This window comes from Rhea americana, unplaced genomic scaffold (assembly GCF_003343005.1).
Source record: "Rhea americana isolate MKP2758 unplaced genomic scaffold, rheAme1 scaffold_78, whole genome shotgun sequence".
Classification (NCBI taxonomy): Eukaryota; Metazoa; Chordata; class Aves; order Rheiformes; family Rheidae; genus Rhea; species Rhea americana.
The window spans coordinates 1,598,866-1,670,954 of record NW_028186956.1 but is presented as its reverse complement, the minus strand read 5'-3'; the positions used below and the strand labels follow the sequence as shown (position 1 = coordinate 1,670,954).

Genomic DNA, 72,089 nt, shown 5'->3' with positions numbered 1-72,089 from the left:
TCAATCAAAAATAAATTAACTTTCTCTGCTCTAAGTGGTTCTTTGTGTGAAAGGCAAAGGCAGAAGCCTGATAACGAGTCAGTGGGAAAAAAAGATGTTCTCAGGAAGTTACTGGCTTTTTCTGTGCAACATGTCAGATGCTGACTATTTGGCAGATGCAGAAGGAATCTCATTCTGTGCCAATTAAACGTGGCTGTTTGGGCATATAAGACTCTGCACAATAGATAAATCAACAGCACAAGTTTTATGATAGGATTTTCACACTTAACACATTTTTATTTAATTGCATTTTATGGCGAGAGTTTTGTAGCATGAATGTCCCAAAAGGAAAGAAATAAGACAGCAGAGTTGAGGCTATAAAACTTATTCATTTGTTCAATTCTTTTTAACCTCCCTTTTGTTTTTCCTCTTCTTTTATCTTATGCTCTTAGACTAGTGGCGAATATTGATTGTCTGTAATAATGACGGTCGTGCTGACAGTCACATTTTATCTGGAACGGATAATGTTCTTTTTGCTCTACTGCTTTGAGTTGAAAGGACAGCTTCTTCCTTGCAGGACAGCTCCTTAGGTATTTTTAATCCRACATTAATAATAAAGGAGTCACCAGTGAATTTCATGTGCACTTGTTTGATTTTCCCTTCCTGAAGTAGGCTGATTGCTCTGGGGGAGCATAGCCCCATGGCTATGGAATGGCTTGGAAAAAAAAAGGAGAGGAAGTGCAGGAACTCTGAATTTGATATTCATTTCAGCGTGATTAACAATCTGTTCCTTGATGAAAGAGGGACTTTGCCATCCAAATAAAAGAGCCAGATGAACTTTATATAAGAGTAAATAAATAACCTCTGCAATACTCTTTGGAGTTTCTTGTGTTAAAGATACTAGTTTTACACAGCACTAGTGTGTCAGTAATGGGCTTAGAGTTTGTCCTGTTTTGAATGAGGAATATCTCAATCGAGTCTGAGAGTAATTCTTTTTTTTTTTTTTAACCAAACTTTCTCTGTTAAAAGGTTATAGATAACYGCGAAGTTTCAAAAATTTAGATTGCTGTGTTGCCCTGGAATGAGAGATTTGCCTAGTGCAAAATGCCCCATTTTCTTCAGTCGCACAGGTTGTGTCTTGATTTTAAAAATAACAGCAGATTTATATTTCATAGGAAGAATTTATTTAAACCACTTCAGATTTTGTCTGTTCAACGTTACAATTCATGGACATCTTCAACATGTTAAAATGCACTTAATTGCAGCTGTATGCAACTAGCATTGTGTAAGAGTACTAGATAAATCTGCCCTTTAAGAATAATCCCAACACATCCTTCTGACCCCCAGGAGAGCAGTGGCAGTCTCTGCGGGTGTGAAATATACACTCCTCCATTGGTAAAATGAGAAAAAATATTTTAAWAATAATAATTAAATAATAAATAATAATAATAATGTTTAAATATAAGAATTCATGCGAAACAAAATAACAAAATGAGAATAGACTGTTATTTTACTTGTTTCCCATGAATTCTTATATTTAAACATTATTATTATTATTGAAATACACTGATGATTCTGCTGGGAAAATCTAAATCTGAATGATGCATCCTAGCTTGTTTTTTAAATACTGCTAACATGGTCAAAGAGGCAGGATGAGACATTCTCCTTGGGCTACAGGCCAATAAATGGAGAAAAACATTTACCTGACTTATTCTGTCTTTCAGTTATGTGAGAAATACTGCCTTTGGCAATTCATTCTCAAGGATGAATGTGGAAGAATAAACAATATTATTCTTTTTTTATATAGTATTTTCCTTCTTTAGTGTCTCTTTGCTACCTGAGAGGATATTTTTTTKGGGGGGGATCATCTATTTTAGTCATAAACTTGTTAATAAAACCTTCCTCATTTTTCTGGGATATGGCAGGCATTGCAAAAAAGAGGTGTGGTAGTTCTCTATTAACATTGGCACACTTGTTAATATGCCCCTTGGTTTAATAATTATTTCAAAATCTCTTATTTAAGGATGGATGGATATTCCTTTTGAGGAATTTCTCGTCTCCTGTTATAGAGAAGTAGTAGGTTAATTACTTAATCCTCATAGACCAGAGACCTCTGACTTAAACCTCACTCCAACTGATCACAAGATACATACTTGAATTGATTGACATATTCATGTGAAGATTTTTGGCTTACTATAATTACTAATTAAAAAATCTAAGTTAAATTCAAAATATAAAAAAGAAATGATCAACAGTTTACCATCTGGTTTAATACAACATTACATTAAAAATCACTTTTCTGCTGTTTTTATTCACTGGTAGGCAAAGTTTCTATGCAGTTTCCTCAGTAATAATGATCTGTGAATAAAATTTTTGAAAATATGTCTTTGAATAAATGACAAGCTACTATAAATGGGTTAAGACAAGAAATACTGTGAAAAATAACTTGGCTTCTGCTGGCACAGGCTGAACACTTTGTAGGATCAATATTCTTACTCTGTTCATATGGAGCCCTAGAGCAGATTGTATCTTTAATTTATTTCTAATCTGTAACTACAACTTTCATGCTCCAGGATCTTCTCTCATATTCTTGGTCACTGTCAGCAGTGCAGTTCTTGTTATCAACTGTGAACAACCAGCAATGACCATTCCCGTAYGCCTTCTCCTGCTTAATGAATTCTAACTGCCTTTCTCTTCCCCATTTCTAGATTTTATCCTTTGCTTTCTGTGCAGAAAGCAAAGATCTATAACTCTTATTTTCAGGTCTATAGACTTTATATTATTTTCATTATCTTTCTGAGTCCAGCTTTTATGCTCCACACCAAGCATAACTTCCTCGTGCATTATTTCAACTAACTTATTACTGTCTTACTGCCACCGTCAACTGCCACTGAACATCCAGTTGTTTCATTTTTTTTCAGTACAACAAACTCAAATGAATCTTAAAATCTTTAGTCTATTTCTGCCTGAGTAGCTACTTCTTTCTACAGTTTTGCTAATTTTTCATTTTAYCCCAAATTCTCTCCTTCTCCACCCTTTGCTTTTCTGAAAAACATTTTAGCCTCTATTATAGCTAACTTTGATTCAGAATATAGTAATCACAAGGAAGAAACATCGTGTCTTCTTACACTTTCTCCTTAAGACTCCACATTGTTGCCAAACATTGTCCAATGACTATTTATGCCTAAGAAAAGAGTGACATCTGGGACCTTCTAAGTATTACAATAACAGAAAGCACAAGTTCATCTTTTTGTTTAGGGTTAATTGCTTATTTCTATTTCACATTTTTCATATTAGTTCTCTTTCAGTATAAGGTGTTCCTGAGGCACGGACCATGCCTTCTAATCTCTGGGTAAAGTCATGGTAATAGTTTTGAAAAGTATTATTTTCCTATATACTGTCCATACATATAGCATGTTGTCAATATTCATAATGTAATGTATGTTATATATATTACAGCTGAAATTGGAACGTTATGTAAAGTCTCTTTTTTGTTAGAGTTTTCTGAATACTTGAAGTAGGAGGTTTTGTGAAGGCAGCTGATCAGTCAGAGAACAGCTCCACAGTTCTCAAGAGCTGAATTCCTACCTTACCTGCAAGGTACATTGCAGCATGGATTCACTGTCTTTGATTCTGAGCTTGCCTTGCCATGGAGTCACTCTTAGACTTTAGCTGCTCTGGAGAGTTTATATATATATATGTATGTGTGTGTGTATATATATATATGTATGTATGTATATTTATATATATTTTAATTCTCAATTGAATTTTGAGTTCAAAATCTCAGGACCTTCCTCTTAGCTTTAGTTTGGTTTAGTTGCTTCAAGTGAGCATACGGGTTACTGTGCATTTTCTCAGTCTCTGATGTGTGGTTGTCATCTGACATATGATAAACCCAGTGCAGCACAAAATAAGGGTAGACATATTCCTTAAGGGGGCTGGAGGGGAACCAGAGCACTGCCATGGAGCAGAGTGTCACCCAGCAGATTTGTGACAAAGCTGGGAGCAGGACTTACTCTTGTAATCCCCATCCTGAGACCACAACGATTCTTCCAAAATCATGACTTGGGAATACTCTACATAAATTGTTTAAAATAATCTCTTTTAAATTATTGCAACTTTTCCAAAGCTTTTTAGGAGGAATAGTGGGGTGCAGAGTAAGCTCAGATGGAACGCTATTCCCAGAAGGAAATCTATTAAAAGTTGGAAATCATGAAGGGCAGAGCAAGGGCAGTGTCTTTATGCATGCATCGGACCGATTATGGAGCCTTTGCAGTATATTCTGGAACACGGCACAGATTCAAGTGAAGGCTAAAAAGCATTTGCTTAAATAAAATACAAACATGTAGCATTTTAACTTTGGCAATCAACAATACTGACTGTTGAGTGAAATTCATTATAATGAATTTCCTGTTCATTCAGAAATGTTTGCTGGCAAATACTCAGTACTTGAGCATGGGATAAAGTTCAGAATAACCATTGTCTGCTACACTCTCTTAAAAAGCACAGCAATTCAGATAGTCATAACATGTTTTCTGATTAACGATAACTTTTGTATTTGAAACCCATTTATTTGAAACTCATGTATTTATCAGGAAAATAAACATTTTCAAGTTTTCCTTTGTGTCCTGTTCCTGCTCTCTGTCCTTCTTTTCTTTTCCACTGTAAACGGCTCAAAGAACTGTGTAGAATGGTGATTAGCCAAGGAAGAGTACGTAAAATTGTCGTTTAGAAAGATCAATGGCAAACCAACCAGCCTGCTGTTGTACTGCTGGCCATTAAATAGAAAACTTCTGTGGAAACTTCTTAATGACATAAAAATATTTTAAAATTCCTCTTTAAGAAAGGAAAACACAGCCTGTTAGTCAGTTCAGCCAAGCGGGGCTGAGCTATGGCCTTGCCCCATCTCAGTTCCTCCCCAAGCCTGTGGATTTGATAATGCTGTCTAAAAGGATCCGTGTTACTGTCAGCAGTTCCTACCTTTTAGGGTACGACTAAAAACAACATTCCAGGGCTGTGCAGAGAAATCTAAGTACGCTCTCAATGCAGAAGACTAGGAGCAGGCTGGTAGTGCCACTGTAGCCACGTTACTCTGGCACTGGAGGGACCAACTGGTGCTACAGCATTTCAGTTGCCTTCAGAAATTTTGGACTAGCCACAGGACTAAAAAGACTGTGACTGTGTGTAAGCTTTGCATAAGGTCGCGAAGAGTGGAAAAGACACTTGTACTCCTTTGTTTCCACGTTATGCTTTYAATTTGAAATGGGCAGAAGGTAAACACTGGTGTTATTTTTTCATTTAAATTGAKGTATTGTTTTCCACTTTCTGTCCATTTGTTGAGATGTTAAATCAAACTTGGTTTACCCATAGTCCCTGAGGCATTTCTAGCTAAATATATTTTTCATCCTGATTCACTGAAGCGTCAATATGTGTTTGTAGTTCTGAACTAGAGTTCAGTCCATTTGGCAGACCTTGCAGAGCCATTTAAAAATAATTTTTCTAGATAGACAGAATGAGTCATTGTGTGTCATCATTTACTGTTTTTGAAATACTGGGGGCCAAGCTCAGTCATCAGCAATGTGGTAAAAAGGGTGAAAGAGTAGTAGCTGTTGAGTTTGGTGAATTTTTCACTATTTACAATACTATAAACAAGAATAGAATTTGCTCTGTCAGTTGCATATCCTCCAGCCTTTATTTCTAGAAAATTACTGTCGAGAGTGATAAAGATTTTCCTTCATTATTTCTTTTTAATAGACATGATTGGATTATCACTTTGATGTTTATGCATATTTTCCAGTTATCTCTCATAGYAGTTTACTGACAAGTGATGGAAGTTAGAGTTACCATCTCAAAATTATCTCTCTTTTAGCTCTTGTTAGTGTATAATTTTTCTCATTTCTGTCAGCTTCACAGTTCCTGCAAGTTTCCAGAAACAGCTCTCAGCAGTTCTATATGTTCATTACCAAAGTCCATCTTGGTAGGATTACACTCARAATCTTGGTATGGGCAAAAGGGAGCACATCTGAGATAGGGAGCTAAGACATTACTGTTAGTCTAACTAAAATCTTAATAGTATAATCAAAATAGGACAAAGAGTTATCTTTAGTCCYATTATGATGATACTAAAGCTCATAGTCTGAATTAATTCAGAAAGGTCTCATTAATAATACAGTGTAAATTATTATTCAGACACATCCTAACATGTGTCAGGGAGCCCTTTTCTCTGGCTGAAGTCATGTTCACCCTGTCAGTATCACTYTGGGTCCCAAGGCTGATGCTTCAGACTTCCTCAGGAAGACCAGGAGTGATGTTTTCCCAAGAGCTGGCAGTGTCCTGCAGAGAATATGATCCCAGAAGGGCTTTCTTTCTCCTTAGTTGCTGGTYTGCTTTGCATTATTCTTGTTTTCTTAACACTATTTCCTCACATCCTAGTATTTTTATCCGTTTCCAGTTATTCCACTTTCTTTCTATTATCTCTAAAATCAGTTTTGCCTGATTCAGAAAGTTGTCCTTCTGTAGTGACCCCATCTTGATGCCTGTGATCTTCCTTCTGCGTTGACCCCCATCTTGATGCCTGTGGTTTGTGTTTACAGTCTGGGACCTCCTGGTATCATGCGTGTCTGCACTCTTGCCCTCCACATCATGATCTACAGTCATAGTTCAATTCACACAGAATCACGACTTATTATTATTATAAATTAAAGCTGATCTAAAAAAAAAGAAAAGAAAAAATTAGGCAAGAGTTACCTGACTCCTAGACATTTGCTATCACACCCAAACTAACTAACTTCTCAGGCCAAGGCTAGCCCAGCAAGTCCTGAGACACTGCAGTATTAAGTCACTACAAAGCCTGTGGCCTTTTACTAGGAAGAGCAAATTCAATTCATATTTATCAGGTTATAAAGTTAAGCTTAAGGCTAATGATCCAYATGTGCTATATCCTGTGGTTTCAAGACATCCTCTCACTTTTAGCAACAGGTGTGCAGGTAGGAAAAAGGAGTTACCAATTTTTTTCTGTCCTTATGTTTTCCTGTCTCATGAATCAATTTAAAACAATGTTATAGCAAAATCTGAAGTATCATTCTCATTTCTTCCTCTTTCTCTTTCTTAATAAGCTAATTTTAAAATAAGTCTTCATTTTTATCTACAGGTAATTCTTAATGCTTTTCCCATTTCTCTGAAAACATTTGTCAAATATTGACTAATTCTTTTTTTCTTCTCATAACTTCTCGTAACCACTACAGCTTAAATCTTTATGTCTGTACAGTACTGGAAAATTTTAATAAAAAAGTCTGAAATAGAATGTTTCTCATTGCATCTAAGTCAAACATAGTCTATTTTTGCATTTAATGTTAATGACGCACTAAGTTATCCTGTGTTATCCTGTATCTCATTAAGAATGCTAAAAATGCTGGGTATGCCACAATGAGATTTTTGTGAGGATTAAAGGTAACCTTTCTGGCTGACTCATKCTTTGTATTTTCTGCTAATAGCTTGCAACTCCCTGAGCTAGTTGGGAACCCTGAAAATGCACAAAAGGACATGCTAATGTTTATTCAGTGTTTGCTCAAACAATGGCAGCTGGCCCAGGAGATTCCTAATTTTAATGGTATTATTAATAATAATTCATCCTGTCAGGAATGGTTTGTTGTACTACGAAGAAGTGAGATAGGAAAATTAGCCTTTTAAATCAAATACTATGCACTAATGAATTGTACTGCTGTTACATACCCATTATATCCTTTGCTGCCACTGAAAAGTCTAAGCAGAAAGATGTGGGAAGAAGTACCAGATTCCCTGTGTAAAACCTTCTAGAATTACACATACTGTTTAATTTTTCAAAAACAGCATTTTTTTTTAATGTCTGCAGAGCCTTTCTTCATAACCATCAGATAAATACAAAACACTCCCAATCTGAGTCGCATTTCCAGTTGGCTTTAGTCTACGTAAGGAAATGCGTAAGTATCATCACAGAATCATAGAATCAGTAAGGTTGGAAGGGACYTCTGGAGATCATCTAGTTCAACCCCCCGCTGAGCAGGGTCATCTAGAGCACGTTAGACAGGGTTGCATCCAKGCAGGCCTTGAAGATCTCCAGAGAAGGAGACTCCACAACCTCYCTGGGCAACCTGGTCCAGTGCTATAATGCYCCATGTGCTCAGTCTTTTGGTAACAAAGGATGATTTTATATCATTACTTATTCTTGGTATAGTTATSTTTAGGGACTGCTGAGCCTTTGCAAGGAGGGCAGAACAAGCCAGGTTATCATCATCCGGTGTTCAGCCTAGGAATGACTTGGTTACATTCCTGACTGACCAATTTGCAAACTTAYGGGGACCGTGACAATGACAGTGACTGTGGATGCTAAAATACTGCCATTAAGTCAAAATGTGCACCCTGGAGAGGAAAGGTTTTTGCCCTTTCTGGCAAAAGTGGAAAACGATTTTGCCTCATTAAAAATAGAAATGGTAATTTCCATAAGGCTTAGCAAGGCTTAAGTAAAAAAGTTGTTACAGATTTTCACAGCGGACTGTCAATTATAGGAAATCATTCTGACGGAGCAGATCATAAGTGTAAGTCTACGATAGTACAGGCTAAAACTGTACTTGTTGCATAGAAAAGAGAAAATAAAGGCAACTTCTGCAGAAGCAACAAACTTATCTTAGTATTACTGATAACTTTCATAGTGACGACTTGCCTGTGAAGCAAATGAGGTGRTGTCTTCTTTTTGGTATTTATCCACAACGAATAAGACACACWTCAATAGGATAAAATCTTTGCTTATTGACGATAACAGAGTAACTTCTTTCAGGTGAAAAAACAGCTACAAACTTAGCATAGACGTATCAGCATTCATATCTGCAAAGAGAATGTAATAATATCATTTGAAAGTGAAAAAATATACTGCAAGATTTGATCTTTAACAATATAGTCACTTGTATCTGAAATACTACTGGGATACTCCACTAAGACTAAAATTCAGAGCAAAATGAGAACAAATATTGTTTCAATTCATACTTTGCATAATAAATTAGTATGCTACAGGTACGTTCTCTTTTGGTATTGATGGTTATATAAGAAAGGCTTTACTTTTTTTTTTTCTGCCAAAACCAAGTTTCTTAATTTGAGGCAATATTTAGTTCTCTTGACTGTGAATTTTGAATATATTTGGCTACATCACAACTATACAGAACTGCTTGTAAGCTGTTATTAAGGGGATTTTAAAATGTTTTCCAGATACTAGCAATTATGTCTTGTAAACTACAGGAGTTTTCGACAGTTCCTTTTTTTCTATTTTCCTTTCTCTTTTTTCTTTCTATTTCATTCRCTAAAGATGCTCAAAGGTGGAATAAGTTCTAAATCATTTACTATGTTTCTGTCTTTACTGGGAGTTTAGTGAGTTGAATTTCCTCACTAAGGATTCAGTCAGACCTTGGAATAAGGCAGGACGGGGCTACTCAACTAGGGCCTTGGCAGGAGGAATGGAGAGGGCAGGAGGGTATAGGACCATTCCTTTTGGCAGCAAGTCTTGAAAAAATTGGCACAGTTGTCTCATGAAATATTACCCTCAGCATACATTTATTTTACATATATCATCTGGGTCAAAGTCTTGGGCTGTTTTCTGTCAAATGATATTACATGCTCAGGCCTCTACAAACAGAAGAGGCATCTAGAAAATCCTGTTTGCAAAGTGATTTGTAAGCATTGGATAAATATTRTCAACATTCTGGTAATTCAGTCACAAGTAAGTTGATTTTCTGCTTTCTATTAACAAAAAATAATTTTCTATACAAAACATGTGGCTAGTTCATTTTTCTTGCTTTTTATTTTTACTATCTGACTAGTTATTTGACAGCTAGGGACATAGAGYTGAGTAGCTGTAAAGTTGAGAAAATCCCACTGTCCAATGATATACATATGGACAGCAGCAACAGAGGAYAGAGAACATTCAAAAGAAGCATATAACGACATGAGAGGAAAGTCTTTTTAGTTAATGATTCCCATGAATTTATGTTGCTTATACCCATCTACCTGAGGTAAGATACACCTCACTGGCTGACCAAAGCGAGCCTGAAGGCTTCCTTCTCTGTGTTGGGGGTTTTCACAGGATTTAGGCATTTATTGGTTTGAATAGAAAACATGTTAAGGCTTGAGCTCTTCCTCTCCTAAAATGTGCTTGTATGTCTGCTTTCTGGCACAAGGCTAAAGACCCTGAGTTTATGCAGCATAAGTGTCAGGTTTCAGGATCTCTCACTAAGTTGTGAGCATTGCAATTATGACACTCCTGAGTGTTCAGTTCTTGTCATYTGAACACGAGTTGGGGATTTTGTGTGTAAAATATCAATCTCAAGGCAGCAGCACAAAGAAAGGTGCTATTTAGTTGACAATCTTCATCATTTCTAACAGGATTAGTCTTACACCTCACGTATTTATTCCAAATAAATTACACTTTTCTCTGTGTGTAATTGCACATTACTAACTTCTCAGGGGGTGTATTATGAAAAGCCTACTCTTATTGTTAAAAGCACTTCTGTTTATATTCTCTTGTCTCCACTAATTGCAACCAAATAAGAAAACTGCTAGGAACTGAATGTCTCATTACGTGGGGGGGTATTTAAATTGCAGTATGGAAATGGAATTGAGTTCTGCTAAAAAAATCCCTGATGATAAATGTAAAAAAGGTGAGATATATGTTAATAATAACAATAATACTCAATATGAATCTTAGCTGAAAGCAGAGTATCTATCTAATTCTGAAGCTGCTGGTCCTAAAACTATTTCTAGAGGATTCTGTCCCCCGCCCACATTTCCTGGAAAGTGGGAAAAGCAAGGCTGCCRTCAACCTCTGACCCATTCCTTCACTTTGGCAGGGAAATGATTCCATATTGTAATTATTCCTTCAGCAGTGACTAACTTTATCAACTGTATTCTGGACAAAACGAAGCCTTTAAAGATTTCAGTTTGGAAATCCACACATAAAAACATTTAAAAGGAAGTAGAATGAACGTGATACAACAGTCACTTTAAACGGATTTGCTTTAATCCTGGAGATCCTGGGTTACTCTGTAGTAATCTGAATGTCCTGGTGATATAAGTAGGAAAAGTATTTTGGAGCTAAGCTTTGCAATGTGTCCTGCAGTTTCTTAGAAATAGTTGGTTTTCCTTTCCTTTTCTTACCCTTTGCATTTCAGAGAGAACTGAATCCTCTCTGTTACGTGGACGTCAAAGGAGTTTTCCATTAGTGTTCAACAGACCACCACTTTCTAAAGTTATAAGAATTCCTTGGAAACAGATCCTGCCTATCCTGCCTATGCTGAAAAGGTGTCTAGACAATGAAGAACTCAATAGTTTCCTCTCTGCCTTTTAAAATTGGTACCATTTGCAGTGCTGCTGTAATCTTMTCCAGCGAGAGGGTGAGCACTGTGTACTGTTTGTCTCCTTACTCTAGTCCTGTCTGTTGAGTGATATTTGATATTCTGATATGAATTGTTTGATGGGTGACAGGTGGAATACTCTTTGTTGGAGCATCGTAATATAAAACATAGACAAAAGGCACTTATTTAGGCTTATATCTGATTTTTTTTTTTAACCTAGCCACTTACAATAAAGGATGCGTTTCTAGGAAAATAGAAACTGGTACATTTTTAGGAAAATAGAAGCTGTCTCACATCAGACCAGTGTATTCCCTCTTGTCTGTGACACAGTCCAATACTGAAGATGTCAGCATAAGGCACAAAAATCTCCAACTGATCACTTGTATGGAAACTTGCTCCCAAGAGGGTTTATCATTAACTTTGAAAAGGTAGCATTTTGCTTGCTTCCTGGTTCAGAAGAAAATTAAAACAGGATAAGGGAAGCAGGATTTTAAAACTGGATCAAACCAGACTTTTAAAGTCAGTGGGAGATTTTTAATCACTTTCAATGAGAAGTTGAATCAAATCAATAAACTCTGCACAATTGCACATTCTTATGCCACTACATGCCACTACTTTAACACTTAACTAAATTGCACTGTACACAAAAAAATTATATACAGTAATGTACTTCAGTTTTTTTCCTGGTCTTTTATCAAGACAAGGCAGCTGTGATTTACCTTTCTGGTTATTGCTTAATCTGTATAATTTCATCATTGGTCCTTGTATGGCTCGTCTGTAATTCAAACATTACTAAGCTTTTTAATTTCTATTTCCCTATTTACTAAGAATCTTGCCAGCCTGTCTTTTTTTTCTATTATTTTTTTATAAAGTCAGCACTGGGACCAAGTAGGTAGAAGACAGGATAAAGAGATGAGAGCTGGCTTCCTTGCTTACAATAAAAAAGACTTGATGCTTCAACAGTCAGACTGCCCAAACAATTCTTTATTCTCTTTAGGAGGGTATTTATTTGAATTTGAAAAAGTTATTTCCTTTTATGATGCCTAATATCATACTGAGTCTGTTCTTTATTCCTATGCTGCATATTTCATTGCCACAAGATAGCAAATAAATGAATGATTTTGGAGATCTTTTTAAAATTATTCGGTTGTGTTACAATGCTTTGACTGAGGGACTATAATTTAGCTACTCTATGTTTTGAGGAAATGTTTTTTGAAGAGCTAGAAATTTTACATTCAACAAAATAGTTATTTCAATGGAAGGGAAAATACTTATTAATGCTGATCATTTCCTTTCTTCTGCCCTTCTATTCCTATATCATTCGCCCATTGCTTTTGTGGACATTATTATCAATTTATCCGTTCGCACTGTCATTGTCCTAGTCACCAGCTTGAAACCTTGCCGGTTTGCAGGCTGTGTAGACTGCGTTAGACATGACCATCCTAATTTGCATTCAAAGGTGGCAAGGTGCAAGAAAAGGAATTGTGTTCTTTCCAGGTACAGCTCTTTTTAAATGAGAGGGTGAGTTTCCTTCTCACCCCTGACTTCACAGGTCGAATGCTGCATTGGTGTGCACCGCAGTGAACTAGCTGGAGTTCAGYGGATTTATCCAAATGTAAAGCAGAATTTGGCTCTGTGGTCTTACCAGATGGGCTTTCACTTACTGTCTAGGAAGGACAGTCAGGCAGGCACAAAGATTCACTGTCACTAATTTTAGAGCTAGTTTTGAGATGTCGTTCCATACACTACGTTTATAAACCACTAAACTGCAAACTGCAAAAGCGTCGGCTCCTTGTTATGAATATTTTAAAGAAACTAAATAACCACACTATTTTTATTCAGCTCCTAATGCTGACTTAATTATCTCTTAAAAGAATTTAGTGAGCGTAGCCACAGTCCCTCTGGAAGCARAAAAACAAATTATTTAAGCATGGAAATCTTCCTGAAAATACAGATAGATTATCTGAGTCTTCACTTAGACAAAAATTACTCAGGCTTATTTAAAAGTGGGATAAACAGCACAAATCCCATATCTCCCACTGAAAATGCCAATTGTTAAATGCAGTGATTTTGCTCTCATTTTATGAAATATTGATGTTATAGCATTTACTAGCTTAGTAGCACTAGCAAATAAAATAAACAGTCTCCTATTCCCCAAATGCAGTAGGCATGAAGGTGGGCAGATACAACTGTATCAATAGTTTAGGTATGCAAATAAATTATGTGAATGCTTAATTTTTCTCACTCATTTTCATGAACTACTCACAACCTACTCCAATTACCCACAGTAGCTTTCAAAATGCTGATAAAGACAAGCTGTAGCTGAAGACTTCTCAAAGATACTAAAATAAAAGGGAGGAAATGAAAGACAATAGGCAATGTTGATGATACAAAACCATTCAATGTGTTATGGATCTTTAAAGATCCTAGCCTTTCTTCTAACTGTATCTGTGAAGGGAATAGCAATATTGCAGGTAAGCTAGAAGAGAATGAGATTTCTAATATTCCTGGGCAAAGTCATACATCACTGAAAGAGAATATTCAAACTAGCTTTTCACAATATTGTGATTTTCATCCAATACAGATTACACCTAGTTCAAAAACAAAAAAGTCAGCATATGAATAAGGACACCAGCTCTGTTCCCAACTCTGCAGGTCTGCCAAYAAGCGGCGATAACTTGAATTTCACTATCAACCTAATCCTAAACCTAAATTTAAACTAGGGAACCTGTTTTGATATGCAAATAGAACATATTGTTGTTGAAAAGTGTACATGTTCTGCAGTATTTGGCTTAGTTTGCAGCTATTGGCAACATTTGTAACTATGGAATGACTTTATGCTTTGTTGGTATCTTTCCACTTTTTTTTTTTTTTTTTTTTTTTTTTTTTTTTTTTNCTATCTCAAGGCTTTTGGACTTTGCCCTTATTCAAAGCAAGAGAAAATCCTTCTTCCTGTGAGCTCCACAATTACTTCTTCCCCTTTCTTCAACTGCATAACAAAGAATATTTATGCAAACAAATATTCAATGTTCAAGAACAGGCTAATTAGATTCGTTTTGTAATTGGTAGTTTATTACACATTTGTATTCAAAACTGTTCCAACTATACCAAAACCCTAAGTTGCAGAAAAGAGATTCAGTACTTTTATACCACGTGCTTGCCTTAGCTGTCCAACCTAACTAAAGTATCCCTTACTGCTATTTTAGAAAGACCCTTCAGCAAGCATTGCTTTCTACAGGCTAATGACCAAGCTGATAACGTCTATATTACTGTCCCATGCAGAGAGAGTGCAAGAGCCTCATAGGCTTTCGGGCACTTTCCTCCCAACTCAGTATCACATTGGAGGGATATAGCTGCTGCTAATGCTTTTCTTTGGATAGTAGCATACTTCTAGCTGCATTTCTTCCCTCAGCCTTTGGCTCTACTTCAAGAATACAGTTAGAGGAATGTCTTTGTCCTACATTCAAGAACTGCACGTGTATCAGAATATTATAAAAATATTGTTCTATTTCTGTGCAAAGATTAGACACCTTAGACCTTTGGTCCTCAGTAAAATCTTTAACTCTTCTGATGTGCTCCATGCCAATGGCAATGAAATAGGGGAGAAATAACCAACAGCAACTCATACAGACARTCTCTGCTCAGCAAACACATCGTTTTGAAGACACAAACAGTTGGAGGCAGGCTAGGGTTATCACAAGAACTAGTCTCTGCTGTTGAGTAATTTGGCCTTGGTTATTTCCCAAGTAGGGATGGTATGTAGGCTATGTAAGAAAAAGACCCAACTCCCCCTTTTCTCCCCCCAAACTGTGCTGTTCACAAATGTCATTTTCTTTCATCCAATTGACAATAGAAAATATTGAAAACTGAAACCCATTTCTCATTTAATATATTACATGTATCTAACAGAACTCTATAGACCAATAGATACAAAAAGAATATTGGGCTTAAAGATAAACATATCATTGGACCAAACAGGCACTTTCCTTCTCAGTTGTTACCTCTGCACTCTAAATAGTTTCCTATTATCTCTGTTATGTTCCTTTTTATGACATAGTCATGACATAGTCTTCACAATAATCCTTTCCTAAATTCCAATTAACTGCTTCATGCACAAAGTTTGTTGAAACATATTGTTTTTTGGTATCTTTATTAAATATAGCTGTGTGGCAAGAGTATCTATCAATACTGACATTTACTCAGTAGAAGAAAATATGTGCCGGCTTCAATTAGAGATCCTATTGCCAAACACATTATTAAATAGAAAATTTTGGTAAATACAGCCTTTTTTTGCAAATAGAATTAAACCAAGATGAACTTAACTATCAAGAAGGTCTTTGCACTTGTGGAATTAGTTCAACATTTTGAATAGCTAAAATACATTTCAGATTCAATGGATTTTAAGAAGAGAGAATCACCTTCTCAAATGTTCTTCAGTAGCACATGAGCTGCATTTACATCTACAGGATGTTTACAAAAGACAAAGTAGGTTCCATTTATTTTTGCTTGCTGGACATGTTGCAGTTTGGAAAATGTATTATCTATTCAGTATTATCTATCAGCAGTGGCCTTTCTTTAAAATCTTAGTTGTGCAAACTAAAACCTTCCACTAGATTGGCAATTTTCCTGGTTTACACAGTTTACCTTGGTTATGTGTTTACCTTGGTTATAATATCAGGCATCTGGACTTGGTTAGCAATCTTCTAGTCCTATATTATCCTACTTGCATTCAATCAAGAACTAAGCCTGAATGTGAGTAGATAAGGACTCTGTAAATCCAGGACTTTGTGTAAAGAAAACCCAGGCTCCACACATTTTTCAGAATATCAGTATAAATAACTTCAGTTGCCTGAAGAGTGAACAAAACACAGGAAACATGAAACTAGAGATTGTACCTGGGATCAGATGTAATTTTGTGGTCTGGTCTTCACTGGTAGAGTTCACTTAACATTCACCAGACAGGGACAGAATAAGGATCTGAAAAGGTGGCATGTTGAAGAACTGACTAATCAAACTGGGAATATTGCTGAAGTGAAAGAAGGTAGAAGAGCCGTAGGTCTGGTCTGCTGTTTGCCACCTGCATGTTTCATAAAGCTAATAATATTAGTGAGTCAGTCCGTGAGCAATTTTCAGTCACATAACTTACAGAAAGAGTGCCTGAAAAAAATTTCTCATAAAGTATTTCAAGTGCAATTACAGACTATTTCAGTAGTTGCTATGCTGGAGAATGTCATCTAGATGGGAAAGCTAGGTATTCTGTGGCTTATCAAACATTATTAATATTTTTCAACTCAGAAATAAATGATGGGGTTGAAGAAAGAGAGAAAGAAACAAACTGAATCCTGCTGGTAAATCTTATAGTAGAAAGTACATATGCTGACTAATAAGCTGATGTTTTGAACTGAAGCTAGCAAAAGGTCAAAATAATGACATCCTACATAGATGAGTAGGTGTTTGTGCAGTGCAGAAGAAATGACTAAATTAACTTGGAAAGAGAACAGTGCGCATGCTTGATGAAGGATCGATAGTTATTTGAAGTACAGAGGGACATGAAAGGTCACAAAGTTGCATTGGAATAAACATGAAGGCAAACCTCTGCACTCTGAAGTAAGCCCTTCGCATTGAGTCATGTGTGACCCATATCATTTATTCTCAGGTGGTTAAGGCAYGCTTTAGATATCTTTTGGAAGGATTTAGCACAGATAGATATGAATTTATAACTCACGTCACAAACTTGACTCTTTCTGAGCAAAATGTGCACAATATGACCCTAAGCTTTAGCCAGGCATCAGCAAAGTGGCTGATGTCCATGACCATGGATAGTGACTGGTGCTCCATGAYCGTGTAGGTCATGGAGATCTCCAAGCACAATGTAGCTTTTCAGCAAACTTCCCACTTTGAAGTCTCTTTGTAGGCAGAATATCATAGAGATGAACTCAAAACATTAGTAATGCAGTCCTGCTCCATTGGCTGGTATCTCCCGTCTCTAATTGTAGTAGAGATACTAGTAGAATGGAGGAACCCTTAAATCTCAATGCTGCTATCTGTGTAAGTGTAAGAAATTATTCACACTTTACCTTGCCAACCCAGATTTTTGCAATGCATTATGATTCCTTACTTTGCAATAATTGCCAGTTTTGATCTTTGGTAATAAAATTTAAATTCCTCACATATAATAATGAAAATTTCAGCTTACTGATTCCAACTGTGAGAACTTGATTTATACTTTGGCAGTAAAATAGTTGAATTATGCTTCATTAGTGAAAGAAAGATAATGGCCTTCTTCCTTTACAAATTTGAAAGGCCCTCARCTGGACTCGACAAAGTCAACTAGTTAAGTATGGGAAAAGCTGCAAATCTCTTGTGACATCAGGTCTGTGGTGTCTGGTGGAAAGATATGGAAAATGGCTATGCTAGAAACTGTCAGAAGTTATCRGCATTGATTGTACATGCTCAGTGGGCAAAGGATGATTTTCAAAGATTGTTAATGGGATGTGGAGCTCTTGCTTTTTTGTTCTGAGTTTGTAAGCAGCTTTCCTTTCCATTATAATAATGTCAAGTGAGAATTTATATACTTTAAGGTGTAAAAGCACGAGCAAAAGCAATCTATTTCCCAAGATTTTCACAGTCTTGGATGGGAAATGTTTTGATACCATACTGACCCTCTTCAAACCTTCACAGTGTTTACCTCAATATGCTGTGTTTAGGCCAAGGATAAGGGCAACTTGTGAGGAAGTGGTGAGAGATTTGTAGTTTGCGGGGCAGACAGTGGTCTACACTGTCAGTTTATATGAAACAAGTATTTTTCCTGTATATTTAATCTGTGCTTTCTCTAGTTTATCTTTGTGTTATTCTGAATCCTCGTGCATTGCAGGAAGAGGTCACGTCAMTCACATCCCATGTCCATTTATGGTACTCTACAAGTTTTAAGAAATTGTGCTCAAGCTAATATGAGTTAGGATGGTGTACTGTGCCTTGGACTTAACCCAATTTTGCACGCAAAYGCTGAAGCATTAATGCTTAATTACAAAAAACAAAAAAAMCCCMAAAAAACAAAAAAGAAACAACTGGATGTAATTATCCAATGGGTTAAAATTGCAATGTGTCTATTATTATTGCCAAGGAGCCTTGCTTCAGATTGAACACTTCAGGCTTTCTGATAATGAGATTTTTCACATCAAGAAAAAAAAATGTTAGTTTTACTGATTTAAAATTCTTACATATTTTTTCTGTATGTATGAACATACCTGTATATATATCATTGCTGAAGCAGTCTTTTAAAATCATCTTTGTTGTAACCTTTCCACCTCAAAATCCTATTTTGGATTACATCTTTTTTAAGATTTGGTATATTTATTAGAAGTAAACTGCTAAGAAAATTGAAACACTCCAGTGCCAGATGGCTGGAATTGCAACAGTTGCTGTCTTTTTGTACCCAGAAACATTTRGTTTGTCTTTTGAAAGCTATATGAAATACCTGTTTCAGTTTTGTCAGAAGATCAAATTCTCACTGTTTTACTGGAGTGGTCCCCTATCATGAGGAAAACAGGTAGTAGGCCTCCCTGTTTCTTACTTGGCAGAGTCCATTACATTTACTATATGGGACAAAAGAAAAAAAAAGAGAAGAAAAATGAACAGGATAAACAGTAGTAACTTTAGTTTATGCTTAAAATGGCTAATGGATACTAGCATTTTTTTCAGTTACAGGGATTCACCCTTGTTATGAATGATCTTTCAGTCCCAAAAGAAAGAGCAATTAAGCTTATTTTTAGTAAAGGCAATGGGAAAAATGGGGGGAGGAAAGSCCTGAAGCATTTGGTGGTATGAAGATAACACATCAATAACTCAGGGTTTTCTCACCTGTAAACACAGGTGTTTGCAGAAGAAGCACAGATGCTCATCCTTTTGGATGCAGCGTTCCTTATAGTGACATATCTGAGTGAAGATCCTTTTACTTACTGTTTATCACTCAGGTGCCCAGAGGAACAGGGCTTTCTATCTTTTTTCCCCCCTCATAAATACACAAGATATTTAAGAATATCCTACTTCATCAGTTTCCAGTCTAATAGAGAAAATCCCCCGAAGGCAAGAAAATTTCATTTAGATCATATTATTCATGACGATGACTATATTTCATTTGGTTCAGCATGTGTAAATTGGCATGCTAAAAATAATGATTCATTTCTCCTCTACAGATGTGAATGGGATTTAAGTGCATGTGTGCATACACTGGGGAGGATTTGACACTGTGTGAAGAAATATCACCGGGAAATATTTCTGCTATCTTCTGTGCTACTTTCAAAAGCTGTTTTCTTTTCCCTGTCTGTCAGAGAGGTGACGATGTTGCATACTGGCTACTCTCCTAGCCTTTCTTCTAACTCTATCCTGGGATTAAGAAAACCAGAAAATTAGAAAAAGCAAAAAATAAACTGAGGAAGTAGTGTGTTGTTACAATTCTTTAGAAAACCTTGAAAATGTGACTAAAGGTGATGTTGATAAGGCTGGTGATGCTGCTCAAGGTTTGAGTCATGTATATTGACCCATTCACTTTGTTGGGTAACAGCTTTATGGTCAGTAAAGATATATTCAGCATCATTGTTGGTATCTATTTTCCTGATTACTAAAAATCTTAAGAAAATGGGAGTAGTATTTTATTCATTTTTAAAATTTACTCTGACTAGTAACTCTAAGTTATTACCTCAGGTGTTTTGGTTTGGAAGAGCATGAGATTCCCCTTTCCCCAGCTTAGCGATTTCAATTGAAAAGAGCCTGAAAGAGCATCAGAGCTGCAAAGCATCATGACCCAGGGGGCTGCACGCATAAATACCAGTGCCCTACGGGGTGGTGGTTCAGAGACGATTTAAGACTTCAGTAGGGTTTCAGACCACTACAGGCAAAACAGCTGAATTAACTCCTCACATAAATATTCCAAACATGCTATAAACATAACAGGTGGTTGACTCTTTTAGCTGCAATTAGACTAGTGTRCAAAAGCTTGTTAGAGTTTCTTCAGTGAAACAGAACATCACCGAAACACGCTGTTCTGAAGCAAAAACATTTTTCAGAGAAATTGTTTTGGAGTAAAGTCTTCTCTAGGACTGTAGAGGAGCTTTGTGCTCTGTGACATTCGAGCTTSACAATTTTAGGATATTTCAGTTGCTCCATTCTTCCCATCAAAATGGACAGAATAATAGAAAAAATAGGACTGAAAAACTGCAGGCATCCAGYTGAGGGTTATGGATCCCAAGGAAGTGGAAACACTCACTGGTAGCTCACCATTGTTGCAGTGGCCAGTTTTGGGAATGCATTTATTATCACCATTTCCCACAGGCTCACTCTGTATCCTAAAAGCTGAATATATTGTCTTCAGCTGAACTTAGGTCCTCGAGAGGCTGACTAATTTCAGTTTCTTTTTGAGGTACAGAACTCTCATTCTTTCTAAAAATGATGCTTCATACATCTAGCATTTTGTGAAGGCACTGGCTTGGAACAGTTAGTTTAAAGTGAGAATTACATTATTAAGTATATATTCAATGTGTTATTTGTAACTACCTTAGTATGAATGTTACTTTGGTGGCAAGAAGAACTGTTTAAAAGGTTGGACAATTATGCTCAGATTTTTATTCTTTTCAACATTTAAATACAGAACAGAAATATTCTGTAGTGGTTATAGCTGTAAGATAAGCTCTGATTTTAATATTCTTGTCCTGGGTACAAAGACTTGCTTACTCAGGGGAATGACTCATTCTCCACTGCATTCATATCTAGAAAGTTTAAATTACACTGATAGCTGAGCTGGGGATCAACTGTTCATAAAGGAGGAAGAACTGGGTCCCTAGCAGCTTTTCAGAATGGCTGTCTGAGATGCACTCTCTGTGCATTTCTGCTTCAGATCAGATAGCAGCACATTGTATAATTCAGTATTCTTTCAGATATATTTATCTTTACAGAAAGGTAATACCTCTAGTCCAGTATTGTGATTGGATGCTTTATCTGAGCTGTTCTTGGTTCTCCAAACCTCTCAAATTTAATTATGCTTATCAAATTACCTTGAAAACTGCAAGTGTTAGTAAAACTGTCAAGCCTCATTGATTCCAGAGTTGCTGGGTGGTGCACAGCTTCTTCCTTGTCCTCTTTACACTTTCCTGTCAGATAGTTACACATACTGATGAGATCCTCCCTCAGTTTTCTCTCCAGGATGAACAATCCCAGCTCTCTCAGCCTCTGCTCATGTGACAGATGCTCCAATCCCTTAATCATCCCTGTGGCCCTTTGCTGGACTTGCCACAGTAGGTCCATGCCTCTCTTGTACTGGGGAGCCCAGCACTGGGCTCCAGGACTCCAGRCAAGRCCTCACCAGGGCTGAGCAGAAGGGCAGATCATCTCCCTTGACCTGCTGSCAAGGCTCTGCTAAAAGCAGCCCAGGATGCCATTGTCCTTCTTTGCCATGAGGGCGTATTGCTAGCTCATGGTCAGCTTGGTGTCCATCAGGACCCCAGGTCTTTCTTTGCCAAGATGCTTTCTATCAGATTACAGGTTTGTTAACATGATCGTACAGCTTTTCGAACAGGAGCTTGTAGGGCATAAAAGCAGCTCAAATATTGCTCAGTAAGGTAGGAAGACTTTTTCAGAATTATACTRTCCTCTACTGGGATTAAACAAACCCTCCAGCAAATAATGTAAGTAAGACAAGTATGTACTCTTACAGATGCAACAAAGAATTGCTATATTGAATGCCTAACCTCTACAATGCTACTTCTGAAAGTTAATTAAATCATTCATTAGGAAACAGGAAATGGACCTATCAGAGAACTAATAAATCTTTTTACTCTAAATTAAGATCCTAATTTCAACAAATGGGATTAGGAATCTTGTCTCTGGAAATATCATACTGAATAATTTCTTTAGTAAGTTGATAATTTTTCTTTAGTTAATTAAATGGAAATGTGCTTTAGAGAGCCCATTATGTTATAGAGTGTGGCTAATTAGTCATATTCCAGCTCCAAGCCTGAAGTTAAGCAAATTCTTTTTAATTTTTAAATGAATAATTTTTTACTTTGACACTGCCATTGAAATCTTACTTTATTTTTTTATTTATTTTTTTTTTGGGCAATGAGAAGATAGAGAGGTTTTTTGGATAAAATAGTGCCATATATAACATTTCAGTATCTACATTTGTTTCACACATGGCCTGTGTTTCATTTCAAAATACAACTGGAAAGTGACTCACAAAAAAATGTGTTCAGAGAGCAATTAATAAATGCAAGTTACAAAAGCGACAAGCGTGCAATGTCCTTTGGTCCTCAATTTCCATTTTCCAGTGATTTCTTTCTGTCGGTGCTACTCAGCCACACGAGCCTGGAAGGACCCTTCCACCCTTKTGCTGATTAGGAGAATGCTGAAGAAGCCCTGATGCACTTCGGAGGGTCAGTCGAGGCAGGGCTAGATTTTCATGAGGTGGCTGCTGGCATCAGCTTGGTTGTGTTTCATAGGACTGAGTTTAATCCTACTGTGTTGTCATGGTAACAGGAGCCTTTGATCAAATGAGCCTTAATCACGGAGTTAGAAGTCAACATCTCTTTCTCATAGGAAATAACATGYGGGAAGAGGAGGAATCCTTTTTTTTTGTCACAGAAAAGATCAGACAACTCTTTTGACTACTTCATGTCAATTTTCCACTGTTGATGCTTAGGAACAAATCCCCTCTACACARCTGAGAGTCATAAAATTAAAAAATGTGTGTGTGTTATTCAGGGAAAAAGTATTGTAAGAGTACTTGCTRTGAAGAAAAATGTATAGCAATAGCACCTAAAAAGCTCTATCTGGACTACATAAATAGTATAGCAGTATGTGGCTGAACGTTCTTTGGATCATGATGTTCATCAGGTTTGGAAGAAGGTTAAGATATTAAATAATTTTATAGCAGTTGTGGTAATGCYGTATGCTTTTCCTGGTTAAAGGAASTTATGGAGACCTGTGTTAAGTGCAACTGTAGCACAAARGACAAATAGGTTGTATTGAAGTGCTGCTACATCAGGTATTTTATTCATATAGCTGCATTACTAGGAAGGGGGACTTTTAATAGTCTGAAACAACCTTGCCACTGCAGACCGAGTGCCATAGTATTCCTTAATTTTGTGAATTAATTTATTCAAGACTGAGTTCTATGRTGACAAAATTGCCTCTAGTTTCCAAGCTGTTATATTTAAAGCTAGCCTTTAATAGGGCTATCCTTAATAGCACTGCAGTGTTCATGTAAACATACCTTCAAGGAGCAGCTTGATAAGCATGAAGAGATTCCCGCTCAGTGGGAATGGGTGAAAAGATGAAAGGCTTTTCAGGAATAATAGTGTGTTATTACTCGGTTATTTAAAGATATCGTAACAAAGTGAATTCTGGAGAGAAGAATAACTGGACTGAAATCTAGTTAATGAATTAATGAATTAAACCTCTGGCCTCACAGTTGTGAGTTAAATGATGCCTGCCAAATTAGGTAAGGACTACATGGGGAAAGAGAGACAATTCTTAGATTAAAAATAATGCCCCCCATACCCGGATCTCATCTCTGAAAAGGCAAGTGGCAGAAGTAATTGAAGAAGAGTTTAGGCATCTCCCAAAAGATAGGGAGCCTTCAATAAGCTGCAGAAGACATGTGAAGGATCCCAGCTGTCTTGTAGGAAAGCTCTCTCTTTTTAAGGTGGAACTAAAGGAGAAATCATAGAATGTGTACAGACACAAGACTTGCTCATTTTATAAATAAATAAAAAAAAAATCAATAGAATCTATCTTTTCATCCAATCCAAATGAATTAGTATGTTGAAACAAAGTGAACTATTTTCATTGCATTCTTGGTGAGAAGTGTCAGTGAACAGGCAGTTGCCTGCAGAGCACTTGAATATATTTGGCAAATATGATGCCTCCTTTTAGACATTTCTGCCAAATGTCACATCACATCAAAGGCATTTGTCTCCAGCAGGGCAYGCCTAAATGGTGCTTTTCAGTTAGTGTCTTTTCTGTTCGGAAAAAATACCACATAACATTTTCTTCTATTACTTGTTGGTTGCAGAATGAGGGAGGAAAAGAGGCAAAAGGTGATAAATAATACATCTAGGAAACAAAATATGACAGCTATCAAATCAAGACTTTATTGATCTMATTACAGTTACTGTTGTAATTCTTCATACAAGTATAATTAATACTTTAAATTACTTAATCAAAAACTATTAATAATTAATATGCTCCTATTGGATACATCTTTTCTGCAAGCTGATCTTCAGTATGACKTTTTTATGTGAAAAACTCAGCAACAGCAGGATTTGGCTTGGGTTCTTTCTTTTGATGCTTTTATTATAGCAGTGCAGGGGGTGAAAGTCTCACAAGAAAGCTGCTRGAAATGGAAATAACATGCTGGTTGCTTTATTTCTCAGTCTAACTCAGGAGACTGGAAATTTCCATTTATTTTACATTTTTTCTTTATTTTCTTAAGTTCAGGATTATTTAAAGATAACTCAATTAGCATTGCTTCTTCTTTAGAAAAWTTATTATTTTTATGGTTAGAAAGTGGGTCAAGGAACAAGAAATTTTTCAGCCTTAAATCATTTTCTACCAAAGAAGAATATCCGAATCTGATTTGAAGAGCAAGAAATGTGATTGCACATCTTTAAACAATTTTGACTACTTAATTTAATGGATTTAGCATTTAGCATTTTTGAGAAAGCTGAGAAAATGTCACAACATACATTTTTTTTTGTTGACTTCACAAGCTCACTTTGAAAATGTTGTTTTCTGAATAAATCTTCTTTCAGTTAGAAAAATATCTCCTATTCAACATAATTTTGCTCTCTAATAAGTATTCTCAAAATTGGAATGGAGACATTTTGGGTGGTAAATATATTCAGCAACTAAACTGCTTCTATGGCTTAAAGTTCTGGCTCTACAATTATTTTCCGCAGATTGATATTTCAGCTAGGTAATTTTCATTTGAAAAACCATTAAAACCTACTTTCTTTACTTAATGTTAGATAATATTACATTCAGCACATYCTAAAATGAAATAAAAAAGTCTTATTCGTTCAGAAATAAAAAAGTAAGAAAGAAAAATTGTTAAGCATAAAGCAAGAAATAAAGCAATAAGAACAACAACAAAAAAATACAGACAGGAAAGGTAGCTGTTTAGCTAGACAGGCTTCAAAGCCCTTTGTATGTGCCTTAGAATCAATATAACAATGGATGTATTGTGTAGAAATACAATGCTGCCACGATGTATTTCATTTACTATCAGATAATAAATATGTAAAGTTTTACCTATTTTTGCCCTTAGCTCCCCTTCAGCTTGCCCCATTTTCTTGTGAGTTTGCCTGGTTGGGGTCMACTGGGGTGTGGAAGGAGAGGGAAAAGAATGAATGCATTTTGTGTTTTAAAAATAATTTTAGGGTCTTTTTTCACAGATTATCCAATATATTGTGGACCACTTGTGGTCCATGCACTACCAATGGGGTAACAGTGGTATAAAGGGTAGTCAAGACTTCATAAATGATATTTTGAGGTAAGCAAAAAAACAGTAGGAGGCTTTTGGAAGCCTTCGAGAGAGTCAGAAGTGGTTGGCTAAATCCAAAACAATAAACACAAAATACTGACAATGCAGTTAAAAGGTAAGTCAACATGGAAGAATGTAAAAGAAGACCATGATAGGATTAAGGCTATCACTCCCACAGTTTTCACAAGAGGTAAAGGAGTACACAAATGTGTGTGTGTAATCTAGCTGCCGGTCCTGACACCCTGCGAGCTCTGTGGTGCAAAGCTGTTTGGTGGGAAATGGAATAAAAATCTTCAGGAAACAGGGAACTGCATGAGTCCTGCTGTGCTGGCAAAATAAGCGTGAAAGTAAGTTGTCCAGAGACGTCTCAGAACTGGAGGCTAGCGGCTGGTGCACTGTAAGAGCTACCACAAAAAAATGAGCATCCTTCCCGATGCGCAAACAAAGCTCTGATGCTGGCTGTGGTAAGACTGCGTCGTGTCATTATCTGAGGGAGGCCAGGGTTAGCAGCAACTGGTCACAAGGCATTTAGTATCTTTGGAAATGGTGCTTTCTCTTATTTGCTTCCCAAAACACAGATTTCATTTTGCCTCTCTCCTATCACTAATGTATGATTTGCAAACTAGATGTACACCAGAGTTTTTGTCCAGAGTCCCCTCAAGAACAATCTAGAATAAAGTCTGATTTAAAAAACAAAAAACAAACAAACAACAAAAGCYTTATCTGCAAATAAATGTAGACTGCTGCTGCTAGCATTACTTCTGAAGATGAGATCCAAGGTCCACGCTGCTGCAGAGAATGCTTCCAAGCATTATTAAACATGACTAATTTAGGTCAAACTCTCTGAAATACCACGTTAATATAGATAGTTATTCATCCTTAAGGGCTGTTTGGTTGAAAAGCAAGATACCAACTCTCTTGAAGAGCATTTGTTTTAAGCTGGCTGGAACCGATGCTGGTGTTTAGAAGGTAATGTGCTCCAGTGCTGATAGTTTGAACTCAGGTGCAGCGAGAAACAGACCTTTATGAACATCCTCCACTGTGAGTGATGTCTGAATAGGGGAATAGCCTCAACCTTAGTAATGCCTCAACACTTTATCATAGTGAAAGCAAACTGAGAATGCAGCTTGGATACAACTTCAAGTCAAATACAACTCTGAGGTCTTTGAATGAGTCAAAATGTGAAATGTAACAAACCTGCAAAATGTAACTCTTTTAGGAATTTAGTACAGCCACTACAAAGATTAAAAGAAGAACAGTGAGGCTTTTTTGTGTGCTATAAAAAATGGAGAAGAGATGTAATAAATATTATTAACATTTATGTTAACACTGATAGAATTATGGGGTTACAAATAAATTTTCAATTCTAAAAATCTTTTTTGTAAGCATTTTATTGTCTGTTTTGATACATAACCCCTTAAAGGTAAAAGCATTTTCCAAAGTAAGAAAAATATTATAACTAGAAAAAAGAAAAAATYGAAGTTCATGACAATCTGATGATATTTTTAATTGTAAATTGATACATATTTTATTCCATAGTTTCACATATAGGTAGTTATTACATACRTGTAATGTTGCATGTAGTTATAATATATTATTTATTACATGTATTATGTACAATATAGAATATATTACTGATTATTGATGTCATACTGTTATATATCACCTTCTATCTGCACTTCTTGCTTCTAGTGCTTGCCTGTCCTCTGAGGGAGCCGATCTAACTCTCTAAGCAGGCAGAAATCTATACCCTGTTTTCCRCTGGATGACAAAAATGCGAGAGAGGGCTGCTAGACCTGCTCAGTCTGTCTTTTCTTCCTGCATCCTTAGTTCAGGCATAGAGAATGAGAGCCTAAATGAATGTTTGCTTCAACCTTGGTTAGAATAGATAGGCAGGTCCACACGCAATGATAGCCTTGCAAACCATTTCTGTTCTAGGGGTTGGCATCTCCTCCAAGGACATGAAAAAATGAACCTAGATGAATATKTTCTTATTCAAGACTCCGGACTCTTCCATAGCTTCCCTATAAAATTTAGATCTCTGAGAAGAGAGGGCTCAAAAACCTTGTACTTCCTTATATTCCTTTGGCAGTGGCAAGAAYGAAGCAGAAGACCTATGCTCTGATAGATGCATGTATTAGGAGGTTCCAAATTATTTAATAGAGGAGAGGCTTTGAAGACAATATCTTTCTCAACTATTGTTTTCCTGATAATCAACCACATATTTCTTTAAATAAGAATCATTTTTTCCATTTTGTATCAATTTTACAACTGCCAAAATTCTGAATTACTATAAATAACTGCTACCATCATGTATTTCAGTTTTCTTGACCAGAATTCCTTAGAAAGGGTGGTATGAAGGAAAATATTTTACTGATTTCTAGGTAAAGATGATGCCAAAGCCTACCAGGAAATTAGAGTAAGATTTGCCTTTACAATAGCCCATCCCAGTGTTATGTRTTTTATATAAAAGGGAGTTTCTTAACTTTAAATTGTCTTTGATATATGATTTCACAAAATTATATTTGAGGGGATGCCACTGTGGTGGACTGACAGACAGGTGAACAGGTGCTGCATTGCTGAGGAGTCCACCCTCCCTCMCAAATTTCAATAATACAATAAATGGCAGCTTTCCAGAGCTCAGTGTGTGCTGCTTTGTCAGCAATGTTTTTACTTTAATTAATATTTATATAGCAATTTAGGCATAATGAACTGACAAAAATGTGACTGCAAATTGTACTCAAGTGCATCAGTTTCAGGGTCATTTTATTATGGGTTAAATTCTTCACAGTTAATAGGACMTCACTCTGCAAATAGCACCTTTACGGCATCACCCACCATTCCAATCCAGAAGTTGTGCTGAAAGTAAGCAAAAATGGCAGAGTCTGGCCTAAACTTTCCAAATTTACATCCTCTTCTTGAAATACAGAATTGAAAGAGAACTTCACTAATTTCGCTTACTTTCTGTCAAAATGCTTAAGAAAAGGTGTCCASCAATACCAGGAGGAAATATAGTAAGCTTCTAAAATGACTTTCTGGGGCAGTTTTGAATTAGGGGAAAGTAACAAGTTTAAGAAATTCAAGAGACCACGCATTCTTATCACCATCTCCCCAGTAGGAGGAGGAGAGGGGCCTACAGGTGCACGGAAAGAGGGAGCACTGGATATACAGACACGCTTAAGCACAGTCTGATCAATTTAATTTGGATAAGAGCTCCGGTGAAGAGCTGCGAGGCTGCTCTGACTTCTTTGACAGCTGCTCGAGCCCGTGCCAGGGCCTCGCACAGCCGAGGAGGTTGCATGCTGTGCTGAGGATGGGCTGCGTGTGCAGCCTGAGCTAGCCCAAGTAAAGCCTAAATAAACACAYCTCCTCTCAGGATGCACACTTCTCTGGGGGCACAAGCAGATGCGATCCGAAAGGGGACACGAGGCAAGGCTGGAAGCTGTATGTGCGTGCGTACTGCCCGGAGATTAGACCGGTCTTGTCAAGCAAAAGAAAGACTTGATGAAACAAAAAGCACAGGATATAAAACACAACTTTTCTGAGTATATTAAAAAGCCTTTTGAACTTGAATAGTTTGTATCCAGTTGTTTAACGTCCATTTCTGCTTCTTTCACCTGACTAGTTTTCAGTCAAGAAAGCAGGAAGTCTTTAGTAAGACTAAGCTTTTTAATGAGCTGCTCATTTGCCAGTGTCTAAGAAAATTGCCTTGCTAGCATGACAGACATTACTTTAACTAATTTAACCTTTACAGACATTCCTTTTATTCATAGTAGCAATGGACAAATTATTCCATTCTAAATGTAATTTGACTTCACTGTTTATAGCACCCAGCCCMTAGACAGACATGAATATTCTTGACTATCGCTTGATCTATTAGAAATGTCAACTCAAATTTAATTAGAAAAAGTCTTTAATAGAACTSTTTCTTCTCTTGAACATGCAAAGATCTTTCTAGCCTATCCTTTCCTACCAGCTTAAAGTATAATATCTCTGACAATACCACTTAAAATAAACCATGTAAAAGAKTGACATTTCTGTGGCTAAAACTGTTACTTTGCACCTGAAGGCAAAGACTCAGTGATAAATAATAATAATAAAAAAACAATTAAGAGGAGATGTACAGTTATTATTTATTAATTCATTCCATATTACTGGAAAATCGTGCTTCAGTGAATGGATTTACCACAGGCAATGTTCATGCAATTATAGCTGAGAGACCACTTTTGAATTTTTTGTGGAATCTTTACAAATGTGCAGTCCTGAAATTCAAATCACTTTCTGCTGTTTTCTGTCATCACTAATTCATGGGAGCTGTAGATGATATAAGCATAAAAAATATAATGTTAAAGATGTTGGATAGGGGGAACTTCACTGACACTTGTTTAAAKCAAACATTTTTATTACCTGATGGATGGACATATTATAAAATGTGATTTTGTGCCTTTAAAATGTCTAAAGAAAATGATATTATCTAAGCAACTGATAAGCATGAAGACATAGAGCCCGGTAGTTAGTGTGACAAAAACATATTCCCCCTCCTTCCTCCCATCATGTTGCAGCTTGCAGGAAGTTGATAACTATTATTGTAATTAGAGAGTAAAATTGGATRGTTTTTGGATAGTGAAAATTTGGGTGAATGGCTGGAGAGAAAAAATTAGAACCTGGCAGGAGTTAGAATAGGGGTAACTTGTAGCTACATAAAAGGCTGTCTGTGTTTCTCTGCAGAATATTATAACTCACAGAATAATAAATCAGTRTTTTTGCTGTAAGAGCCTGAGTGTGCCCTCTCCCTCTGTAGGTCTGGACCGAATTGAGCATAACGAKTACACATGACAACCAGCAGGCAATCTGTCAGCTATTTCAGGAGCCCCGTGCTGTGGTGGGGGAGTAATGACGGGTCATGCTGCTGCTGAGAGGCCAGCAGAAAGAACGGCCCCCTCGTTCTAGTGCAGCCTAATATGTCAATACGAGCCGTTTCRCTCCTTGTTTTCCTGTCTGACTAAAAGAAACCTAAGGGACAATTGTGTTATGAGGTCCAGTCATGACTAGAGAGTCGTGACTAGAGAAGTCAGAGCTTTCAGCCTGAAGTAGTCTTTCCTCATAGTGGGGGGAGAAGAAGGGGAAGCAAACAAACAGCTTTCCCCRAAATACCTTTTTCCATCTATATTTAATATAACACTACCCTCTTGTTTTCATTTTCATTCAGCTCTCAAGTCTCCAAAATGCATCATCACTAGTGCAAAACACTTTAAGTCTGAGCACATGGGCTTGAAAAGGCTTTTAACAGTCAGACTACACCCGTTTCAAGCGCAGGAATTTGATATGGGCCTGATAGAAAAGTATTATGAGAGCTGTCTTGTCATGCCTGTCTCCTCCTGTAGAGACGAGAAGAATTTACAGTCCCTGTCTGTGTCTTAAAAAGAGCTTGTAGCACCAGCCTACGTGACGAACAACCTCACCTTCACTGGTCAGGAGTCTTCATCACAGCTACACTCCACCATTGAAGAAAAGTCAACATGACATAAGTCAGGGGACTTTGAAACACAGTTTATTGATTGTGATCATTCAAGCCACTACAGTGAGGAGAGAGCACACAGGTGCTAGTATTAGTCAGTGTTAGATCCACACAGCCAGAAGATCACAAGCCAGAATCAAACCCRCTGAACTTACCTGATGTCTCAGCCTTGCCCGCTTCTCTGATTTAATGTAATTCCTCATTATGGTAAAGAACTAGCAAGTGATGTCTGATCCAGGCCAGTCTCAAAGCTCCTTAGAGATGTTAACTACTGCAAGCACACGGTACCTTTTAAAAACACTGGACCTRAGGAGACCACTTTCTTTGCACTTTTCCCATTCTGATGTTAGTTTACTTGTACGCAATTTTCCCAACAAGTTTTCTCTGACAGTGAGTAGTTCTGCAGGAAATAGCAAAAAATCTCTCAGGAAYTGACAGGATTAGAAATAATGAATTCTGTTACATTGTCCTCTGCAAAACAGTAACATTTCTGTGACAGCCTTCGCTGTCGTATCTGTCATACAAAAATGATAAAAGACATTTCCACCATATCTYCCCCCCCCCYTTTTTTTTGGTGAATGCTCTTTTCAGAAAGATTATGGGTAATTTTCATGGTATATTTCTAAATGTAATCAAAGTAAAATGTTCAATTTCCTTTACTTTTGAAGGAAAACCTTGAAAAAAAAGTCACGTCATTCAGTCTGAACATGAGAGAGGTGAATTTGGAAGTCTTGACAGAAAATTCAAAGCTGTAAATGGACAGCAGAAATGGTTTTGATTTCCAAAGACTGAAAAATCCTTAGCTGAAACATCAAGTGTTCACATTTTGAAACAAAGATTATTCTTACAGTCTGTCTAGTGAAAAAAGTTGAAAAGTTCGAAAGAATTGACAGTTTTGCATAGAGAATTAGCTRTGCTGTTAAAAGTATATTTTCCTAACAATATTTTTTTTCGGCCTGTTCTGCTCAAAAATGAAAAGAAAGACAGTTATTCCATTATGGTTCCATTATTACACAAATATGGTACAAATAGAAGGAGGCAAAGTACACAAGATCTGTCAGCAGTGSAGAATCACTTCACATTTCTGTTTGCAGGCTGATGAGAAAATGATGACAGCAAGAAATACCAGGGTCACAGATCACCTTCATCCTTGTGAAATAAGGATGATCTGATCACCTAAATAATAGGGTCAGTTYAAATATGTTTACCCCTTTTCTGCATTTTGCTACTACCGAAACTGCTGATTATAAAGATAGACAGCTAAGAGGTACCTTCCTCAGGAAAAAAAAATATATATATGACATCTTACATTATTCTCTTTGATTTTAAAAGATGATCTATAAAAAGGGTCATTTCATCTTTATGCTCTTAATAAATAATTCATAATTTTCCTTAGAGCATGAAACTGTAGCCAGATTGGAACTCCTATTTGTTTAATGGCTTTCTCACACCTGACAATGTAGTAGGTTCATATTCGTGACAGCTGTAGTCTTTTCTGTTACATTACAACAAGCAAAGGCCTGGTTGGCTCCACCAGATGAAATATTCACATGCAGGTATTATCAGAAGGTACCGACTGGCCTGCAAGGTCCTTATTTCTCTTCCATAGTCCCGAAGTTTATTTTGGTCACATTGTCCATCTGTGCTGCCTGAGGCCTAACTCCCGACTCACCCAGTTTGTGGCACTTTGAATTTCCAGTTTTGGATGTGACTATTAAATATGTAAGTAACTAATTACAAAATCTGCTTATCTCTATCAAGACTCAAAGTGTGAGGCACATATTCCCCAGGGAAGTATTAAACCGGAGGGGACAGAGCCTTTCACTCTGTTGCTCAGTGTGCTGCCCTCCCTTTCGTTTCTTCATTTGTATTTATGGTCTGTTTGGAGAGGAGTTTGTCTTCCGTCACAGTGATCCATAAGGATTCAAAGTGACCGATGTCCATCCCAGTGTGTCAGTGTGTGCTCTCAGAGAAGATGACAGTTTGGAAGCTACCTTGCCTACGTGGTCACTGAAACAAAAGGTAGGACAGAGTATGTGTAGAAATATGCACCCTTTATCTCCCCTCCTYCTTCATGAAAGCATAAAATTTCTTAACATTCCCTAATGTTTAGGGTAAGGTTACAATTCAGAGATAATGGAGAATTTTTCAGTGAAGCATTTTCTTCTTTTGAACCCCTTTTTGGTGAGTCTTTTTACTGCAGWGATATTTTTCAGGTCTTACATGCAAATTTTGAGCATTTCTTTTTAAATAAGAAGGAAAAATCAAATCAGATGTCAGGCACACACCTGTCCTTCATGAAAGAGTAGATAATTTCCTGGTGGCTAGAGTCTTTCAGCATGTTGGAAATGTGAATATCTTTGCTTCGATTCTTTTCTTATTTTTCCATGTTAATACAAAATAGAGAAGGTCCTGCAGCATGACCAAAGATGACTGTAATAGCCGTTTGGAAATCTGTTGCTCTGATGAGAGAAGACCTCTTTCTCAGTTTCCTCAAACTTCTCTCTCTCTTTCCTCCACAGGTTTCCTAATGTCAAACTTTTGACCTGATTTAAAATAGAAACTTTTTTTTAAAAAAATTATAGTCTTGTAGGACAGGATAATTCTATTTCTACGTATCAGTAATCACTGTAAATAGCAGGATATTATCGTGTATGTTGTTCATAATGGGTTAGAACAATATCAGCTTTGTTAATGGGGTAATAGCACCCATTTGCTAAAAATATAATTGGTCTGATGATCCTCTGCCTAGCAAAGTATAACCCCTTTCATACCTGCGTGAATGCTGCAATGGTTTATGTGAGAGGAGAAACTGGATTTAATAATGTGCCTTGTATAAAACATGATATTGGTAGGATGGCAGGAGAACACAGCCAAATAAACATAATAGCAACTGGCATGTCAAAATTATGTTTTCAAGAGCATATGTCACTTCTCCAAAAGATTGGGCAACAGCTATTAGCACATGTTCTTGGAGAAAACATACAGTGATTTTACAGAGAGGAATAAAATCCTACATGGCTTAAACAGATCTACAGCACATGTAATTATCTTGTTAGTGGTTTGGCACTGAATTTTTTGGCAACTCTTCCCCTGGTCCTGTAATTATGGCACTGCAGCAATTCGTGTTTGAAAAATATAAAATTGATGCTATTTTGTGAAGGACCAGGTGTCTTTCTCCAGTATGCCCCTTTTCATGTGCAAGCTAAGTCACCACACACCCATGGGGAGAGCCAGTGAAATCCCCATTCAGAGCTRCTGTGCAGACAAATAAATACACGAAAGCTCTGTAACGTATTTATTGAACTTGGTTTTCCACTCAAAGAAGTCCACTCTGTCCAGCTTCATCACAGAAAGAAGGGTTGATCTGCACACTTACATTTCAAATTCTCATTGCACACKTCACAAATGAAATCACAGGGCAGCTGGGGTGCCAGGACCCTCTAATACTCTGCTATGCATCACTTTCCATGCTTAGCCCAAGTTGCAGTCACCTATCTCTGAGACTTTGAGGAGAGCCAGGGGAACCCCAGGGACAATTAATGCGCCTGCACAGTAACCTGCCTGTTTTAGTGTGTCTTTCCTACTCTGTCGTGTGCTAGTCTTGATGCTCGTACGTGCATGTTCTGTGCTTAGTCCAAGAGGGAAACAAGGTTCAGAAAGGTTTTACCAAGGGTTATCAAGTTTTGGTGTGGCTGGACACCTTTATCACAGAGGTAAGAGCCACCCCCCTAAAACAGAAGTCCTCAGTATGGGAAGCACCCAAATGCCATGGTCCTGGGCATTGGTTTAACTTTTTTTAATAGAATTAATGTTCATTTCTGATATGCTTGTAGTAGTGCTCATCTGAGATTTAAAGTTTGATCCCTGTAAATACTTTGGTGCATAATTGACTTCCACTGACTTTAGTGGGGTGACTTGCATACTTAAAATAATAACGTTTATAGACTTCATGGACAACTTGTTACATGAAATGCGTTCACAAAGGTTCAAATATTGAAAAAGTAAAGCATGGATATATTGTCTCTAAAACATTATAAAATAAATAGCTTTTAATTTATCTGACATTGCACTTCCTGAAAACCTCTGGTATGAACCTCTGGTAAACATAATCAAATACATGTTTGTGATATACCTAGACATTCTATTTATATTAAATTTGAATTTTAATTCTTTGAAAGGTGATTAAMGGTTTGTGTTTTTTTTTCTTTAGCTCTTTCATTGTGTGTGTATGTGTGTGTGTGTGTATATATATACATATATATATACACATATCTCCTTTCCCTTTATACTGGTTTTCATTTGAAATAGTTGCACAGAGAAACTATAAAGTAGTTATGCTAAAAGTGCTCAGGCATCTAAATATTCCACTTTTGTCTGTCCTTTTCCATGCACATCAATTTGCATTTTTATACTTGAAAAGCAAATGGAAGTGGAAGCACAAATTAGGTAATTATATCCTCAATCACAGACATATCAGGGTTGTTTCATACTTCATATTCAGAGCTAATATAGCAAAAATCCTGATTTATACTACATAGATTCATTACAAGGTAGAAGTTAAAGTACAAAGAACTATAGTCCATTCCAGCTTTTCCTCCTGTGAGCTTTTGTCCCATGAGCCCCTTTTCTTGCACAAATCTTGATATTTGGAGGATAGGAGAGTGCAGTTCTGAGTAGCAGCAGAAATCTGCTATAAAAAATGGAGTGCCATTCACCCRTCTTCAAGAATTCAGCCTTTTAATGGCAAACTGATTTACAAAACTTCTACCCACACCCACCTACATCATGTGTTGTGCATYACATCCACCAGTTTAGGATGGAATAAAAAAGAGAATTTTAATGCATATATGGATGCACTAATTTAAAAAAATAAAAGCTGAATAGGARAGATTAACCTAATATTCTTGTACACTCAATGAATAAATATATTTGTAATCAGTTTGGTGTACAAGAAAGTGCATAGAATATTTGGTGTTAGAGATGGGGTTCACAAGGTGTTGTTTCTCTCTTTTATATTGTTTCAGTTAGAGCAGTCTGCTCCTATTGGAACCATTATTCCAATGAAGCAACCCCACTTTTCATTCATGTACCTGAATCTAATAACAGATGTCTTAAAAGTGAGGATAAAATTCTTATGACCAGACCTTGCAGATGTGCTGAGCATGCTTACCTTGATCCTGAAAATCAGACAAGCAGTCCTACTGAAATCAGTGGATTATACCAAAAGGATGAATTTGGCTTAATGTCTCTGCAATGATCATTCTTTATTTTAAGAAGACCCTCTGGTTGCAGGTAAAGCTCCGAGGAAATCTGTCTGAGTCACTGTTCAATGTATTCATTGTCAGCTGATGCCGTCACTGTTATTACAGCACTATCTGAAAAGCAAGAGACATAAGGCTTGTTATATCCTTTTATCCTTGCTGTGGAAGGGTCTTAGCCCTTCAAATATCTTTTATTTTATTACTTCTTTATGAGGAGGTCTTCTGCTTTACTTCAGATGGAGAACAATTGGTGTCTTTTCTTCCTCTCACATAAGRAAAGGTACTAAAAAGAGTTTATGATATAGCCAAATCCCTGCTTGCTATATTGCAAAGTGCTTAGATTTTTGAGGACATGAAGAAATATCTTGAATATTATTTGCCATTTCCTGTGTGAGATGAGAAGCAGTTCTGTCAGCTGATCTGCACTTTTTTTTTTCTTTTGGTGAAATCATCTTTCTGTTTCTTACCTCATGACATTTTCCCCAAGCTTCACTTTCTCCACTGTAACGTGCCTTGCATCTTTGAGACAGTCTTCATTAAACATCTTAAAACATAAATATTAATATGAATGGAAGCTTTTAAGCTTCTGTCTTCATTTTACAACTTGCTTCCCTTCAAGGACAATGTTTTTTTGTCCCTTCTTCTCTTTTATTGTCCTCAGAATGTATCTTTTATGTCTTGAGACCACAGTCTCAGTCTTGCTGTGGKTTGAGAGTATGACCTTTCTTGTCGGTACTAATTTTCTCTTGTTTTATTTTAATCTCTGCACCACTGCTGCACCTGTAATAAAACTGGTTGTGAATATATTATTTGATATATTATTTGATTCTAATAGCTTAGAAGGTATTGTATTTATYTGTTCATGTTCAGATATGAGTCACAAGATCCAAATGTCATCATGGAGGCACATGCATATGCATACATGTGTGTTGTCTTGTGGAAATGTTAGTTTCTTGTGACTGTTCCTCTTGGACTATGTTAAATGAATTCTTCCTGTTATGAATTAAACTTGGTTTGATTTTTTTTTTTTTTAGAAAGTTACAATAATATTGATTGTTAACAGTGGCAGACCACTTCTTTCTAGTTGCTGTCTGTCCTGCGAAGTAATGTTATCTTTCAAATGAGGAAAAAAATAAACCAAGAAGAGTAGCTTTATTGATTGACTTAAATTTGGTTAAATGGTTACTGCCTTGGAGGTCAAATGTTGAAAACATTAACTTAYTGAAATATTTTTTTAACAACAAATGGTGAAGTATCTGACAAGGATACTTTATTTTATTCAGAGCTACTTGCCAAGGTCACTTGGCTCCAAAGCAGAATTATTTTTATAAAAMACTTGTTACTTATATGCTATTTTAACATCAGAGCTGATGCTAAAGCTTATGGAAATTACACTTCTCAGGTACACATCCAGCTAGAATTCTGGTTGTTTGGGTATGTTTTACAGCTATGAGTGAAAAATTTAGAAARAATATAAGACAAAAACCTTAACTTTTTTAGATACATCTCTTACAGATTGAGTGGACCATCTTTGTTGTAATGAATGCCATAGCCTACTTTTTCCTTCTCCTTACCCTTCTCTTCTCCAAAGACTGCACTAGTATTGGCAACAGAAGCATCTKAGCACTCAAACAAACCAGCAGTGAATAGGTACACGTAGTCTGTCCCTACTTCTTTTACATAAAAARCTCTGGCTGGGATGAGACATCAAAGAACAACTCAGACTGGCAGACCAGTCTGAGAAGATGATCTTGTCTGAGTGGGCATGGTGAGTGGGCAGCTCCTGAGCAGAATATGATCAGTTACAGAAAGAAGCGTTTTTACTGAATAATCTGTCTTGTCCTATTTTGTTTCTTTACAACACARAGCAAAACAAAACATTCCAAACCTTGAAATTTTCTGTGAAATACAGTTATCACTTTCTACTCAAGGTTCATTGACCTGAAGTCATTCCAAGGACTGTCTTTGACTGGAGTGTTACATAAGGCCTTGCTGGGAAGTTGACTGTTTTCCTTTGTCAGGTAGTCCTGATGACAACTAAAATGGAACTTTCTGTTGTTTAAATAGGACCAATGTTTTGACTGAACTGGCAGCAAAACATGAATTCTTATAACACCCATACTGGAATGCCTTGTAGAGTAGCAACATATACAGTGCTGTATGTTTGTCATTTTATTCCAAAAACTATTCCGAGCAGAAAAACCTTTTGCACTCTACATATTGCCATTAAAATCAAATGGCTATATTTAAAATCCATCCTGGTTAATGWAGGGCAGAGGGGCCTAGGAGAGTTGATTGATCTTCAGAGAAAAATTCCTCAGAGAACAAGAACAGTCCATTCTGATGTGCAAAAGGTCAGGCAAGTAGGGCAGAAACTAGCATAGTTGAACAGGAAACTGTTGACAAATCTCAGATAGAGAAAGAAGTACACRGAAGGTGTAAGCAGGGAAGAGTATGGAGATATTGCTTGAGTGTGCAGGGATTGAGTTAGGGAAGCCTCATCTCAGCTGGAGGTGAAATTAGTGAAAGATGTGAAGGTCAACAAGAGATGTTTCTGTAAGTATATTACTCCAGCTGGCAGATGGTTATTAGTGCTCCTCAGTGGTCAGTACTTGGGCTGATATTGTTCAGCATCTTTGTTAATGGCCTTGATCATGAGAGAGTATGGGCCTCAAAAATCTCAGTAATACTGTCAAATTACAAGGATGGATTTATATGGGGAGGGTGCTCTTTCAGACTACATTGGCTGGAAAAATGGGCTGATAGTAACTCCACAAACTTCAGCAAGGGCACTATGCTGCCCCTGGGATGGAATAACCCCATGCACCAGGCTGAGGGTCAGCTGGATAATAAGCTGCTTTGCAGAAAGGATCTAGGGGTTTCAGTATACAACAAGAAGACCACAATTCAGCAGTGCATCTATGAAGCAAATAAGACAAGTTGTGTCCTGGGCTGTATTATCAAAGAACAGCTAGTCGGCTGAGGGAAATTGCTGTGTCCTTCCACTCTGCTTATTATCACCCTTAGAACTCTTACAGCTGTCTTCAACTACTTAATGGGTAGAGAAGCGAGTATCATTTTTTTTCTCTCTCTTTTTTTAGACMTGCAGGGACTGGGTGAGAGGTGGATGAGACACAAATAGGGAAAATTTTGATTATGCAGTTGATCACATTTTTCACACTATTCACGGTAGGATCAGTCAGGCACAGAAACAGTGGCCTGAAGAGACTGTGGAATCTCCATTCTTGAATACATCTAAGCCCTAATAAATTTCTGAGCAATCTGCTTTAAGATCAGATGATCTGCAGAAATCTCTTCTGGTCTAAATTATTCCAATTCTAAAAATTAGAAAAAACTACGAACTAACATTCTAGCTTGAAATTTAGTATAATTGTTGAAGCATAAAAAAAATCAGGGTTGACYTTTTGAAGCAAATATCTAAGAAAAAGAATGTTTTCTTGCTTCCTTCTCAAGTTATTCAATATTAAGAGTTACCTAAACCAGAAGACTGTTGCAAAGCAGTCCTTGGAAAACCCGACCATCTTTCATAACAGCAGACATCTTATTAAAAGCTTCCAGAGGTCTGAGGAAGCTATTTGTCAATAGTCTCCATTGTGTATTCCACTTAACAATAACTAGCAAAATAGTAAACATTTTTTATATGCAGAAAACTCTGGAAGTTTTTATTCTCCTTTTTGCTTGAAGGGGAAAGAAAGAGCATTAGAGTTATATGATCCTTATAATTACTTCAAARTTTTTCTAAGTTAGTTCTATGTTTCTGATCTTTTTTGAACTGATTCTGCATAGAGGGTATGTCTGGGCCGTCTATGTATCAGTTATATGCAAATGACTGATAGGTTATTTGGATGTAGCTCTTTTTTTCTCTTCTTAGAGACCATTTGTCTTTACTGTAAGCTTCCCCTTCATGCCTTTTGTTATGATGATTAATAGATTAAATTTATAAACAAAGATACTGACTCCRAACCTACCATAATTTTAGATGATGATTTCCATGATGGTATCCTATTGTATTACAGCTGAGTCCAAACCCCACTGTATTAAGAGTATATATAAGAGCAATCATAATTGACAGGGAAGTTCTTATTCAGATTACCTCTTGCTCCTGTTCAAAAGTTTGAATGATTACCTGATAAAGACTTGAGGCATTTCAGTATGAGAGGTGCTAAGAATCTTTTAAAGCCTGAGAACATGAATGCAGTATGCTTGAAATCTAGGTGCACAAGCAATGGAGGATGCAAGAAACCTCCACCCTGGGCTCCTTGCTCTCATGAACATCTCTGTTTCATCTTCTCTTCCATACTTGTCTGCCAAGCAGTACCACATATTTGAAGGTGCAGTCTTTGCTGGTATGGATGGAGCCAAGTCCAAAGCTGTCATGACTCTCACCATTGGTTTCAGAAAAGCATTGACATATTTTTCTTTCCCAAGAAAAAAGAACCTGCCCTCTCCCYGACTATATTTTCACCTGCAACTGTACTGTCACAAAGAAGCAAAGTGTAGCCTTAATTGCTCAGATGTTTRTGACAGAAAAAAGGAACTTTGTTCCTTTGACTATGCCAGAAGAAAGATGTTTTAATTACTGCCTTAGTCAGGAACCCTCTTCTGATCCCTGTTAGCAATAGTCTGCCTTATCATAGTTCCATTCCATGTTTTTAACATAAAACTAAAACTGATGCTTAAAGATRGTTGATTCCTCCCTCTGCCTTTCATTGCAACAGATGACAGGAACTATGTTCTGTGTGATTGCTTTTTCCTTTTCTTAATAATGGGCACTTTATAGTGAGTTATTTCTGTGTAGGTGCCCAGCAGGAGGTTTTCTTTTCAATTAAAACAAAATACACACAGATATAGAAATATATTTAAAGCACAGTTGTAATTTCAAATGCATTCAACATTAGCAAGGGTGTGTTTCCACACTGTACTTCCTTGGCAACATGATCAGACCCATAGCACATGCGTGTATAAATCCTAATTTACAGTGTGCGTTCCGACTAACTTCAGCATGCAYGCATGCTCTAGGCAGTGCTTGGAGTAACAAGCGCACTACAGGAGTCCAAAGGCAACTTGCTGAACATGGATGGTAATGCTGGTGTGCCCCTGGGGGGTGGGACTGACACAGTATGTGCAGTGTGAGCAGATGCGTGTAGACATGAAAGATTTCTCCATGCCTGAGTGAGGGAAGATGATGGCTGGAGGTTGCTCCTGTAAGTGATTTCTGAGGTTTAAAATCCAGCCAGACAGGAAGACCCTCGATTTGAGTGAGAGGCAGGGAAAGGACGAGGCATAGATGTTCAATCCAGTGCCTTTGGARTGAGAGGAAAGTGTATTTGCTATAAACTTTGGTGTACAGTGGTATGCATGGGCCAGATTAGCTTTTTGGGAAGCCAAAGTTTGCTTTTCATTTCTTGTTCTATTTGCAGAAAYGATGAACCAAACAACTATACTCGGTTCTGTGCTTAGCTTTTAAGCTAATTTAAGATTAATTATATATAGCTTTTAGTACTTAAAGCACTTGCCAATGACCTGGGAGATCTGCTTTGAAACCCTAGCACTGAGTCAGTGGGAGTCGGGGCCTGAATACCCCAGCCACATGCTCTCCTAGCAAGCTCCTAAGTAGTCTGAGRTTAATCTTAGTGTTTCCTAGTCAAGTCATTTCATTCTATGTACACAAAAAAGGTCAGAAGAGCTCCAAAGGAAGTAAGCAGTCACATCTATTTAAAAAAATTTGGTATCTGTTGTATATGAATAGCCTCACACAGTGATTTCCTCTCTACTATTGCKGTTAATTCAATTACCATTTCTGTAAGTAACTGAAAAAAATGGGCYCTTAGCAGTTTAATCTTTGGGAAAAAATAAGCTTTCATGTCCTACAAGTGTATCTGTTGGTTATAGTATTTATCTAAAGGATTTACTATAACTGAGTGGAGTGTTGATAAATGGTTTGGTTACAATAAAATAGTTAAATCCCAAGCTGCATGACACTAGTTTACAGCATCAAGAATAATGCAATCTGTTGTGGAATTCAGATGAGATAAATAYAGAAATGTGTAGAGAGGAGCTAGTAACTTAAATACGTAGCTAGAGGTCTCTGAACTGAATAATCCTGCAGAAAGYATAGTAATGAGAGGCTAGAAAATTTTCAGGGGTGGATATAATCAGGAGTTGCAGTGTGCATGGGAATTTTTCATAATTTCACATAAATTCATAATTTTATGTAAACTGAAGCTGTTACAGTCTTTTTATCTGTCTGAGATGAGTTATATGTGAAGGTAACTTGGGAATTTTTGTAAACAAGTGACATCACTGGTAATTGCTGCTTTTTATAGTAACTGGCATTTATAATCCCATTTTTCTTTTTGATATCCAACATGTGCTCTACCACTCTAATTAGACTTTGTGAAGGCATATTCTTCACACTTACATGACATTTTTTTAATGTAAGGGGATAAACCATAGTTTGATATTTATCAAACTTCTATTTTTACATCTTTTTTTGTACAACAGAACTTTAATTCATTTAATCTAGAATACCTTTCTGATTCTAATGACTGTACATCTAGATAAAGGATTTTCTCTAAAGTTAAATAAAAGGAAATTGAAAAATTATTCTCAAGGGAAACAGAAGATAGTCTCCTATTTTCACTTCAAATGTGCCAGACTATAAAGTACTTTTAGAAAAGACAAATATGAAAAATCATGTTTGCTTTCAATATGAAATTTGAAGTTCTCCATAGACAATAATCYGGAAACTTTGACTCAATAAATATCATCAAAACTTATTTAGCATGTAAATGTATTCAGTTATTCTCCGCACAGTGGACATAAACAGCTTATCACTGTTCTGTCACTTGTGATGTSTTTTTTTGGAGAAGTAATTCTTTAGACTGGAATTTATAGTTAGGCTCAGGCCATCTGCTTTTTGACAGAAAAAATGACATGTTTTAGCCCAACAGTTTTCTGTTTTGGTCATATGCATGTGTATTATCTGCTTTTATTTTAAAAGCATGACTGGAAATAAACGGGTAATSTCTATTTGTAATACCTGAGTCAATGTATTTATTTTAACTGAGGGCTCAGTTTCACTATCATAATGTAGAGACACACATTACCTTGATYCATTTTCTAAGACAGAAGCACCTGTTTTATAGATACAATGAATGACATGGGCTGCCTCTGGAATAATTTTGTTCCTCCAAGACATAGCTTGCTATTTAGGCTGCAGTATCCTCCGATGAGGAATTGTGCCTTGTTCTAACTCCAAACCACAGAACAATGTTCTGTCCACAGACTGGCAGAAACTTTAATTTCACAGTTCCAGCTCCTCACTGCATCAGGAAACATAACTGGATTGGCTGATCCCCAAAGATTTTTAGCAGTCAATATATCTTGAGAATGATTTCCAAGAGAACCACAAGAGAGAAAGCTCAAGTAGGAAATTCAAGGTGCAGCAGGGTGGCAATGAATCTAATTTATGTCCTCCCTAGTGCTAGATGGTGCAGCTATATCCTCTTCAAACCAGTGCTTCCTGTTTCAGAGAATAGCCATTAACTTGAATCAATTCTTTCACCAAATTGAGGAATCAAAAGCAACAGTTCAGTCTCATATACAGTAGACTAAACAAAGAGAATGCATGTATGTRCATCATCTGCTTTTTTGTATTATTTTTGTGTATTTTGTGTTTAAAGGAGTATGCTATACATTTTACACTACAATATTGTGTTTCTATGTTGGCTTTAATTACCTGTCACACCACCAATATCCTTTTTTATCCTTTTTGAGTGGATGCCATTTAATTTATTATTTCTGAATGACAAATCACATATTCATCTACTTCATCTAGAATTCTTGTCTTGGGTCCTAGGATCACAGAATATGCATAAGCTGTACAGTAAAGTGTCAAATTAGAGACTTCCAAATGTGAGCTAGTTCAGCCATAAATCTCAGTGCGTTGATACTGGTACTCTCTATACTGGCTTTCCATAAAGGAGTATGTATATGTTGCATTGTCAAGCCCTGATACTCCTGCTTTCCCTTTCCCTTTCTCTAACAGCTCTTATTAGCGAGACTACTGTATCACATTCACATTACTTTCCTAGCCATGATGCCAGCTTCACTAATGCCAATATAAGGAATTCTGTCTGTTCTCAAATACAAAAGCATGGCATTTCTTCAGCCTTTGTCCACCAGACAGGGTAGCTCTCTTGTTGCTGTTCAGATCTGCCTCTGGGGAACACAGAAAACTTCCTTGGCAAATGAGTGGAGAAAAAAGGATCAAGTGTGTTTTGTTTTTAAGGCAGAAGGTGCAAAACTTACATTGGCTTACACAAATCTACGAACGATCARTTATACGTAACACTGATAACTGGTATTTGCTCTCTTGAGTTTGACTGTTACCGTCACAGGGATGAGTAACTCCTTGTAGCAATGTGGTAGAACGTATCTGAATGACTATTGAAGACGCAAATGCACAGGCATAGTCCTCAGAAGCCCTGTAGAAGTCTAGGGAGGTTTCCTCCAAGAGGCTTTGTTTTAAGACCACTCCTGTTACCTTAAGCATTTCTGTATATAAACCCTGAGTCYGCACACAAAGCTATGCCTATCTCATCTGTCTTTGAAATACACTGGCTTAAAAGTGCTTGTGCTGGACAATAGATGGTCGGGATTTGTTGTATTCCCTCTTGCTGATCTGAGTCTGGAAGGTGGACAGAAAGGCCAGAATGGAGCCTCTGACCCAAACAGAGCAGTTGTGCTCCACCGAAATAGTGATCTGATGCCAAAGCTGTGATCTCCTCCATATCCTGTTAGCATTGTGAGTACGTGTGGTATTACGAGAGAGCGCAGTGTGACATGCAGAGCCTTACAGATCTCTTTTACCCTGRTGTTCGCTACATCTATAGTTGTCTTTCTGGCCTATATCTAGTGGTCTTGGGTGGTCAGAGTTAGATGGAAATACAGTAATATGGGGTGTCAACCCTAGTAAAACCAGCCTCCATGCACTGAAGGTACGGTCAGTAAAAGCACAGCAACGTCCTCCCTCGTCCATGGTTTATTTTAAAGAGTTGYGCATTTAAATCTTTGGCAGACAGGTCACTCATCCTGCTGGGGGAAGTGTGATGCATGCAGAGGGAGATCATAGTGCTGCTGGAACCCAAACAATGTGCTGAGGGGGGGGCACAGGTCTGAGCCCGGAAAGCATTGCTGGTGTCCTGGTGTTCTCATGTGCTCTTAGAAGTTGGCAGTCCTTTTTTCTCGCTTAGTTATTGTTTTACTGCTGTTCTGTAACTCCTTTTTTCTCAGTCCATGATTTGTTTTAAATTTCTTGCCAATGATTTCAATTCTGCCAGTTTTATATTACATGCTTACTAATGAAACTTTTTTTTTTTTTTTTTTTTTTTGTCTTTTTTTAAAGCTGCAGGTCTCTCTCTCCCAGGCTTCAAAGAAAATGCAATACAGTCTTGTCAAAAGTTTAAAGAAGAAGGGGGGAAATGTATGAAATTTAAAATTACAAGTACAATCCTCTTCTGTTTTGATATTGTTTTAATTTTTTCAGAGCATAACAAAGCTAAGCTTCTTCAATAGACATCAAAGACAAGTTTTAAATCAGACATTTACTTGCTATATGAAATTTCTCTTTGGATGATRAGAATCACCTTGCAAGAACTTCAGCAATATGTAGTTTCGTGAAAAGATGAAGATCAGATAAAGAGAATGTGATGATAAAGGATCACGGTTATCCTCCTAGTGGTCAGAAAGCTGTGGCCTAGAAGAGTGGAGAGGAAAGGGTAAGAGTAGCTACTTCAGTGTCTTGAGTTTTGAGCAGTCTTCCTCAGTTGCCGGTGTGGCCTTCCAGTCTACATTGGTAGGCACTGGTTTGACTGATTTTAAACATGTTAATGAAATGGTAAAACTCCATATTTTCTAGAGTAAAATACAGCTTCAGTTGAAGCTTCCTCAAGCAGGACAGCCTTGTTCTGGAAATTGCAGCTGTGCAGCCATGTATCCTTACAGTTTTATTCTCTCGTTTTTGATACTTTTATCGTTTCACTAATACTTACTGTTTCTGAAATTACAAGAATAACCAGCTTATAGAAATGATCATAGAATCATAGAATCAGTAAGGTTGGAATGGACCTCTGGAGATCATCTAGTCCAACCTCCCTGCTCAGCAGGGTCACCTAGACCATGTTAGACAGGGTTGCATCCAGGTGGGCCTTGAAGATCTCCACAGAAGGAGACTCCACAAGCTGTCWGGGCAACCTGGTCCAGTGCTCTGTCACTCTCACAGGGAAGAAATTCCCCCTCACCTTCAGGCRGAACTTCCTGTGGTTCAGTTTGTGCCCATTGCCTCTTGTCCTCTCACACGAGACAACTGAAAAGAGTCTGTCCTCGTTCCCCTGACACCCTCCCTTCAGGTATTTATACACATTGATGAGATCCCCCCTCAGTCTTCTCTTCCCCAGGCTGAAGAGGCCCAGCTCTCGCAGCCGTTCCTCATAGGGCAGGTGCTCCAGCCCTCTGATCATCTTTGTAACCCTACGCTGGACTCTCTCCAGTAGCTTCACGTCTCTCTTGTCCTGGGGAGCCCAGAACTGGACACAGTACTGCAGATGAGGCCTCCCCAGGGCTGAGTAGAGGGGTAGGGTCCTCCCTTGACCTGCTGGCAATAGTCTTCCCAATGCAGCCCAGGAGACCATTGGCCTTCTTGGCCACAAGGGCACATTGCTGGCTTATGGTCAGCCTGTCATCCACCAGCACTCCCAGGTCCTTCTCTGCAGAGCTGCTCTCCAGCAGGTCAGCTCCCAGCTTGYACTGGTACCTAGGGTTAATTTTCCGTAGGTGCAGGACTCTGCACTTGCCCTTGTTGAACCTCAGGAGGTTCCTCTCCGCCCAACTCTCCAGCCTGTCCAGGTCTCTCTGAATGGCAGCACAGCCCTCAGGTGTGTCAGCCACTCCTTTCAGCTTGGTAGCATCAGCAAACTTGCTGTGGAGGCACTCTGTCCCCTCATCCAGGTCATTGATGAAGAAGTTGAACAGGATGGGACCCAGTCCTGAGCCCTGGGGACTCCACTAGCCACAGGCCTCCAACTAGACTCCACGCCACTGATGACGACCCTCTGAGCTCTGCSTTTCAGCCAGTTCTCAATCCACCTCACTGTCCACTYGTCTAACCCGCACTTCCTGAGCTTCTCTAGGAGGATGTTAYGGGAGACAGTGTCAAAAGCCTTGCTGAAGGCAAGGTACACAAAGTCCAGTGTTCTCCCCTCATCTACTCAGCCAGTCATTCCATCATAGAAGGCTATCGGATTGGTTAAGGATTAGGTATCATGCTGTGTGAAAGTGATGCAAAAGAGGTCCCATTTGYTGAGGGGGGTGAATTCTACACATTTAACTCAATTACATTCTTCTGATTACCTGAAGTAGTGCAGAAAAGCACAGCAAGATTTTTTTTGAAATGATTTACATTGTGTATTTCTTCTATGCATTATAAAACATCACATGCGAAGTTCTGAAAACTGCAGAAAAAAAGGATGTCTGCATTTTTCAAAAGCACTAATAAGAGACTGCAGATTTTTTCCAATAAATTTCATTTTTTACACCATTTCTGTCTCTGTATCTTCTTACGCTTCAGAGGTACAAAAGATTTAAATTAAACTCAGCCTTAATCAGCACCATAGCAACCAAATTTTTCAAAGCCCAAACCAGCCCCACATGTACATTTTTTTAAAGAAGCTACCATTGTAATAGTCTTATTAAAAACAAATAGGAATATAGGAATATTACTTTTGATCTATAGAGCTTTCACTGTYGTGCTGCCAATGGATATACAGTTGCATAGGCAAACTGTCCAGAAATAGCAATTCTGCATCTATTCAGTCCTCAGTTTCTGCTCAAAATGTCACCAAGGCTGCCAATCCCTCTTGTCAGCACTAGCAAGAGGGTCTGCGGGTGAAAGCTGCACTGACTTCACCAACCTATTTCACACAGATCATTAAATAGCTTTTGATTTTAAAAAGTTTCGGTCACTATTAATCCACAGTAGTTTCACACTTAGAATTGAAGTGATGTTATTACCTACATCAACGACCCTCCAAAACTACTTTTGAGAAAGACCAGAGAACAGTGAAATTGAAACGTATATCCATGTGTTTGAAGGACTTGCTGTTTGTGTTAGACAGTTAGATTTTTGTATATGATGCTAAACATTTATTTCACTAAATTGAAATGAAAGTAAATGGTATATCCTTTTACTCTTAAAATCTGTCAAGAGACATCTATATTAAAAATGCTGAAAAATAAAATGCTATACTTCCCATTCTGCTTTCATAGTCACAAAAATTATCACAAGTTATAGATGTGCGAAGCTCAACATACAGAAACTTACATTTTTTCTGAAAAACCCACCTTGTGTTAGAACAGAGAAGAGAGACACTTTTTCTGGTCTAAGAGAAACTGGGTCTTATTGATTGATATATTTTATTTTTAGGTGAAATTAGCAAATTTTCGAATAGATTTTTAATGCAGATGTAAACACATTTGCTGTACTGGAAGTAAAACTATGTTTAGCCAGAATCCTTTCAGTGAACTGTCTTGCACTCTGCCTGGATTTGAAACCGAGCACAAAAATGACATCTAAATCTCACCACTCACTGCACATATAGGTACTACTCAGTGATAATTGCTACCAGCATGACAAATTGCTAGCCATTTAGACTTCCTGATAATCTTTTAAAGCACTAAAGATAAAAATGTACAAGAATGTAATCCTACGGTAGCGAGCACTTAAAAGASCCAGCACCGATGACACTGCTCTGCATCGCAGAGGGTAGATTAGGCTGATGGATCCTTGGTCCCCTCCTCCCCTTCCAGACCACCGTGGAGCACTGGAGCAACCTTTTTTTTGCAAGGGAGAGAGCAAATGCTTTTAAAATGACAATCCCCCCAATCCTGCTGTGAGTTCGACAGGCATTTTGCTGTTTCTGCTACTTAGGGCTATCTACRTGGCTCTTGTTGAAGTCTTATGACCTCTCCTGCTTGATGACTCGACTAGATCTGGATTTAGACTTGAGGCCTCTCAAGGACTCAAGTGTATACTCCAAATTCCACTGTTGCTTACTGCTCACTTTTGTTCCTTTAAAAATGAGCCTACTTTCTCCAGGAGTTCAGGCCATCATATCATGCATACAATCATTCATATACATATATGAAAACATATATCAAAATTCATTTATAATGCCAAAAATCTGACTTTTGCCAAATATTTTGAAAACATTTGTTGAAATTTGACTTGAATTCGAAACTGATTTTAACTAACCTAAGATACTATAATTCTCTGGCTGTAAAAATGTAGATTATATAACTATAYAACCATTGTAACTTCTGAAATGCAAGATACAGAGGAGCATGAGAGTAAGTGATAATTAAACTTTTTACTCTATAGTTATATAAAAGATAAATGGATTAATAGTTTTAGTATATTTAATTTTAAACTATTGTTTTATTTTTCACATACAGTATTTCATCATGCCTTTATAAACATGTATGACATAAGTTTTTGAAGGGAAAAATAACATGTATTAAGTGATAATAATTTAATGAGACTGCTTTATCTGAGTATTGTCCATGAAACTTAGGAGTCTCTCTCTCTCTCTCTCTTTTTTTTTTTTTTTTTTTTCCTTTGGAACAGACCCATGGTCTTAGTTTTCTAGTTCTCCAGATCACAGAGTTATTTGAAGCTTATCTTGGCTCTTGCCTTGTTGTGCATAGGTTTCCTTTTCATCGAAAAAAAATAGAGAAAAGGGGCTGATGTGCAGCCTGGTTTCAATCCCACATGGATTTGGAATATGTCTGGAGAATTCACATACCCAGGAACTCAGAAGTGCTCTCCAGTCTATCAGTTTAGAAGTAGATTTCGTCTCACTAGTGCTCAGCTGCAGAGCAGTTACCAGCACACAAATGCCTGAGCAGGTTTTCTGAGTGTGGGAATATTGCAAAGCTCCTGAGTGATCTGAGGCACGTAAATGTCCCAGGGAAATTTGCCAAAATTTCAACCAGCTTCTCATTTTTTCTTCAATATCTCTTCTTTCTGTCYTCCCCATCTAATCCCCTCCATCTTCCTTGTTCCCACTTCTTTTTTTTTTTGTTGTTGTTGTTGTCATTGACTCCTGAACTGTCATGTCCCTCTTTAATGTATTCATTCGTGGTGATTCCATGTTCTGCCATTGATGAGCTACATTTTCARGTATAAGAAGAAAAAGGAGACGACTGTAGTGGAAGAGGTTCCATGTGTATCCTGTGGATGCTCATTCACAAGAGAGGAGCACTTGGGTTTGCTGGCACTTGCAGTCAAGCCAGAGTTTTCTGTCATGTGTCTCCCACTGCTATATCCAATCTACTACGGAAACCAAAACACTCAATGGAGTATTGGAATGTGTGCTGCTTTTACACGCCACCACCACCACCATGACCATCACCACCGCCAATGAATGTAGATCAGAGAAACATCAGGAATGTTGCTGAAAAGAGGAGAGCACTGACAGTGCACCAGTTCCTTCATGAACTACCATCTCAATAAAGAATAAGATGGAATAAAGGAAACAGAGTGGCTTTCCAAAACTAGGATAAAAAACTTGAAATAAAACCAAAACCTGACCCCTGTGGACAGAACTATATGCTACTCAGGAATAGAAAATGAATGAGAAACTTCTTTCCGTGAGGAGTACTTTTGCAAAGGAGGTGTTTAAAATGAAATGTTGAATAATCCCCTCTCCTACTTGACAAGTTCTCAATGTAAATTTGTTAGTAAATACTTATTGAAATCCTTATTAACAAAAATACTTACTGAAATACTTACTATTGAAAATAATAAATTAAAATAYTCATAAACAGAAGTTGAAATATATATATATACAAAATCTCACATTGCTTTGTGTAAATATGTGTGAGATGCACTCTTAGACATTAGAGTTCCTCTTTCTCAGTCATTCTTCACTGCTAGCAAGAAGAAGCTAAAAATTAAAAGAGAACAAAAAAMCCCACATTTTTTTCTGACATCCCACTATTTCTCTCTTTTTCCTTTATATACTTGTAAAGGAACTCATTTTCTTCCAGTAGTTATAGATATAGTATAAGAAAACATAGTATACATAATAACAGAGAACTAGATTTCAGGACAGGTTTTTAGTTATATAAAAAAAGGGTCAACCTGTTAGGAATGAAAAATGCATTGACTACAAAACCATGTAGACTGAAACCTATACACTCCATCCTGCGGTTCTGATTTTGTTTGATTCTTATTTTTCCCTCTTCTCACCTCAAGATAAAAAATAGTGCACCTGTATAGGAATCTTATTAAAGTGCGAACAAAATCAGAACAAAATGTTAGGTAAGGTTTATATGTTATTGTCTGACTTAGCTAGGATTAAGGGCACAAAAAGCATAATACAGAGTGAGAGATTTGGGAAGCTTATGATTTTTTATATTGACTCCAGTACTGGTGCTGCTTTGAGTACAAGCTACAGCTTTCATTTTTACTAGAAACTAGGGATAATTGTCAGCTTTGGGCTAAAGGCTCCAAAGTGTTCCTGGCTTTGGAGAGCAGGCTGCTAGCTGATACAATTGTGAAGAGTTTTTGCAAAGCAGAAATGCTTCCTTTTTCYCTTTCAAGCTTTTAAGAATTTAGATAATATATATTGTATTCATGGCTATACTACAAGGACTGACACACCAGATGACAGGTGACTCTCAAGTAGTATTTTTAAAAGTTATTATTTTTTTTCCAGATGTACTTTATACTTTTAATACATTCTATTTCTGTATTAAACTCTCTCTTAGTAACAAACCGTATGGTTCTCTTTTTGGTTGGCTGTGAATTTAAGAATTCAGTTTTGCATATGAAGAACTCTGAAGTTTAGCTTCACAAAATTCCTCTGGAATACTAATGCTTTACAAAGGGTTAAGCAGAAGTACAAGGTTATAGGAAGTAGAAGAGTTAGTTATATGTAATGATGGACTTAGCACTCTCTAGTCTATGTACGCTTCTTCTGTTGACTTTCCTGTTAAATGTTTTGYGATTTGTGAAAGATTAACAGCAGTTAGTGTTTAAACTCTGTCTCTTTCTACAGCTTGGCTGTCATCACCAACAGCACAGGACACCTTCTCAGTGCTCGGTAGTTGCTGAGGTTTCTCTCCAGGACACCGCACCTAATTCCCTATTTTTTTAGGGAGTTACTTCCGTCACTCTATACTCTAAAGAGCTATATGCCAGTGTCTCCTCCTTCAGGACTTGAAGGTTCATTGTTTTGCTTTATTCCATTATGTTTTCTTCCTTAAAAAAAACCCAACCAGCCTGTCAACTCCCTCATCCTGAACTTAYTTCCAAATAGCCTAATGCTACCTCTCCAAACTACTGGCAAGCCAATGGGAGCCAGAATCAAAAGGATATCAGATCTAACTTCTCAGAAAATTGCCTTCTAAGGTCTGTGAAACAAGTACAATTGTTCTTTATTAACTTTTTTTGTTTCTAGTTCACCTCTTGTTTTTGAAAATCAGTTGTAAGACCAGTCTTACTCCATCCTACTGATGATCCACTCTTGATATTTAGTATTTCYGTGGACACTGGTGCCTAAGAGTCCCCTGAATAACAATATATGTGTGCAATCTTGACTTCCCTCCAAAACAAACCCTCACACAAACCAACCCCCCTAATCCCCTGAAAAGCAAACTGAAAAAAAAAAATAACTCAAATGATAAAATGACCTGGAATGCACTCAGCTGGGGCCCATAATGCATTCATAAGAGTAGCCTGAACTTTCAAACCTTTTTGATGTTTGCTCAGGAGAAGTAACTCAAAACTACACATTTGGAAAAACAGTAAATAAGTGATTACCCAAGAGAATGTATTTGTTAGCTTCTGAGAGTAAGGCTTCGGGGAATAATTAAAAACCCAAATCAAAACCAAAAAGGGGGAAAAAACATCCTGAAAGCAATTCCCAGTGCTGGAAACTTTTGGGTAGGTGATGAAGGTGAAGAATATTAACTACGTGTATTCTCATTGTCAGAGAGTAAAGTTTACAGAATTAATCTCCAAAGCTCCTATTTGCTACAGCTCTGAGGCATGCACCATCTTGGTGTGCATCATCTTTCTAGTCTAAACATGGAGGTCCAGACAACAGAAATTCTCTATTTAGTTTACAAACTTTATTAATTAGCGCTTACTCCTCAAACATGACATACCTATCAAGCTACAGCATGTTCTGATATGCTGAAACTCCTTCCTCTACTTTTGGATGTGACTTTCTTTGAGAATGTTACATTTTTACAAAGCTTTCCATATATGACATGTTGGTACTCATGCTCCTCTATATTCTGAATTTCACTGGAAAAAAACAAAAAGTGCCCAAACTCCACTGAAACTATGTTTTGTGCAGGGAAGCAACATATATATGAGATAAATGTGAGATATATTTSCTAGGCAGCAGGGCAGAATGCTTTGCTCTATGTTGGTAATTTGGACAAACATTATTTTTATATTGTCAGGACAATTTAAGCTGGTCAATATTATTCTACTGAACCTTTTTGTAACTTCTATTATTTTTGAAAATTGTAGATGAACTTGTTATTTGAGTTTCATGATAACAAAGCTTTCTTTGGGAAAGATTTCTCAGGCAAGGAATTATCAGGTTTCCAGCTGGTGGATCACCCATATTCTGTTATACAAATGTGCCCCTTGATAAACTTATAAGCTCGTCTCAAAAGAATATAGATTATTGACATGTTTGGAAGGTTGTTCTAGAAATTTCATGCCTTGACTGATTAAATCCTTCATTTCAGTCTAAATGTCCGAATCATAGCTCTTTGACTTTGTACCAATATTATCCCTTAATTCTTCYTTTCCTTGATATTTACTCTGAAAGATGGTTATACAAAATCATCACTTTTTCTCTCAGCCTTCAGAATTAATATTTGCTTGTTAAGGCCATGTAATTCTCAGTCTAAATTTGATTAGGGCATACAAGTGAAAACATAGCATCAGTAATTGCCATCCTGTTCCTACAGTAGCAATATGCATTCTTCCTGTGACAGAACAAACTTCAGAGTCTGATACTTTCGAAATAATTCTACAGCCTTCAGAAAAAATACTACTTGTTTCTTTCACTCTAAGAAATTTTAGAATATTCACCTTGAAACCAAAAAACTTTATTYTGAATTGACATAGAATAGTCCAGCAATAAAGTTTCATTGAATCATAGAGTCATAGAATCAGYAAGGTTGGAAGGGACCTCTGGAGATCATCTAGTGCAACCTCCCTGCTCAGCAGGGTCACCTAGACCATGTTAGACAGGGTTGCATCCAGGCGGGCCTTGGATTCTCATAGATCTAGAAGTAGGAAGGATTAAATCTAGAAAGAACAAAGGAAGCCCTAGAATTGGTAAAAGATGATCAGGAGAATTAAAGGATTGGGTGAAAATGAAGACTGAAAAGCAATTGATTTCTATAAACTCTTTAAGTAACATCAGAGAAGGAAAAGATAGATAAGTGAAAGTATAGGAAAAGATACAAACCTGAAGAGTTATAAACAGGCTACAACTGAATTTAGCCTGGAAAAGAAGTGGCAKCTCTGGAACAGCCTCCTTGTAGAAGTAATGGGTACAATATTTCCAACTTGTATCTCYGAGCATCAGGAACTGGATTTGATGACCCATGAGGTCTCCTCAGTCCTACTTTCCACTATTTTTTAAACCAATGAAATCCTTCYTTGCATTTGTAGCAATATGGACATCCGACAAAATATCTGTTTGTATTTTACGTGCTTCTAGAATATCAATATAATCATTGTTTTCTTTTTGTCTGTAACAACCAAATGTGTGCCTCCAGTATACCTACCTTGCTAGAACTCATACAAAGATGTAATATTATTTCCACATTTTCCAGTAGTAAAACTCATTTTTAAAACCACATTTTGCCAAAATATTGATTCTCAAATTCATAGAGGTTACAATTTAATCTATTTTAATGCCTCAGACAACTGACAAAATCACTACTAACAGATTTTCTGGACAGTGCAATGCAGTGGAATAGTATGAGTTTTAATACAGAGTCCTTTATTTTCAGCTACCCRAAGATTTCAAGTTGGTATGAATGATTTTGGAAGGCACAGTTTTTCTAACAATTTAAACCGGTGTAAMTGAGGCTGCTATGGTCACATTTACTCTTTCTCCAAGTCACAACTTCCTGCAACCTTTCCTGAGATATCAGTAGCTATAGTTTGAGTCTTCTTTCTTTTCTTCTCCCCTCCCTCCCCAATGTCAGTTTTTGGTTCCCTGAACCATCTCTCTGAAGCTTCAGTGGACGTCTATGTGAAGGGACAGCAACGTCCAACCAGTGTCAGGGGATGAAGGGTAGGWTTATGGGATTGGCCTAAAATGTCCCAGAATGGTACATATTCAGAAGAACTGCAGTCATGGTCTCATATATAACATGGATAGGTTGAGGTGGTTGTATAGGCAATAAAAACTAGAACTATGGAAGTTTTCCTTGGAGAAGAAGGTTATATTTTCACATACTGCCCTTTAAAGAAAGTCTGACATTGGCAAACAGTTTTTCTGGGAACTTGCTGTTAGATGTCAATATTTCTGAATGTTTATTCATTATCACATAATGTGAAGAGAGGCAGAATTGAAAGCGACTATACTAATGAAAAAGACATATTTTTTAAAAAAGATCAAACCAGAAATTCTAGGATTCCTTATGAAGCTAGCATTAGTCTCTAATGGTTTCAGTTTTATCAGTGTCACAGTCCCAAGAACTTTTCTCAGGAGTTTTCAGTCCCTGAGAGATTCTGAGGGAATCAGAGACAGGAACATCGTGATGGCATCAGTTTCAGAAATACTGTAGTTGTTATTGTTGGGACTAAATAGATGAGGCATTTTCTAGTTTTGAATCCAAGAGAAATMAAAAGTGACATTTCTTATCCAAACAAGACTGGGACTGGACATTTTTCAAGAATGTGATTTCCATAGAATTGTCACAGACTTGCACTCCACAGTATTTCCTGAGAAATAAATACATATTAATTGTCAGTTTTATGCAAATAACAGTAACGTGACAGTCTGAAAACCCTGATTCTGTAGAAGCAAAGCTGCTCACATAGAGCTGAAAGGTGGCAATATGTTATGTTAAGAGAGAGGTCTGGCATTCTGCTCTACAGTCCTTGGTTACCAAGTCAGAGGAGAAGCAACGTGCTCTCACTTGCTCAGCTGAGCTAACCACAGCCATTACCTGAGTGGTGAGAAGAAYCAGTTTAACTATACCTGGCTCCACTCCCTTTCCTCTACACCTCACTTTACCTTAAACTGGAAGATTGTCTTCAATAAYGCATTTGTTATAATCTCAGGCAACTGAGTGAGGCTGCTTAGCATACATAGATTTTTATGCTGATGAGTAGTTATTATTTTTATTCCTTATTATGTACTATCACTCAACCATTGTTTTGAATTTCAATCATCTCCATTAAAAGCTGAAGAAAGAAGTCAATGCAAAACCTGGTCCTAGAAGTACAGGACCACTGAGAGTGAAAGGGCCCAAGATGCTCGGATTAAAAAATTAAAKTAAATTAAAAAAAGTAAATAAATTCAGGTCCTCATTCATTCAGTTCTGTGAGACACTTTCTCTTGACCTCAGTTGTGGAGTGTTTCAATTAAAACTGTAAARAGTTAAGGGCTCAGGCAGTATACACAGGCGAATAGACTCAAAACACTGTATTATTATTTAAAGACGAAATGCAAGCTGAACTAACTAGGCAAATATTTAGGCTTTTTCTCTTCCCCAGAAGTGCACTGCAATCATATTTTCCTGTTTCATAACAGAAATATTTGGACTCAAAAATATGAATGCTTTTGTAAGATAATGAGAAAGCTACACCAGTTTTCATATTCAGAGAACATATTCACTAGCAAGAATTCTATAGAAAGTGCAGCCTCTTATATGTTCTAGTACTTTTGCATGTGTACCAATGTTATCAGCTGTGCATCATCTCATAATTCCACATACTTGATATAATTTCATTTAAATGAGTAATTGTGAAATGATAATGTATGAGCTGGGCTATTATGGAATATGGCTAGATTTACTAGACTTAAAATATCTACTTTACAATCTTTTTTTTTTTTTTTTTTTTTTTTTCCTGCAGGACTACAAAGTATCCTTTACCCACCCTTTCAAGTAGAGGTCAATGCAGAATAGGTAAATCTGTTTCTGGAAGGGAGCGGAGAGAAGGTTGCCACCCTGCGACTGAAACTAGATGGTGCTTTATGTCAGGTTCAGCAGAGTCAATTTCTATGAAGGTGARTGTGGGAAGAAAAGAGATCACAGCTGTGCCTTCTGCCCTAATCAATTCTTCCAGCTCTGGAGAAGTTTCTGCTCTGGAGCTGCGCTGTGCAGCTGTGACAGTCTGCCTGCCTTCCTTTCCTCCACAGCTGAGGATCTGTCAGACTATGAAAATCAACWGGGGAAAACAAATGCAAGGATTAAGAACAAAGTATCAACATCTTACTTTAATGCTTTTGTACCTTGTACCTTGCTTATGTTTCTGGCCCACAGAAAGCTCAACATTGCTGTCAGAGTAGAGTGTTGAAAAACAGGATTACAAGGCTGTGATTCAACAGATGCCTGCACTTGTGCCAAGCCCTAACAGATACTTTGCACAGATGTAGGCATATTTCCATGTGATCCTTACTGAAAGCTGTAGTCTTGGTCTTTGACCACAGGATTTGTTGCGTGCAGCATACTTGCTGATCTTGTGTGGAATCCTGCTGATATCAATGTTTGGGTACTTTAAAAAGGAGGAAAAAAAAATGAAAATATGTTCACAAGGTATTTTTACTCCTTCCTCCCAGCAACTATGTTTCTGTCATGAAAATGAAATGCATAGTAATGCAGATGCTAGAAATTTCTATAAGAGGCCCTTCTATGTAACGGGAAATGAGCATCAGTTTCTAAAGAAATTCCCTATTACGAGAGGCATGATAACAGTACAAAAGATACTCATAAAACCAGGAAGAAAGATAGGTTGAGAACTGGAAAACAGAATGTCTGAGAAGGTAGCAGCATCATAGTCTTATTTTTCCTTCAACCGTATGCCCCATTTACCTTGCTGAGAAAATACAGCATTATGGTAATAGGGAGGAAAAGAGAAGGACGGTGCCAGAATGGTAAGAACCCACATGCATGTGGGTTTTCTGATTTAACCAATGTTTTCTTATTAAAGATTTATATAATTAATATACATACTTAAATGATCACATAATAATACTATCAGTTAAATGTCAAAATCCTTTTCTCTTTATTAATTGGAACAGCTATTCAATTTTAATAAGATTTAAAATGTAGAAAACATTGACTATAGTTTATCCTTTCAAGGACTAATGCTGTCTTGAGGAAAGACTCAGAACTTGAAGTTGTGGGGGTGACAGTCTGCTTGAACCTGAGTCTAGACCTGACAACGGTAAGAACCATTTCTAATTCATTGAGTAAGAACGTTTATGGGTAACAAACACAAGAGTAAGATGCTGGTACCTTATTTACTTCAGAATGGGAAAGATTTAGGGTGGACTTAAGGTAGGGTACCTACTTTACACATTATTTTAGAGATAGCTGGAACTTTAGGATGAAATAAAATTTAAAAATGCTCACAAGACTTTACTCCTAATTTATTTTAATCTTTTATTTCTAATTTATTTGCTTCAGGTAAATAAGTCATTTGAAATTCACTCTGCCTTCAAAGAAGTTATCATTTATCATTTGTATACAGTGCCATATGCTTAGAGGGCATATTCCTTCTTTTTAGGAAACTATATGCAGCTCCAGGCCCCTTCTCCTTTAACATGAGGAGGTGGAGGCCTATACTTCAGAGGGGTTGTCTGGGCTCTTTGCATCACGGGGAGCACTGCAGAGATTCTCAGACATTTTTGGATATGTGCAGTTAGGTAGGTGGATGATTTGGGAACAGCTCATGGCAATGGGAAACCTACATTTTAGTTTTCTAGGGGCATCTTGAAGTTCTTAGTTGGAAATATCGCAGGAAATAAACTGAAAATATTTATGGCTATATTTTAAAAAGGTTCCCATTACAAAACTAGCCTAACATATGTAAAGCGTAGATCACGGACATGGTGGTAAAAAAAGAAGAGGTTCATTAATATAAATATTTAGGGAAAATGTTGTCCTGATTCTGAAGGAATCCCAAAGTGAATTTATATGGCAGAAATCATCATAGTTACCTCACATTTCAGAGCTGAAGAAAAACTTTCAGCCAGCCAGGAAAGATCTGTATTAATGACAGACATCAGCCAAAATCAACTCCTTTAATCCTGGCAACTACTTTTCTTTAACATCCTTTGGAGTAGCATTTAGCCAAAAGGCTCCTTCCACAGAAAGCAGAATATAAGTTACAGATCTGCTTTCCTTCAGGATGAGCCCACTACAATAAACATTGGGCTTCTTGTTTCTCAGGAAAATGAAAAAAAAAATGTATGCAGAAAGCTCATTGTRCACTGCACCATTGCCAAAGAAGGGGAAATTAATATTTGCTATCTGTTCAGCCTTCTATCAGCTAACCCCTCCATCACTCTAGGGACAACCAGCCCTGGTTCCTCTTCTGCTACTCAGACGAGCCCAAGTCTGTTGGGTTTGGTACAAACCAGCCCAGACAGGCAGGAGTCATCAGATATGTTCCAGTTTTTACTGTTATGGAACAAACTAATTACTGGAAGAAATTGCTGGTGTAAGGTAAAAGGATATGAAAAGTGCTCTGAACATAGGAATGTTGAAATAGGAAATAGAAAAGTAGCACTGAGCTCTTTCAAAGGCAAGAGACATTACATATTTTTTTTCCATAATCTCATCAGAGAGTGCTTTAAAACTTGTTTTGTCTTCTGTCCCTGTTGCTGCTGCTAAAGGACTGTCCCAGAATTTCTGTAGTTAGAAGTGATACAGTCCTGAGCCTCAGCATTTTCCTTAGCAGACTGCACCCATTAGATAACATGGCTTTTAGCTCATGTAGCTCCTTTCCCCCTCTGCTGGGAACCCAACCAAGCCTATTCATTTCATTTATTGCTAGTAGTTTTACTCGCTCACTGTCTTCGCTTTGGCAGTTCTACRAGGGTTTTGCATATATAATGCATTCTCATAACATATTCTCAGGCAGTGGCTTGATAGACTTGCTCCCTGTACGTTCCAGTCTGAATTACCGGGGAGCCTCGCTGGGCTGAATGAGTCAGGCAGCTGAACAACAGCTTGTTGTGCTGCTGCTGTGCCTCCTCCTGCATTTTGAAGTTATTGTTTCTGTCATCCTATGCTAAAATATTTATTTTCAGTGAAAAAGTTCAGCAGTGTATCTGCAGAACTCTTGCATTAGAGGCTACCACTTTGCAGCAATGTTTTTCATGTCCTGAACAGTGACTCAGTTCCCAAACACTGACCAATCTTATGATCCCCAATTCCTGCTTCCAGTTGCATTACTATTTTTCTATTTCTGTTGACATATCTTGGAGACTTAGCTGAGGAGACATAGTAATCCACCAGTAAATTAAAACAAACAATGACTGGGACAAAAAGTAGTTGTATTTGTATGTTTATTTGATAAAACGAACTTTTTCCTCCTCAGCATAAGCTTTCTTAAAAATGATACTACAGCTTGCTGAGTTTCTTATCTTTTTATTGCTGCTGTCTTTTGGAAAATATTCACTGGCTTATTGTTATTTCCATTAATGCCTTATGCATGCCTTAATTTTCATCAGGAATTTTTTCTAATCAAATAATTTGAAGTTGAAAGGTCTGAGGAGAAAAGAGTGATTAGATTTTATTTTTTTCTGCTAGCCTGACAGAAGAGATAAAGGCTGAATCACTGAGAGACCAAAACCTCTCCAAAGAGAATAAGACATCAAGCTAGAAGAGCTTCCAAACCAGCAGGTACATAACTATGATTCCTGTTAAAAAAAAGTGAAATAAAAAAAATCTTTAGGAGGAAGGTAGGAACACTGATTCATTTCCTCCTCCATAGGGCTACTGACCAAAGATGAAGCAAAAATCCTGTTTGTTACTATATTGTACGAGTGTTAGAATGACAGAAAAAGAGCTGAAGAATACGTGGACTAGATTTCAACGATCCTCCTTCCCAGGGTTGGGACTTGTTCAGTTCAACAAGGTCCCTGTTGGCCTGCTGAAGTCTCTCCAGATGGTAGCCCTGGCTTTGAGCGTATTGACTGCTCCCCCCAGTTTGGCATCGTCTTCAGACTTGATGAGGGTCTGCTTCATTACCTTTTCCAGGTCATTGACAGAGATGTCAAACAGGACAGGCCCCAGTACAGACCCCTGTGGCACTCTGCTTGTTACTGAGTTCCAGGTGGAGCGCAGTAACCTCTCCTTTACCCTCCAAGCCCAACTACCCGGCCAGTTTTTAGTTCATCCATCCAGACTGTAACATTCTAACTTGGATATAAGACTATTATGGGAGACAGTGTCAAAAGCATTACTAAAGTCAAAGTCAATGATACCCACTGTTCTCCCCTCATCTACTAATCCAGTCAGTTCACCACAGAGGGCAATCAGGTGGGTCAGGCATGATTTGCTCTTGATCAATCCATGCTGATGGTTCCCAGTCACCTTTTTCTCCTCTATGTACGCAGAAATGCATTCCAGGAGAACTTGCTTCAAGGTTTTCCAAGGGACTGAAGTGAGATTGAACAGCCTGTAGTTCCCTGGGCTGATGTTTTGGCATTTTTTGAAGATGAGTACAGTAACTTTGCCTTTCTGTAACAGTCGGGGACTTCCMTTGACTTCCAAAGCCTTTCAAATGTGACTGAGAGCATCCTTGCAAGGCCATTGGGCATGTCTCTCAGCACCCTGGGGTGCAGCTGGTCTGGTACCAGGGACTCGTACAGGTTAAGATCACTCCAGTTAACCCTAACTTGTCATCATCTGCTACTGGTCATTCTGCTGAAGCTTTCACTAACCACAAAAACCTGGGAGACCCTACTGTGAATGTTGAAGCAAAGAAGGTATCGGATACCTCAGCATTATCTATGTCCGCTGTCACTAAATTGCCTGCCCTATTCAGTAGTGGTAGATTTTCCTTGTTCAGCCTTTTATTACTAATTTATTACTAGTGAAAGAATCTCCTCTTGTTGCTTTGGATGTCCTTAGTAAGTCTCCATTCCAGCTGAGTTTATACTTTCCTGATACCATCCTTACATGCCTGGACAACAGTTCCAATCTAAAGATGTCACCATTTTCTCCCTCAGATCAGGTGGTCTGTAGCAAACTACCACCATCATGTTGTCTTTACCGGCCTCTGTGCTGACCCACAAGCCCTCAACCAGACTGCTGTCCACCCTGCAGAACAGCTCCATACAGCTGAGCTGCTCTTCTGAACAAAGAGCAACCTCCTTCCACTCGCTCTTTCTCTACCTGTCTTCTGCGAAGTTATATCTGTCCTTCACAGCACAGTTCTGTGATAGCACACACGGATCTAGCTCCCCCTGCTTGTTTCTGACACTGCATGCATTTCTGTACATTCACTAGAGGCTAGTGTGCCTTCATCTATTACTGATATATCTCTTGCTCTCATTATCCTGCACTCTCTGCTTGACACCTTGTCCATCATTCTCCATCATGCATGAGATGGCTCTCATCTGTTCCTAGCCCTTGATCCTCAGAGAGGGTTTCATGATTGTAAAAGCCAATGCCTTGATGTTACTGGAGGCTGCACAACCAGATGTTGATCAGCATGTTCCTTCCTTTTCCCCCTAGCCTTCCCCTCCATTAAAGGGACAAGGAGACAGCACCTGCCCTCCTACAACCTTAACCCTCATCTCCTGCACCATATAGTCATGCTTGATACACTCCCAGGTCTGTCCTGGCAGTATCACTGCTGCCCATGGGAAGAGAAGCAGGGGGTAATAGTCCGGGTACTAGATAAGCCTCAGTAGCCTCGCTACAATGTCCTGATTCTGAGGCCCTGGCAAGCAGCTCACCTCCCTAGAGAGCAGGTCAGGCTAGTAGATGGAGGCCTTCACCTCCCACAGCAGGGACTCGTTTACTACTGTCAGGTGCATCTTTCTCCTGGTACTGCTGCGTAACTCAGGTCCATCTGGCTTGGATATGTTGCTAGACGCATCTCTGAGATCCTAAGCCTGCTATCAGAGCACCAAACCTGTTCTACAGTTTCAGATCTGTGAGTGGAGAAGGAGCTGCCCTCCTGACGCCAGAAGTTACAAACCTCCTGGTTTCCCCATTATGCGAATTCTCCATTTACCCCATAAGTGACTGTGGTCTTTGGCTGCCCCTCCTGCCACTCCTTCTGTGTAGTTCAGGCTCTTGTCTTTGCAGGGTGTCTGTGAAGATCCAGTCAACCTCTCTTTCATTCTCCCTGATACYGCACAGTCTTTTCACCTCCTCACCCAGCTCTGTAGCTTGGTGACACAGCCCTTGCCTCCTGCAGCTGAGGAGCCCATATCACCCCCACGGTGAGAGGTGCCAGGCACTCCCTGCGGCCCCGACCCCCTGGAGCCACATCCACTATTGGGAGCTCACTATGGGACAAGGCATCTGCTGAGCCCAGGGTAGTTTCTTCTATGGCTGCTGGATACTGTGCCCTGGGGGGCAGCACTACCACAGTACATCAGCTCCACGTTGCCTTCAGCAGTTTCTGACCTTCTCCTGTGCACCCTTTTGCACACACTGCYGCATCTATTTGCTACACTCACCACAGAAACCTGGCTTTCCTGTAAATCTAGGTCTATAGTTCAATCATTTGCTAGTAGGTTATCATCAGTAATTTCCAATTAAGTCTGRTTTAGTTTAAAGTCCAACAATTAAGTCTCTCCATTTCTGCTTTGGTCATGGATTTAATTTTAAGCTAGTGCTTTGGTGATTACAATAGTTGGTGGCATTAGCTCCACATTTCTGGGGTAAAATTAACTCTCTCAAAGTGCATCTGTTAACTGTTAAAATATGTGCTGTGATTTACCAAGGGATAACAGTTTTAATTTGTGGAATCTCATATGCTGAGATGTAATCAAAACAGTCTGGATTTACAAATGGCCATTTGAAAACACAAACTCAAGGTGAAAAAAACATTCAGTAGCTAATTGTATATGGAAAGAGTAAGATATTTGTTACACAGAGAATTTGAATAGGGGTTTAGTTTGTATATCTTCCTGTGAGGCTCAGATCAGCCGTGAGATCAGAATTTGGGATGTTCAGTAAGCAGTACCAAAATAAAATAAGTAGTGGGGGATGATGACTTCCTAACTTGGAAACGGAAGATAACGTAAGTGTATTTGAAGTACGAAGAGAACGAAAAGGACTAAATAGCGTTTTTTAGTTTGATATAGAAAGGTCAGTTGAATGAATGTTAATTTCTCATGCAAGTAATTAACAGAATTATTCAGGAGAGAGTAGATGATAGACRTTTTCTTATACTTAAATAAATCAATATGGAATAATAAGATAATGTTTTCAGAAAGGGAAAGCTATAGACCGTGCCAATTTTCAGTGCTCTGTTAGGCACATCTGCTGTGCTAATCATTATACTGACGCTACCRATAATGTCTCTGGACAAAAATGATTTTCATATTTTGACAGATGTCCACAACCTTCGTGATCTTTTAGCAAATCACAAAGTGAGAAGACCATTACAGAGTTAGTGGAGATTGATGCTTCCTCTTCCTTATTGCATTTTCAATAAAAGGAACGTCTAGCTAACTTACAGTCTTGTTTACTCTTTCTTCCTATTAGATCACCCAATTCTTAAGCAATACTTAAAATCTATAAGTAATAAGGTTGATTAAAAAAAAGTTTGGGTTCAAACTTGATTGTGTGTCATAACCTGGTTCATTTTGGTCTTAGAACATACACAAGAATATAAAGCAAAACAAAAGTAAATCTCTCTAGGATCAGACTGTCACCCACCTCCAATCACAAACTATTTTCCTGTGGAGTAGCAACTACTCTATGTGATGTATGCCAAAACTTATATTTCACTTTTCTTTGTATCTGTTAATTTCCTTGCCAATCAGTCATTTTCAAGCTTATTCATCTTTTCTGTTTTGAAAACACCATTTCTATTCATCAAGCTGCTCAGTTTGATACAATCAAGTGCCATTATAATTGGTATGAGTACCATTTATAACCAAGCAGGAGGAAAAGAACATAAACTAGATGAATTTGAGAAGAATCATTTGAAGTTTGGATGCAATGAAACTTTTGCCACTGTAACGAAAAAGTTCTGTTCAGAAGCCACTGCCTGTCATAAACTTTAGGAAAGTTTCATTGTACTTGTTTTATGTGAGGATTCTGGTAGTTTTCCTTTTGATCATTATGCTGTTTCTCATTACTCATTCCCCTTTTTATCTCCTTCTTTTCATCAGGTACAGTTTAGTTAATATAAGCATTTACATATGTAGTAGCTAATTTTTATCTAAACTGTTCTGCACCATTGTGCTGTGGAAGCATTGGAAGCCTGAACTGAATCAAAAGCTCCACTGGGACAGATGTTCTACAAAATGCATTTGAAATGAAGATTCCTGCTTCTGAGATCCTGTTGTCTTCTATTATATCACACAGACTACACAACTTGTATCACCGTGTATCCCATGGTGCTCTGTAATAAAACTAGATACTGTAAATAGGTAAATAAGATTAAAATAGCTTCTCTCGTCATGTAGCTTTTTTCATTTGTGCTTTCCTGTAAGTAGTTGAATGAACTAAAGTGTCTCAATTCTTGCAAAAATGGTAGCACTTGCTATAAAGTGAGAATAAGAGCTACAAAAAAAATATAAAAAATGTTACCTGAAATGAACACATTACATTCAAAATGCTGCTATTGGCAAAAGGGAACACAGGATACAGGAATTTATTTTTTAACAAATTAAAACATTAACAGTCTAATTAAAGGACAATAAACAGCTGTTATGAGTCCCGCTACAGTAATATTAATACTAACAGTCTCAATTATATGAAAACAAGCCTCATTAATTAAACTTTAGGATTGTTATGCAGGAAAACTTACTAGTATCTCTCCCTTGTCTGGTGTGATGCTTCTTCTGTCCCTCTGTGTCTTGAAGCTGGCAGTTTTGGTCTCCTTCAGGAAGAAAGTGTGCTTGGGGGGTTATACCAGGTTGTTGGCATCTTGACGTCCTTCCGGGGAGGAGTATGGAATCGGTGTTTTCTTTCTCTTTAGTCTTCCAGTCCATTTGGGTTTCTACACAAGCGTTTTTTTCCCCTCGGTTTCCACACAAAGCCCGAGACTGGCACAGTTGTCACCCTCAGACCCAGCTTCCTGAAAAGGTTGTGTTACGTGCTGGCTCCCTGGGTCTAATCGTTGCGTATCAGGTATCTCAGAGAGAGGCTGAAATAGGAGAGGTAATTGGCACTTCTCCTCTAGGCAATTGCTAAAATAGGCTGAACCCAGCTCAGCCCACAGAGAGCCCAGATAAGCCCCGAGACCCTGTGCTGTCAGGGCAGCGCAAAGTCTGTGGCCTGTTACTAGCCATGRCAAGAAAGATATTTACTGGGCTGCATAACAGAAGCATTTCTCCATACAATTGCTGTAGTTCAGAACAGCCTGGTGTGATAATGAGCACGGTGATTTCATTATAAGAACATATATTATGTTACCATCACATTTTTTTCTGCCACAAAAAAACCCTACACTGATGTCTGCAATTTGTGTTATTTTCAGAAAGAAACTTTGCACCCAAAGATGACTTGCATGTACTCAGTTCTGTCTTTAGATACTATTTAAGCTCTTAGCTCTGTATTTTACAATTAAACATAATGAATAACAAAATTATGGGATAGATAGTAGGAAGCTTTCAAGATTAGACCTCCAACCAAGAGCTGTATTTTCTTTCATATCACCAAATTAGTGAATTCATGTTCTCAGAACTCTAAATATGTTCTCAGAAAATTGGCAGAAGAGAGGGTACATTAACTAGCAAGAAAATTTTATTCAGTTTTAATGAACTCTTAAAAGCTTTTCTTTATGTCAGAGAGCAAAACCTTGGGTTTTTCCAAAGCTATGCGAACCTACTTTTTCCTTATACTGTGRTTGAAAAAGCCGACATCTCTCATATCACACGCTTAGTTTCTCATGAATCTCATCTCAATGCATTGTTTAGTCCCGAGTCTAAACAGTCTGTTTCTATAAATTGCCATTCATGCACAAACACACAMACATGTTCTTCTTCTCTGCTTCTTAATATCCACCAGTATTCTCTCTATATCTGAGATAATCCAGCTTGATAAGAGAAATTCATCTGTGAAGAGAATATTTTTCAACATGTGTGAAACAAATTTGGACAACTTCTGTGAGCTGTTCCCATAAAGGGAGAAAAGTAAGTGAGGTGTATGCTATACACATAGTAACTACCTCCTGCTAATCTAGAGATGGTTAAAATCATCCAAAACTCCCTGCAGAAAGSTCTGAGAATAATACAGATGAATATAAAGAGCTCAGAAATTTCAGGCTTAGGCAGAAGAAAAATAAAAGGGAAAATATATGTTTTTAAAAAAATACTGAAGAAAAAAATTACGGGGATGAGAAGACATACATCCAGCTCAGCTAATTTTTCTCTTCTACTCTCTACATTTTCTTAAGCTGCAGGAGAATTTCAAAAGCAATATTATGCTCCTTACTTCCACCTTTGGATTGGGCAATAGTCACAGTGCTAGAACAGAACTCAACAGAGCTCAGTTTACTCTATTGATTTCAAAGACAGAAGGAAAATAAATGTATTTACTTGGGTCTTCTTCACTTATAAGAATTTGATCTGACATGCATACTGAGATCACTGGAAAGAATACCAAGAAGGGCTGAGAGAAAGACAATAAACACCATCCTAAGTAACTCAGTTCTGCCTTTATGCATCCGTACCCAAATCCCTCATCTAGACTRAAAACACAAGATGACTTGTGCTGTGGTTCCTTTATCACCACAGGTCTATATCCCCTAGTCCCAGCTAAAGCAGGCCARTCAGTTCTAAAAAATTTTTGGAAGCTGCCCACGATCTCTACTAACAACCTTTTCCTCCTATTCCAGACCCAGACAGGACCAGAAACAGCCACAGCATGTGCACAGTGTCCCAGTCCCACATGCAAAGTGAATTCAGTACATATCAAACACAAATATGATATTCATGGAATGGTCAATTACACAGAGAAGAAATAATTAAGGACAAAAATTTATAATAGAATTATTTGAGGTTTTTGAGTTCAAATAAAACAATTCTTTCTAAAGTTCCCCAAACCTATTCAACATGGTGAAGTTCAACCTATTTTWAAAAATACAAAGTAACATACACTAGGACTACAAGAAACTCTTTTTTGCTTGTTTTACATTAGAGTAGCATTCATAATGTAAACACCTCAATATTATTGTTGAGAGTTCAGCTAGAATTTATGCTCAGTGTGTAGCAGGGATTACTATAAAATGAAGAAAGCCACTTACAGGAACATACAGAGATGATCTCTGGACAATTTTAAAGTGAACTATAATAAGCTAAAATAATAGTATTAGACTTGTAATGTCGTTATAGGCAAAAAGAAATATGCTGTATAGGCAAATCTAAGAATTTATTGATAGCTTAATTAAAATATTAGCAATCTAATCAAATGACAAAAATAATTATTAGTCCAGTTATAGTAATGTTAATACACATAGTTGAAATTAATACAGCAAATCCTCATTACTAATATCTTTARGTCTGTTACACAGGGAAACATACTAACATCTCCTTTTTGTTAGTGTGATGCTCACCCTTCCTGCATCCCTCTGTTAATGGCTCTGATCTTTCCCAAGTGAAGAGGAGATGGGGTTTCAGAGACTTGGCAGCTTCCCAGACTCTATGCCAAGAGAACTTCAATTCTGGTGGAGGGTCCTCTCCTGCTCTGTTTGCTTAGCTTGGTTATCTCTATATATTATGTTATTAAAGTTTCAATCCTTACAGCTTTCCACTTAAAGCCTAAAAGTGTCTCAGTTCCTGATCCTACCCTGAAATGGTCCTCCTTAGGTCTTTCAGACTTTCTACCCTACATGGCATTCACAGACCTTAACCCAGAACAGGTGGGGCAGTTGTCACATCAGCGCTACCCAGCAGTTAAAATAAGAGAAAATCAGCTCAAAACCTATTCTGAGGCTTTACCCTGTTAGGTCAGTATCAAGCCTATTGCCTTTTACTAGTATTGGCAAAGCTACGTTCACTGGGCTGTAACAGGAATAGTGGGTATCCAATAACATGCTATGTCATAAATTTTATGTTCATTAGAGGTCGCTACTTTTTAAGAAAATGAAAAAAAAAACAAATAGAGAAAAAGTTAATCATTTAAGCTTTGAYAATACTTCCCTGTGCAGATACTGAAGAGGGTATGACCATGTAGTTTAGAGATGAGAAAGAGTGTTGGGCATATTTTGAGTCTCAGGTATAGATGAAATGGAGGAAAAATACTCTGTATTTTCTTAGTTATTATAAAAAAAAAGACATCTCATGCATTTTTTTTCTGCAAATAAGGGAAATTCCTTGTCCTTGTTTTAATCACATATAATTGACACTCAGAGCTTAGAACAATTTCATAAAGAATCAAATCTTACCAGACAATCATAAAAGAAATTACTCTTATGGCTGGGCACAGACAAAGAGGGTATCCTCATAAAAGGGTAGAAAAAATACCATTATACCTATTTGGTGAAAATCTAAATACTAAACAATTTCAGGGAAAAGGGGGATACACACACAACTCATCTTTGTCAGGCTTCTTACTCAACAGAATTTAATGCAGCATGTTGTACAGTTTTGAGGATGTTCAAGGAACGTATAGGGAATAGAAGCATAAGGCAGTAAAATATTCTCTCTGTAGTCATAAGAACATTTTCTAATTAATAGAAATTTCAGTTTTCAGCCTAATATTTGTACAATTCTAGTATGACTTTTCAWGACCAATGAAAATATATCCACAAATCAGAATTTTCTGTGCAAATCAATTTTCCATAAGATAGTGTACTTAGCTGAAATCAGCTTCCACTTACAAGAAGGCTATTTCACAGCTGTCTGTAACAACCTCTTTTGCATTCCTCTGAAGGTATGCCAGAGGACGCCCTATACATTAAACACAGTATAGCAATATCTGTATACAAATAAGCATTATTAATGTCTCAGCCAGTGTCATTAGAAGTCAGAGTTCACAAGAGATATAAGGGAAGGGAATATCAAATGATATTGAGTTGCTGTGGGCTTGGAACTTATAATTCTTTCAGACACTGAGGCTATCAGCTTTTGGTCTCCGGTAGGAAAAAACAGGTAAATGCTCAGCAGGCCACCAAACCTTCCATTTCTATAGGTTATGGCCCAGTGCAAGGCTAACAAACTGCTGGCAAAGTCTTTTTCTTTTTGGTGTACATGTTTTATTAAAAAGTCTCAAGATTTTCTTCATCACTTCAACATCCTCCTCCTTGCTATCGAGGCTTTTCCTTTCTTGGCCTTRGCAACATACTTAGCCTCCTGATCTCTTTTTTCACAGCCAATCCTGAGGTTGCAMGTAAGTGACTAAATTAAGCTACTACCATGTCTCTTGATAAATTGTGCCTTGATTCARAGACCTTCACTTTGTTCCTGTTCCTTGAGGCATAGTTAAGACACACAGGTCAGGAACCAGGAGCCTACACACAGGTATCTAGTGCCATTTGTGGTGCCGCCCCACTTCCACTTAAGAAGGGCAGCAGTCCCTTGCTGTCCTGAGTCATACGTCCAAGTAGATGTCTTAAATATAAGAAGGCATCTCAAATAGCACTAGCTACTTGTATGTTAGCATCTGAATCATTCCTGTAATGTCCTAGGGATTTTTTTTGGTTGTCTAACTAAAAGTATTCCTTGAGTCATACCTTTCTCAGTGGCAGGAGTAATTAAAGGCTGTTATTCTGATTACAAAAGAAGTACTCAAGTGCTTCATGATTTGAGATTATCTTGGTATAAAGAAGCCTAGTACAGTCTGGGCTGCGAGGGTGTGAATGTCTGTAGCCTTTAACAAGAAAAGGTTGGATTCCCCAAGCCCTTAAGGATGTGTCTTCCCAGGTGTGGTATCACAGGGTCTCTTGTGGGGGTGAGTCACAATTCAGAGAGTCTCGTGCAGCTGACTGGTCCAAACCTTTATTTTTAAGTCTGTATTTTTACTCAGTCAGCACCTTTATTAACTGTGTCAAAATCTCTTCTCACTCTCCTGTTACAGGTTGTATGTTGCATACAGAATATACCCTGCCATGAGGAGGTGGAGGCGACCAGGTCTTTGAAAATGAAGCACTTTATCCTTGAGTAGGAACTACTGGATATTTTTCAAAACTGAGATCC

The 72,089-nt window shown here is 37.6% G+C and overlaps 1 long non-coding RNA gene across 1 annotated transcript; it reads right to left on the bottom strand.

Moving 5' to 3' along the window:
• Window positions 1-31,583: 31,583 nt before the first annotated feature.
• LOC146585671 (uncharacterized) lies at window positions 31,584-66,816 on the bottom strand. The gene is made up of 3 exons (XR_014897957.1): window positions 66,761-66,816; window positions 36,582-36,786; window positions 31,584-31,808 (listed from the first exon to the last, which is right to left on the bottom strand). It is a non-coding gene; the product is annotated as an uncharacterized LOC146585671 (long non-coding RNA).
• Window positions 66,817-72,089: the final 5,273 nt, after the last annotated feature.